The sequence below is a fragment of the Biomphalaria glabrata genome, chromosome 18, assembly GCF_947242115.1.
Source record: "Biomphalaria glabrata chromosome 18, xgBioGlab47.1, whole genome shotgun sequence".
In the NCBI taxonomy this organism is placed as follows: Eukaryota; Metazoa; Mollusca; class Gastropoda; family Planorbidae; genus Biomphalaria; species Biomphalaria glabrata.
The window spans coordinates 4,961,911-5,033,999 of record NC_074728.1 but is presented as its reverse complement, the minus strand read 5'-3'; the positions used below and the strand labels follow the sequence as shown (position 1 = coordinate 5,033,999).

The 72,089-nt window shown below is 34.7% G+C and overlaps 3 protein-coding genes and 1 long non-coding RNA gene across 9 annotated transcripts; 2 read left to right on the top strand and 2 right to left on the bottom strand.

The window, feature by feature from the left end:
- The first annotated feature begins 3,803 nt into the window (after positions 1–3,803).
- Positions 3,804–16,982, top strand: LOC106056005 (uncharacterized). 2 transcript variants are annotated; one of them, XM_056016567.1, is made up of 7 exons: positions 3,804–3,944; positions 8,239–8,388; positions 9,455–9,679; positions 10,652–10,873; positions 12,494–12,627; positions 13,134–13,205; positions 14,300–16,982. In XM_056016567.1, exons 2-7 carry the CDS (start codon positions 8,260–8,262, stop codon positions 14,403–14,405), a joined length of 888 nt encoding a protein of 295 aa, XP_055872542.1. In that variant the 5' UTR covers positions 3,804–3,944; positions 8,239–8,259; the 3' UTR covers positions 14,406–16,982. The 2 variants fall into 2 exon arrangements, with proteins under 2 accessions (XP_055872542.1, XP_055872541.1); XM_056016566.1 differs by having other exon boundaries at positions 13,134–13,292.
- Positions 6,551–15,884, bottom strand: LOC106056008 (uncharacterized). 3 transcript variants are annotated; one of them, XR_008775795.1, is made up of 6 exons: positions 15,744–15,884; positions 12,543–12,693; positions 12,160–12,311; positions 11,824–12,056; positions 9,442–10,130; positions 6,551–7,673 (listed from the first exon to the last, which is right to left on the bottom strand). It is a non-coding gene; the product is annotated as an uncharacterized LOC106056008 (long non-coding RNA). The 3 variants fall into 3 exon arrangements; XR_008775794.1 differs by having other exon boundaries at positions 11,824–12,311; XR_008775796.1 differs by lacking the exon at positions 9,442–10,130 and having other exon boundaries at positions 11,824–12,311.
- A 5,351-nt stretch (positions 16,983–22,333) lies between the features above and the next one.
- LOC106056007 (40S ribosomal protein S27-like) lies at positions 22,334–33,677 on the top strand. The gene is made up of 4 exons (XM_013212552.2): positions 22,334–22,478; positions 28,092–28,200; positions 32,283–32,393; positions 33,595–33,677. The coding sequence occupies exons 1-4, from the start codon at positions 22,473–22,475 to the stop codon at positions 33,621–33,623; spliced, it is 255 nt and encodes an 84-aa protein (XP_013068006.1). The 5' UTR covers positions 22,334–22,472; the 3' UTR covers positions 33,624–33,677.
- Positions 33,678–37,518: 3,841 nt separating this feature from the next.
- LOC106056009 (uncharacterized) lies at positions 37,519–60,582 on the bottom strand. 3 transcript variants are annotated; one of them, XM_056016563.1, is made up of 6 exons: positions 60,427–60,582; positions 46,144–46,326; positions 45,103–45,232; positions 44,835–44,965; positions 43,219–44,380; positions 37,519–42,103 (listed from the first exon to the last, which is right to left on the bottom strand). In XM_056016563.1, the coding sequence occupies exons 1-6, from the start codon at positions 60,431–60,433 to the stop codon at positions 42,082–42,084; spliced, it is 1,635 nt and encodes a 544-aa protein (XP_055872538.1). In that variant the 5' UTR covers positions 60,434–60,582; the 3' UTR covers positions 37,519–42,081. The 3 variants fall into 3 exon arrangements, with proteins under 3 accessions (XP_055872538.1, XP_055872540.1, XP_055872539.1); XM_056016565.1 differs by lacking the exon at positions 60,427–60,582 and adding an exon at positions 54,365–54,809 and having other exon boundaries at positions 46,144–46,323; XM_056016564.1 differs by lacking the exon at positions 60,427–60,582 and adding an exon at positions 54,365–54,808.
- Between the last annotated feature and the right edge of the window lie 11,507 nt (positions 60,583–72,089).

The window sequence follows — 72,089 nt, the reverse complement described above, 5'->3', positions numbered from 1 at the left end:
TGGAGAAAGAAAGGTCAATTTTGTTTCTGTTGGTTGGTCAAAAGAATAATGTCAGTAAAATCATGTAGGTGAGAACACAATAAAAAGCAGTGTAATGAATGGACATCTATAACAGATTGGAACATTTTGTAAATGTACAAATATTACATGTATGTGTAATCGAAGACTGTATGGATTGACGAAGCTTTGTTACATGTGTGAGGTGTCGAGATATTAATATATGGTGTTATATTGAGAATTTGATGAAACCATTGTTAGAAATTTAAAATATATTATTACAGTTACATAGTTAATTATAGTTTATAATTGTGAATTATGAGATTTAATCTGATTGGTTCTTTGGGGAAGTCTAGACATTATACATTGGGATGGATGTAAGTAATTCTGAACCTAAAATAATAATGTAGTGAATGGTGAGATTTAATTTTGCTGTTGGAGTTTTGTTTTGTTGTTGTTGATTTTTACCTGGATTAAAAGAATGAGAATTAATGAAGATAATATTATTATATTGAACAGTGGTTTATAATTTTATTTGATATTTAAAAGACGTTCGATGTACATCGAACTTAGCAAACAATGGGGGTGTTACGGTCGTAGCGCAGCATGGTGTGCATGAATAATGGTGCGAATTTGTGTAATGAATGGAAGGGATGTTAAAAGGGGAAGCCGGGAGAAATTGACAGGAAGAGAGATGAAATGTTCGTATTTACATAACTTGCTGTAATATTAAAGTATTTATAGAGTAATAACCTGAGAGTGTATTATTATTTCAAAGAGTCTTGTGTCGTAACAGTTGGGTTAGAGACTACTTAGAGACATAAAGTCAGTTGTTGATAGGATTTCTTGGGGATAACACGTATTTATAGACAGAGACTCGACGGTGGCCTGTGTTTATCAGTATTAAACCATCGTCTGTGTTTTATAACGGTCTGGACTTAGCTTCTTCACTTGTTAATTTGCGTGAGTTTATGTTCTTGTTAGTTTGTCACATTGAATACACCCGCACAAGAAACTGAGACATCTCCAGGGTAATCTGTCGAAGTCACAGACAGGCATCAACAACAACAAGACAGAAGGCTTATCACATAACGTAAGGCTACATGATTACATTAAGTGACCTCACGATGGCTGCCTGGTCGTGCGGTATGCACACTAGACTGTCATTCGGCTCGTATCGATCATCCCGGAGAACGGGTTCACACCGTGTCCGCTGCCATCCCGCGTCGTCCTGCAGGAGATTCGGACTTGGAAGTAGATTATCTTCAACTCTGAAGAAACATCCGAAACATGTAAAATATTTTACAAACACAGGTATTTTATGCGTACCATAGTAATCGAGGAACGGTGATAGCCTGATACTCTCATTGACTAAAGACTGTCCACGGCACTTCACAACAGGGATTTTTTTTAATTTTTTTTTTCACAAATGTCCGAATTTCGACGGGTTAGGCACTTTCTAGTTCATTGTTTAAAAAATATGTCGTTTTTTTTTTTAAATAAATTTTATGGTTGGCAACACTGTCATAGTTAAGAAGTGTTCTAGAGTATCGTAATTAACCTATTGCTTAAATGCAACTCCGGATTTATGGCAGTACGTAAACGTAGGGCTTTACCGGTAAAATATGCATTCAATTTTTTTTTTTAAAAGAATGAAAATTTACAAGTAATCTAAATATCGCATTCTATATGATATGTGTATTATTATTAAAAAGCGTTTTTTTTTTTTTATTAAAGCTTTCGAAAAAGCGTAGGATCGACTGCCCTGGGATCTCCATTTGCTTAAATCCGGCCCTGATTATTGTCTATGTATAACTAAATTGTTTTACAGAGATAGATTGGACGGGAGATAGATAACTGGTGTGTGCATTTGTATGTGGGTGCCTGGGTAGTATTCTCTTTCTCTCTATGACAAATATTTTTTTTAACTTAAAAATGTGTCACGTCAAGTTAACTTATCAAAGGGATGTAACCATGAGAAAATAGGAAAATACATTCCCTAAAATCAATATTTTATTTACTTCCCTTGTTTAAACTATATGTATTTAAACATTATCGAAATACAAAGAAAACAATAAATATACTAGAATAGAGTAATAGACAATTACTGTATAGCAACCCAAAAAAAAAAATTAAATGTAAGAGATTATAACAATTCACTACATCTCAGTAAACGTAATTTGTACATTAAAGTATAAACCAGTTATGCATCTTTCTTTAATCGATATTCTTACTATATTTAACAAGGATGAATTTTGCGCTATAGAAGATAGGAAGATAATTTCTCGGCCTTGAACGAAGAAATGGATTCAATATCGGCCCATGGCCGTCCCACCTCTTCTTGCTTTAACTTTATTTGATCTGCGCTCTTCTTCCTATAAAACGTGTAAAAAAGTATCTACCAAACAGTACTTCCGAAAAAAATGAAAATAAAATAAGAATAAACGCACTTGCTTAAATATCACCATCATCTGTCCTTTGACTTTCGTGGGTGCTGTGACAGTTCGCGCCACCAAATCCCTCTACTTTTTCCGGCCATCAGCTGTTCTTAGCAGGATATCAAGAGAAAGGCCGGTCCATTTTTTTTTTTTAGTTATATATGTTTGTAAAATGTTTTACATGTTTCGGATGTTCCTTCAGAGTTGAAGATGGTTTACTTCCTAGTCCAAACCTCCCGCAGGACGACGGGGGATGGGAGCGGGCAGGCTTTGAACCCGGGACCATAAATCCAAACGACAGTCCAGCGCGCAAAAACCGCACGACCAGGCAGCCATATATATACAACAAACAAAAAAACTTATAGTCACGCACTATCGCCAACCCCCAATAGGGCCTACTGCAAGATCTATATCCCTTTTCTTATATAGAATCCAATTGATTGATTACCATTTGTGTACTTTTAAAAAATCTATTCATGTGTCTTTATCCGAGAATAGGAAGTGGGAGAAATAACGTGCACAAGATTTAAACTAGACGGACAGAAAAAGTGAGGTTGTTAAAAAAAAAAAAAAGCATAATGGACCTCATTCACAAATCGTAAATCGTATCTTTGTGTCTTTCTGAGTATTTAGTATTTTATATATCTTTTTCTTTGTAAGTTATGGTAATTACATGGAAAGAAAAAAAAAGGTATAATATCAACTCGTAGCCTGTCATCTAAGCTACATGGTTTTGTGAAGTGGTAGGCTAATCGTGAAGTTCTTCATAAAAATGGTTGAAAATCATGGCTCTAGCAAGATCCTTTTGAAATGGCATGCAGGAAATTCTGAGGCGCTACGGGACCAAATGCAGAGATGAAAATCGTGAAGTTATAAAGATAAATATGTCAATTAAAGTCATGTCAAAACAATAATTTGGGAGGCTGAAGTAGCAGATATGTAGACCTATATATATCAATGTCTCATTTTACAATGTGGATACTGAAATATAGACCTAGTATACGCCAGTGACAGTGTCTTTTTAATGAATTTTAATGTGATGATTTTTTTCTCACTTCTTCTAGATATAGATCTAGATCTATAGATCAAGAATCTAAATAATTCATAATAATTCCAAATTTTTTAAATATTTAAAATTTAAATTTAAAGGACATTTAGGTCTAGATAGATCTAGATCTAGATCTTTACCGATCGTCATAATATTAGACAGAATAACACAGTAAGTTTTCATTCGTTAAAAAAAAAATCCCTTTGGCGTCTGCCTGAAGTTATAAATAGTCATTCTATAAATATCACAAACACTCTATTCTAGATCTAGAATTTATATAGTCCAGTGTCTAGGCTTTGAATTTTTACTCATTTTTTACTGTCTCTAGTGACTCTTCGCAAGTCTCATCTATACTAATCTATAGTCTAGACCTATAGATCTATATAGATCTAGATCTAGTCACTAGTCTTGAGACGGTATCTATAAACTATATAATTAGATCTATAATATAGATAATAGAGGTAACTAATTTAGTAGGATCTAGATCTAGTAATTCTAGTTAAACTACACTCTTTTTTTACACACTTTTACACAGCTGAGATTTCACAGATTATCATTATGATTAATGAGATTTAGATCTAGATGAGGAGGCTCTTATAGTTTGAACACCCCATCGGATTCTCCTTTCTAAACGGGTCGCTTTTTTTTGTTTGTAATTCATTTGTTTTTATGTTTGGAGCTAAAATCGACGATTCGGGACTGAGCATGTCCAATTTTAGATAAGTTCTGGTAATTTTGTTCCGTTTTTCCAAAGCAGATGGCAGTTATTTAGATTGTCGGTAACCATGTATGTTAAGCTGTTGTTTTAACCTCCCCCGGCAATTCATACCCATATAAGGGATGAAGGCTATATCATGAGCCTGTTTGATCGTAGGCTGATGGGCATATCAAAATAAGCTTCCAAACATCTTTAGAAAGACATTCCAATCACATTTATACCGTTAGCTGTTAAATAAAATTAAAAAAGGGGGTGTCCAAACAAATAATAATGAATTCAGCTCATTCTCCTTTTTGAACACAGCAAAATCGTATTAAGAAATATTATTGGGATTAATAAATCTATGATTTTTTCAATGAATAAACATGACCTAGATAGAGATATCTAGAATATATAACTTATGAATGAAAGAAAAAGTGTGGGCTGCTAATTTGAAGCCAGAGACCATGCCCACTGCATGTGATCACGCAAGATAAGCTGGCGGTAAGGAGAGGTATACACTCAGCGAGTAGTGTCACAAACTATCCAACAGGCAGTGGAGGGAAGGGGGAGAGAGTCATGAAAAGAATTATAAGCATCTATGGGAGGGAGGGGATGTTAAGGTGTCACAAAACGAACATCCAAATTATGAAAACAAGAAGAGGGTCCTTGGATGGGAGTTAAAAGAAAGACAGAGAGAAAATACAAGTAGCCTAGTAGAAAATATCATGTTTATTAAATTGAAATAATTAATTTATAGCTCTATAATCTATATAAATTTATTTCTGTCTGTTTCTACACATAGATTATATAGGTATTTAAATAAATAAACTATATACGATATATATATAATATATATATATATATATATATATAGAGAGAGAGAGAGAGAGAGAGAGTGTGTGTATATGAGGAAATAGACTATAAATACATATTGCAAAAGTGAATCTACTTCTTTTACTACAATCTAAATAATTTTTAAGTAAAAAAGATATAATTTATTAGCAATTACATAGTGGTGTTCAACACCGGTGCTCACTGTTCAACTAAAGGAGAAAGCCCAAAAACTGCGTTCAAAATAGGAGCATGAGGTGACCCAATTTATTTTAAAATAAAATCTTGACTATGGGTGGTAATACAAAGGAACACAACTATTTTTATAGTCCTTTAGTTGCAGAATAAGAATCTGCTTTCAGTTTTTTTGTAAGTTAAACCTTCACCAAATAAAAAAATAAAATAAAAAATTGACCTAGTTCCCGAAAGTCGGTGTTCAGTTATAAGAATCTACCATATACTTATATAGATCTACTCACTCACTAGTCATCTAGTATTTTACTAGATCTAAGTAACTGTCTAACTTACACTGACTTAGGACTTAGTCTTAGTCACAGCTTAGTGATTTTAGTGTTTTACATGTTTGTGTGTTGTCTTGAAGTTACAGAAGCTGACAAAGAAAGCTAGAATCTAGCTTCATGTCTTCATGAACAATATGATAATATTAACATTTACTTGATTTACTAAACACGCTTAGAGCTTAAATTGTTTTGTAAGTTCCTATTCACCGAACCTTTGAAACTTTGATTTTCAATCTGTAGAGTGTAGAGTCTAGCTAATGTAGTAGTGACTTGTGTAAATCTATTTAAATGTGAACATTGACAATATTAAATATTAATTGTCACATGTGACATTGACATTGTAAATGATTGTTGTCTAGTTTTTATATTGAGAGATTGAGTCTATAATCATTTAAAGTTTGCAGTTTCTGTAGCTTGAGGTATTACAGGGCAGGGTTGTTAGCCCCTTGTCAAACCCTCCTTTTTTTTATCTGGGCTTGGGACCAATAGATGGCTGAGGATGGAAGGGCGTAGAAGGATCTAAGTAAGTAAGAGTCTATAATCATCTACTCTTCTATATGTACAGTTAAATTTGAGCCATTGTTTGTCTAATGACTCCTTTTTTTTTGTCAGCTCTGTTTAGATTGCTGATGAAAGCTGGTATTGCAAGGTGGGGGTGGGACTGGATGGGTCATGTGGCAATTGACCTCTGGGTGGCAAGTGCAGACTGTTGAAATACAACCGATTAAAGATTATTTTTTGGAAGTCTGGATGGTCAAGTGGTTTATTATTTGCGCTGTACTGTGATGCTGCTAAACAGGGGGTTTTGAATCTTATGGTTTAGGGGTCATGCTCTGGTCAGGAATGTCATTATTTTTCTGAATCAGTTATCTAGTCTATGTAGTTCACCATTTTGTCTATGTATATATATGTCAACAATATTAACTATAAACCATGATTCTGAATAACTGAATGGCCTCATTTCTAGTCTATTATTATATAGATTGTCGAGATCTAGAGTTCTAAGTTAGACGACTAGCAAGACATTCTATAATTTAACCTTTTTAACAATGAAAACATTCACAAAGTTGCTCGTGAGGAAAACTTGCAATATTTCAAAAACAGGTCATGTCTATGCAATTCAATTAACAATCCTCTAAGAAGAAATAACAATTTGCTTCTAGGATTTAATAAATTTGAAAATATTATATAATTGACATTTTTTAAGCATCTGTTACTGATGTTCAAATTGAGTTTCAAGAAAAAAATAGATTTACAAAATTATGTCTTCAGTTTTAAAAAATGTTAACATAGGAGGCACAACAGAGATATGGCTCCACTTAAATGTCTGTGTAAAATCCCAAAACTGTGGTCGTAAATGGAATTATTTTTAGCTTTCCATCAATATACATGGTTAAAATGGATTAAGTGCGTAAAAAACATAATGAGTAAGCAAAAAATAGATATATCCACCAGAGAAGATATTTGCCTTGCTTTGGCTAATTTAAAGCTTGACATTTTGTCAGTAGACATGAGGTTCTCATAAGCTTGATTTCACTTTTTAGTGAATTTGGCAATAATAATATCAATATAAAAATTAAAACTAAATTTACAATATAACCCTAAAATAACAGTTATAAAATTAACTAATTAACTATCTGTTATTGACATCATGAAAATTAATAAAAAATGACATTTTATTCAAATTTGCCTTCGAAATAGCTACTTTATTAGTATTTTTTAAGAAGGGTTCTGGTGGATTTTTTTAAAGCAAAAAATACGAAAAGGGGGCGGTAGGCCAAAAAAGGTTGAAGACCACTAGTCTACAGTGTTTCTTCAGACTTTATAATTGTAGTCAAATAGTGTGTCAAATATTGTCATTGTCCATTGATCTGTCCAGACCAAAATTTAGATTCTAGTCATTCAACTCTAAATCTAGAATTGAAGAATCAATTAAACTATGTTTTCAGTGTTTGCTATCAACAAGGAATGTAGATATTTGTATTGGCAAAAATAAAATGGAAAGATGACATTATCTTCCTATGTCTGTTAAAAGCAATAATCACTTTCAAGTTACTGCAGCCAGAGTGAACTTGGGCAGAAGGAAGCTTCTCTCTTTCATAACACTGATGTCTTTAACAAGTTCTCACCATAGACACCTGTGCAGGGGCAGAGTTACAATAATACTTAATAAATTATACACACAATGCTTATACTTGCAGTATTATTTCTAAAGATGATGTACATAGCATCCTAAAAGCGTTTATTTTTAAGTTTGATGTAATTGACGCTTTTTTCATCCCACCACTCAAGCATAGAAAAGGTCTTTCTTGTTTTTAAAATGTCATGGTTAAAATGTTGGGCACTTGATGTAATTTCTATTTTATTATTGTTTGCGTTAACAACCCTTAAATTTGGATTTATTTAACAGGTGGAAATTTAAGTAGTAGTTCTGGTGTAATCTCATAACTTCTTATTCATATAACTACTTTGACTAGGTTAAACAAAATATTTATAATAAAATTTCTAAGCTACTTTATCATGTGAACAGTTACCAGCTATGTAAACATTTTAAAACTAGCGGCTATTTGGGACTAACAGCCAAACCAGTTTTTTTTTTTCAAATGTCCTGTAATTAACAAAGTAAGTTAACAAAAATATTGACTGGGAATAGTTTTCTTTTGTTTATTTGCTAGAGACTGTATTGTTTTTTTTTTTTTGCAGAGCTAATACTGGTGTTTGACAATGCCACTTTTTCACTGCCAGACTTTGGAAGGTTTTGATTGTGGTGGTGCTAGCAATCTTGCTTTCAGAGGATTTCATCATAAACGTAAAATGGAAATGGGACTTGAAAATCAGTTGGAAGATTTTGAGGTGACTATATTCTTTTTTTTTTTAGCGGCCCCCGAAAGAGGAAAAGACGATATATTTTTGTGTGGAATGTCTGTCCAACCGTCGAGTTTAGATCTCGTAAGCTAGAAAAGATAGTGAAAATCCATCGTCATAATGTTTTAGACCATTCAAAGTTCTGATGCAACGGCTACTTTTTTCTTTTCTGAAAGCGAAAAATCTTATTTTTTAAATCAGTTATGCAAGCAATTTTTTCATAAAAATACACCACTTTTACAACTATTCACTATTAATAGTAACAAACACGGGAGGCTCTTTAGTAGGGTAGATGACTAATTACCATATTTTTAACACATTTATGCTAACGGTTTTTAGATTTTTTGTAAAAAAAAAAATAATTTTTTTTTACATTTGTATTGCTAAATTAAGTAAGTTCTGTAATACTACTACATTTATACACAAAAATGTTTACTTTTTTTTAAAGTAGAAAAAATCTATTTAGTATGCATATAAGTTGGACATAATTTAAAACAACAATTAATAAGTAGATTTTCATATTATCACGTGAATTGCAGCGCTACTTAATGGCGATATATCACTTAACTAAAGGAAATCTTTTTTTTTTTACGGAAATGTTTTTTCTTGAGGAATAAGAATTGTCCCTTTACAAAACAATTAGAGCAATTATATATTCATTATAAGACGTTAGTTAGGCCAGGTTCACATCTAACTTTGCATTCACTTTCACCTATCTTCTGGTCTGTGTACCACTGGGGCACCACACAAGATCCGTCAACCTTCTTTCTCCATTCTTCTCTGTCATTTGTCTTTGATAGAATTTCATTCTAATGTTCTTTCTGAAAATATTGATACCTGCCTTTTTACCTGCCTGGGTGGACCACTTCGGGGGCCGATTTTGAGTTTGTGTCTCCACACAAACTGTCTTTGTAACCTTGTTTTAATTATATTTTTTTTTAAATTAGAGCTTAAAAGTAAGTAGATTATATGTTTGTGTATTTTATTTTTTCACAATACTGATAGATATAGAATTATCAATATCATCATTATTAATGGTACCTTATATTTTCAGCTAGAACAAAGAGCAAACTTGCCTAAACGCCCATGTCTCTGGAGATCTGCAGGCATGCCTGAAAACCATTGTCCTAATATGGAAATGCAACAGCCAAATGACACTGCATGTTCAGACAAGAATCATCTTCTGCAACCTCAACAAAACAGCCATTCATCATTTCAACAAATTCAAAATTGCAACCAAAGTCTAGCATATTCTTTAAAAGACTCCAACTTTAATCCAGTGAGTTTGATGATTTCCTATTTGCTTTGTTTTTGGCTTTAGTGCATTTCATAAGCATGAAATGATAAAGCATTTGTTTGTAAGCCATTGACAGTCTTCATTTCATTAGCATGTCTGTCCTAATTGTTCCACTTCATGTTTTACCAAAGAGACGATAAAAAAAAATTGTATCTCTCAGTAATTATAAATGTCTCAGTCTCTGCTTGTTATTTTTTTGTTAACTCAAAGTCAATGAAGCTATGGTGCTTATTTAGTGTTCATAAAGTGCTTTAGTATTTGGCTGTAACATCCCAATCATTTAACTCTTTCTCTCCTAACTGACGATGCCAGCGTTGATTCCACCTGAATGTGATAAATAATTACAGAGAGAAAGAGTTAATGGAAAGCCGTACTGCTTTTATGTCCACTAGAACCTCCATGTAGTATTCCAGTCTCTCTTTTGTTTATTCATCTATTTGGATTTTTTTAAAAATACTGTTAGTGGCACATTTAAAAACTTTGGCACCGGTATCAGTCAAGTTGACCTTCTATCAGATGCAGTATAGTGACATCTGCTATGGAAACTGTTTGAATGGCTTATAATATCCATATCCTGCTGGCATAGTGTAGCAGACTAGGTCTTATAAATATGGACTTAAAAAATTGGGTGCAAGGTGGTATTAACTCTTAAATAATGTTGGGTCCTTATTTCAGGCAGCTGTCTTGTCAATATAATATCAAAAGAACTACGGTACTTGTTCTTTGCCTTAAAATCCAAATTCATAAGTTAATTTTTGTATTTGTATTAATGTCAGTCTTTTTTTTTCTTTTTATGAATTTTTATTTAAAAAAATCTATAATATGACCATAAAATTGCTGGATTTTCAGATTCTGATTGTTGGCTGACAATATTAGTACAGTGTATTTTAATTTGCTATTCCATTATCTTTCTTAATTCCTAATTTTATTTCTTTGAAAAATCCTTATTTACAGCACATATCAATGCCCTCATCAGGAGTCTACCCCTGTCGGAACTCACAGCATGAAACGGAAACATTCTTAGAGGCAACAGGCATTGTCAAAGATAGTTCAAGTTCACTACCCCGAAACATGGGCAGCAATAACTTGGCTGAGCATTTCTTGTCACGGCTAAAGAAAAGAGAAGAGGAGGAAATAGAAAGGAATAGTGTGAATAACAATAATATATTTTGTAGTGTAAGTGACAGCCTATGTAACAATTCTCTTGATTTTTTTTTTTTTTAGATCATTAGACTTTGACCGACTGGTTCTTATAACCAAAGAGGATAAAGTAAAGATCATATATCATTTGAACTCACCAAAAGACTAAGACTGCTTTATTGATCCTTACGGAAATTTGTTGTGATTACAAGGACTCGTTTCTCATATAAAGACAACACAACAGAAAAATACACATAAATACAACAGACAACATAAAGAGTTCATTCAGCAACTACAAACAGGTATCTTGGTGCATTTCATGTTCCCTGATCAATGAGTAGCTGTGATAGAGTCTGACCGAGTGAGGTACTAACGAGTTTTTGTACTGCTCCGTTCTTGTTTTGATTGACAGCAGTCGCCCACTTCGCGACGACCTAGCGTAGTTCTGATGGAGCGGGTGGCCGTTGTCTTCCAAGATTTTTTCGATTTTTCTTAGGCACGTTTGTTCAAAAAGTTCCTTTAAATGTGGTAATGTTGTGAGTGTAATTTTTGATGCTTTTTTAATGATGTTTTCTAGACGTTGCAACAGTTTAGATGAGGCGTTGCCTTGCCAACAACTTATTCCGTATGTTAGCAGATTTTGTAAAGGACATTATATGGAAGTTAATTTGACCAGCACATGCATGAAATCAGGGGTGGACTGGCTATATGGGCAGTCAGATAAATGCATGGAGGGCCGGTACCTAAATGGGCCTGTGTGAATGCTAAATGGCCCTCTTTGAATGAAGGTACTTGACCCTCGCCTTACCTTTAAGGCCAGTTCATTATACAAACGGAACTGTGTGATACTAGCAACATTTTAGGCAATAATTGATTTCTTCTATAGCCCTATAATATCCTTTTGGTGAGTTCCAATACACTAACAGATTAACAAATAACATAAGGCCTTTTTGTGCATTCTTATAGAAGCTGCTGTGTTAACTTACTTGAATCTATAAATCCTCTGTTTCTGAAATTGACACATAACATTTCCAGTTAGTCATATTCATCTTAGGATTACTCTGCTGCTAAGTCATTCACTAATCACAACTATTAATTGTTGAATATGTTACCAAACATGGATGGAAAAAGAAGCATGTTAGCTCTGAGAAGACCGATAGATGCACATCACATGGCAAGCAATATGTGGGCTGAATCATATGGTAATGCCAGGCCACCCCTGCATGAAGTCATGGAGTGAATTAAAAATCAAAATGATTAGCATGTAACTATTGTTAGCTTCTTATGGCTATCTGGCCCTATTCTGAAAAAAACTTTCCCACCCTTATATAGCACTGGTAAAAAAATGGCACTTGCTTGGGTCATTTTCTGTTTGGCTTGTTTTCTTTCAGGGTTGATGTCATGGCTACCTCACTATCCAGATCTTGCCTTGTTCCCATCTTGCTTAACAACCAGCATGGTCTAGAGCATATCTCTAAAAATAATATAATGAATCCTAGTGCAATGCAATCAGAATTGACTACTTTATATTAAAGCCTAAATCTTTACATATATATAAAATTATGCTAAGTGCACATTGAAGATATATTATATATATTCCTTAGTCTCATTTAATAAATAAACTGGTTTCAAATCTAGCATATTTTTTTATTTCAGTCCAAGAGTTCAGCTAATGGAATGGAAGAAGATGATGATGAGATGTTACCTGAATTTGATTTTGAAAGGCAGCAATGTGCAGATTCCAATCAAAATGGCTATCAAGTGGAGAGGAGCTTCACAGAATCTCAGGGGTATTTATTATGTCCGTCATTTTTGTCTGTTGTCTTTTTAGTACAAGTTCCATTTAGTTTGGTACACTGGATGAGAACCAGTAAAAAAAAAATCAGACTGTAATTGTTTGTTAACAGAACTGACTTTACAGTCAGTATTAAAGTAGCCCTATATAAGCATATAGGAGAAGCTTTGGCTGAGCGGTAAAGTGCTTGGCTTCCAAAACAGGGGACTCTGTTTGAATCGTTGTGAGGACTGGGATTTTTAATTTTGGGATCTTTGGTATTTCTGAGCCCACCAAGCTCTAATGGGTACCTGACATTATTTGGGGAAAAGTAAAGGCAGTTGGTTGCTGTGCTAGTCATATGACACCCTCATTAACCATGGGCCAAAGAAACATGACCTTTACACAATCGGCCTTATAGATCGCAAGGTCCGAAAGGGGACCATTTTTTTTCTTTCTATATAAACATATACACAGGATGCAAAAATATCAATGTGATTAACAGGCAAACTCTTTTTTCAGAGGCGCTTGTGGTGTTGACATGGACCCCTCATCAACAGCTATGGACTCCGACATTTCACCAGAAACACCTCAGTACGTTAACAGTAACATTCCTGTGTCACAACCTCAGACTATAGAATATGGGGACAGGGTTAGGCGCTGTCCTTCTATGTTATGCAGGTATATCAGCTCAGGACTTACTACAGAAATTCTTCAATGTGTACAATACTAACATAACCCATTCTAATACTTTAATTCAATGTTTCTTTAGTGTCTATACCAACTTACTAATTCCAGCTGATATAGATTGCTACCTCTATGACATGCTTTAAATTTGAAAAAAAAATCACTTTTCTATTGTCAGATAGCTAATTTAATAAAGAGAAATTAGAACTGCTAACTAACCAGCTCCATAATGTTAATAAATTCCCACTGGGCATAAGATTGTAAAAATTGTTTAATACATGATACTTTAACAAGTCTTTTATGTACTGTACATGATGTTGACCTTTTTTAACAACTATTTTTTTAAACTAACCTTAACAAAATTATATTTATTATCTAAATCTTATGCTGAAAATATGCCTGCAACTTATAATTGTTATATTTAAATAATATGTTGAAAATAATTGTAAGGCTAGGAACAACAACTAAGTAAGAAACAATGACACAAGTTCAACATCAGATAAAAAACAATTCTGTCTATCAACAATCCATTCATGTTGAGTACTGAATAGTGCACTGGTGCACACGCAGTTCAGGGCAGGGCTATTGCAATTCTTCACAACAAGAAAGTTTTATTTCACTTGCTTATAAAGTAAATATTACTTCCATAATTATGACCGCTGAAAACGAATCTTATTAAAACTAAACAATCTTACTGCAGCTGCCATATTCTAATATATGTACATATTTTATCTACTCTTTTTACAAAGCTTATATCAACTCACTCTGTCTGTCTTGAAAAATTTGAACATATTTTTTCTCTCATTTTTTGGATCAAGTTGAAACTTTGCATATTATTCATTGTAAACAAGACAAGCATCAATCAAAAAATTAACCAATTAGTTAATTAATTATTTTGTTTGGTATTGAAACTTCCTGCTCTTTACTTACTGAATTGTTTGACTTAAAAACTAGTACCTGGTAATAACTAATCATGGACTCTACCTTTCTGATGTTTACAGTGGCTTAAAACCAAGTCCTGTGTCGGGAAGATTACACTGTCACTGTTCAGCATCATGGAGAGGGATGTACGGTATAGACAATGGTTACAGTACAGACTACTATTAACATCCAACAGCAATAGTTCCTCACAGACCAGACTACTGTTAATTTAAAACTTTTAATCACAGATCTGTTATGTTACAAATGTTTTTCTTTAAAGCAAGAAGCCTCATTAGTACCTCTTTAGTCTACTTTTTATTTGTATATTTATGCATATAGCTAAAAAAAAACAGCTTTCTAGCTTAGAATAGCTGAAGGACTAGAATTTAGTTAGCAGCTATTTGTTGCTTATCAATACTCATGATATTATGTTGTTTCCTGATTTTCTGACGGACAAAATGGTGTCTTTGCATTTTTTGTTCCTAGTTGTGTTCAGTAACTAGAAAGTTTTTGAGGGGTATGAAAATCACAATAATAACCAACCTGAATCAATCAGAATTTAGTTTGGTTATGTATTCAACAACTAAATTTGTCAAAATCGAGTTGAAACCTGCCATTAATCAATATAAGTTAAACAAGGCATTTTTTAAAAACCAACCCACAGAAATTAGTTTAACTTTTTTTAAAAAAGAATATAAGCTTATCTCAGTAGGGGTATTCCACAAATGTTCAAGCTTGTTTTCTTCCCTATATTTATATAGATATTTTTTTCATTATAGTTGCTAGATACCAGTATAATTATACATTTTCTAGCAGATAAAAGTATTGTACTCAATTTGTACAGTAGGTATCTACCTTTGGACTTAAATTTTTTTTGCTACAAAAGATGTTTTTTTAAACTCTGAAAATCATTATGGTTGTTGAAGGCCACAGTGTCTCACAAAATATACAATGCATTGTCTCCTTGATGTTACTGTATTGCTCTTGAGTTTAATTTAATGTAATGTATCTGTAATGCTCATGTTAATTAAGAAAATGACTTGATGTTCCTATGGAATACTTGTAAGCTGCTAGATCACTACAATTCTATTTGCAACCATTTCCTTATTTTTTCCATCAACTATTTCTTTATATATTCATTCATTCAAATTGAAGTGTTCATACTATATTTTATTTTATTGTAGTCGTCAAATAATTTCCCACCAGGAAATGTAGCTGGGATTATTTTGAAATGCCCAAATGAGGCTACTAAATGATAAATATATACACCTTGCTATCTTTGGTGGCAGATGATATACAGCTCATGTGTTTCTATGGCAGATGGTTAATGAGGGTGTTATGTGGCCAACACAAAGACCGCCTGCCTTTACTTCCCCAACGTAACTAGGGTGGACTAAGTGGTATCCTAAAAACTCAAATCAAATCCCAATTTACTCTGGGATTGAAACTCGAAACCCGCTGGTTTAGAAGCCAAGTGCTTTACAACTTGGTCTATATCTTGTTCCTTAAAAAAAATAGGAGTACCTTAGTCTCTCCATACACAGAGGGTTAAATGGTAGACGATTTTATTTCCACAAGCAGTTTGTCTGTTAATAAATAGATGAAAAATGATCTTATGTCTGTAATGCTGACTCAGCAAGTGTTTTCTCTTTATGTCTATAGTGCTGACTCAGCTTCTTACAAAATTGAAGTGAATTATAAAGCAGTGGATCCTAGCCATTTTTTTTTAGTCATGATACCTTCACTCCCAATTGTTTAAATGAAAGTGATTTCTGAAGTTTTTAAGTCTTCTATGAAACCATGCTAGCAATAATATTTATTGCTGTGATGTATACAATAGCAAATAGTCATTTCAAAATTGAAGGTTAATACATTTGGTTGATGATTTTTCTATTTGAAAGTGAGGCAGATGTCTGCTTAAGAAGTCTAAAACCTGAAGTGCACATAGAGCAGCTATTTAAGAATTAAAATAGAGCAGATGACTCTTGATAATCAAACACTTTTTAATCCAAAACACTCATCAGTCCCATGCAGTCTGATGTAGATAGACACTGAAAAAAAAGTCATGTCAGATTGTTTGTGGAAAGAGAAACAAAAGACTATTACAGATTCTTTAATATTGCATAAATTCATGTAATTAATGTATACTGTAGTAGGTATATTTTTAGGCTTAAATTTTAATTTAGTACAGTTAATGTTTTGTTGTTTTTTTAAGATCGAATCATTTTTCTTTTTCATCTATTGTTCATTTATACCCTTGAAATTCTAAGAGAATATCTTATGCATCATAAATAAATCTAGAATTATCTTGACATAAACAGTTAAATTCTTTAAAGTACAGCTAACCTTAGGTAAACTGACTCTTTCAGTATCAGACACTTTCCCAGTCATATAACTGTGGTACTATTAAGAGTCAACAATAAAGAGCTTGGAAGCCCCCATGTTAATGCCAGAAGATCATGGTGCTGCTTTAAAATGATTCAGTCAGTATAAGGTAAATAAAAGCTTATTTAGAATCTTTTAACTAATCCAAAGATATTTTTAATTTTGAGTTTAAAGTTGCTGTTTTTTTCAATTCAATTGAAATTGTTATAAAACCTTTGTTGTAAAAAAAAAATGTTTCTCAATCACTTTTTGTTGGTGTTAATTTTTTTGTCTCCATAACATTTCAAAAATGTTAAATTTTTTTTGTTGCAAGTTTTCTTTTTATTTCTTGTTTGCTTTATGATCTCAAAGTTGGTTACACATTTTTATATATTTTTTTTTAAATAGGGTACACAAATAAGTAATTGACAGTACATGACTTTTTATTATTCTTTCCAAAACCATTACAACATTTTTAGATCTGTTTTTTTGCTAAATTGGACATTTAACTTTTATTGACTAAATTTTTATTGTTGACCACATATTTACATCTATCATATTGAGGCTAAAGTCTTCTTTGATTGTTGTCAAGTTATAACTTCATTGTTAGTTTAAAAGGAATAGCTATAGCTTTGTTATAAATATTAAAATAATGTTTATGCTGGCTTAGCTTTATATATCTATATATCTAGCCTTAGGGCAGGCGACGCTTACATTATAATTTATGAAGATGTTGAGCTCTTGGACATTTTCTCCGGGACTCAATCCTGTGACTTTTGGATCTGCAGCTGTATTCTCTGCCTGCTGTTTCTCAGATATATAGAATACCTACCTTAATTGCTCATGGAAATTTCAGGCTTTATTCTTTTTTTAAATAACAAATTCAATGTAAAAGTTTATTATTTGTGTTTAATATTTGAATTACTAGAATGTAAGTGAATGATTTTGTTATTTAACCACTTTTGGATGTGAAATTAATGGATTGATGAATGTCTAGACTCTAGACAGTCTAGTGTTTGACTTCAATTTTTTTTTTCATTTGATAATCATTTTTGTCCATTATATCAAGTGGACTAGTTTTTCAATGCTTTCACTTTGTTAAAATTTTTAATATCAATCAAACATTTTATAGTTTACTTTTTTTTTTATTTTCGAGTGCTTTTTTTATATTTAGTAATATTTGTTACTTATTATTGAGTCCTGAATAAAAAAAAAAGTTGTAATTATTTTCTATACACATCCTATTTTCGTTTTGTTATTTTATGTGTAATGACAAAAATGGGCAAAATCATTTTGTAAAGTCACTAAGAATGAAACAAAACAAGTCTGCATGATGGGTAAAGCATGAATTTTAACTAGCACAGCACAGAATGTATGTGTAAGCTTTTTTGTTGAAAAAAAAAAAAAAAAACAGGTAAAGATGAAATAACACTGGAATGATTTTTCTATGTTTTTAAAATCTAAAGAAATGTGTTGGCAGCAATTCTTATGAAAGGGCTAAATCATAAAAGATAATGTGGAGTGTACATACAATACTTTTAATAATAATTTTTATTATCTGTGAGGAAATATGTCTTGCATATGTGCATTACACAAAACAATACCTTAAAAGACCTTATGATTTATGTGACGGCACACACAATATGCATTCATATCACAGTTTCTCTTAAACATTACTTGTGAAATTTACATCAGAAAGTCGGATTTTATAATTGCCAAGGGAATGAAGGAATTCTGTCTGTTTGTTTTGTTTTCTTTTGCACTAGTAGGGATGGTTTTCTTTAAGACTAAATCTCCTACGGTAGAAAACTTTAGGATCAAAATTAATTTAAATTGTTCCTTAAATCAGTATGTACATATATGCAACACCAGACTATGTCTTAATACCACAGTAAAATTATTTGTAATATGAAAAACAATATTTTTTTTCAAAAGATTTAAAGAGAAACCATTGCCCAGTATTATACAAAGTATTTATTTTAAAGAGATTTTTTTGCTCAAGGAAAATATTATAGAAATTTGAAGTTAATAACTACAACAATAAAAAAGTGTGGCGCATGGCTTCTGAACAGCGGTGTCTCATGTTCAAATCAAGGTGAATACTTGTTCATTAAATTTCAGGATTTTTAGGACTCCTCTGAGTCTATTCATTTCTAAAGGGGTATCTTAGATCAGTTGGGGAAAGTAAATGTGGTTGGTCACTGTGCTGTCTACACAATACACATCAACCATAGAAACAGATGATCTTTACATCAATAGCCCTATAGATCACAAGGTCTGGAAGGGATACTTTACTACAACAAAGTTAAGTGTTTTTTTTTTAATTATTTTTTAAAATTATTACTGGGAAAGCTAAAAGAATGATTGTTATACATTCATTAGAAATGAAAATAATTACGTCCTAGCAAAAACGTCTTGCAGGATGGCAGGGATGAAGATAATTACAGGGGTTGAATGATCAGGGTTTGAATTGGGAACCATCTCGACAACAGTCTGAAACACATACCTCACGAATAGGCAGTCAGTTTTACTCTAAATAAGAATCTGTCAAGTATTACTACTACAAAAACAATATACATTATTTCATTCAAAAATTAAGAAAAGTAAGGAGAATTTATTGACAACCAAAATTTTCTCAAATTGTAAAAAAAAAAGTTCTGGAGATTGTTAAGCTCATGTGAGCTTATAAGAAGTAGCTGAAAATCTTGTAAGCAATGTCTAAATGTTTTAGTCTCCAGCATGTACGGAGGTGCTGTGGGTGAGGGGTAAAGCGCTTGGCTTCCAAACCGGGGTTCGAAACCTGGTGAAGAATGAGATTTTAAATTTCTGAATTTTCAGGTGCCTCTGAATCCACCCAGCTCTAATAGGTACCTAACATTAGTTGGGGAAAAGTAAAGGCGGTTGGTTGTTGTGCTGGCCACATGACACCCTTGTTAACCATAGGCCACAGAAACAGATGACCTTAACATCATCTGCCCTATAGACCACAAGGTCTTAAGGGGAACTTTAATTTTTTTTACTTTATGTACAGAATGGGAGATATCCAAATAGTCTACATACAGTTTTAGATCCTGTTAGTACTAATAGGCTACATTTTTGGTAAATTGCCAATAAGTGTAGCAAATATTCTATATTTAGAATGTTTTGCTTACCTCCTAACCCCCAGCTGTATTGGTGTCAATTTACTTTCGATTTCATTTAGCACCATATAGAAATGGAACAAAAAATTTTTATAGGCTTGTTAAAAGCTCTAGTTAGAAGATAGGACAGTAAATAGATCTAATAATTATTCACAGTTTAATTTTTTTAAATTCATTTACCAGGTACGGATACTTTCATTCACTCTATATCTATGTAGATAGATTCAATTAGCCAACCTATTATTTTGTAATTATTAATTAGTACAATTAGAACTGATTCATTACATTACAACTAGACTACCTAAAGGCAGTGAAGTTTTAAAAATATAGTTTGAAAACTATATATTTAAAAACTATGAGTAGATATGTGTAGAAGTAGATCTAATTATTATTTTATAATTACTCTAAAATAAAGGAGTTTTAATGTCATTTCAGATCCATTGTTTCAGATTGTAACAGATTTAGTAATAACATTTATTACTAGTTATTCATAAAAAAATTCATAAACAAGACAAACTGACATTGACACAGTGTGATACCAGTATGGGAATGTTTGTATATATGTAATGCCAAAAATTACCTTTCTTTTAAACTCCTCCTGCCCCTTGTAACAAATGGTAACAAAACTCAATTTACACCCCCCCTTCCCCCAAGTAACATAACAAGAACTTTTGAATTTTACAAAAGATTTATTTTCTTGACTGTTGCAACAAACACATTTTAAAATGTTTTTGACAGCTAAACCACATTTGATATTAAACTTAAACTTTCTGCTAAAAGCAAATACAGACTGAAATAGTAATGAATAAGTTTTGTGCTGATCTGTTATTTCATTTGATTATTATATTTTGCTACGTAACAAAGCTTCAGAACCCCATACCTGAGGTTACCAGACTACTACATACACACAAGAAGGAGGAGGACAAAAAAAAAGACAAATTAAACTTAAAAACTGGACATATATTTATTTGATTTCTATTTGTTTCTGTGCCAAAGTCAATATGAAATTCAAGGAGTTTTCAAGGAGATTTCCAGGAGAAATAAGCAAATTCCAGGACAAAATTTGTGCGAAAAATTATAGCAATAGCCAAAGTTGGTGTAATTTAGGTTTAATTACCTAGCCCTGGATTTACTTTTAATTAATCATAGGCTGTAATGCAACTTTATTACATAGATCATATTTCTTAGTAGAAAGTACTTTGCTGTAGTTCATCATATGTATGACATTTTCGTCAAATTTTACTTAGTGAGAAGAATACCTCTCGCTGAGTCAAGGCATAGTTTCTCTTTTTTGTCCAATGCAAATTTATCAACAAAAACACTCTCTTGATGTTGGCTTATGCCCAGGAATACAAAAGAAAAATTCACAAATTTTGAGGAGCTCAGAGTAACAAGTTTTATTTGAACAGTTTTCTATATATGCACACAAAAAGTTTGTTACCTTACTGTCCTTCACACTTTAGGCTAATGTTGGCTGGCTGCAGTGCATAACCCCAAAAAATTACATCAGGATACCCTACCCCTCCCACCTTGTAACAATGGTAACAAAATTTTATACCCCTCTACCTTCAGTACTCTATAGACTCTAGAGACTATTAGAGTGGAGTCTTGATTGATTCTTTCATTCATTCATTGTTTATCCATAATAATTTATAATAATTCTTTCATAAGAAAACAAATTAAATTTGCTTGTGCAAGTTTACTTTTTTTTTTTACTTTAGTTTAAATCTAAAACAATATCTTGTGGTTACGGTATATAGAATATAATAGAGCAATTCAATAATAAATATCTAAATGTGTCATCTAAAACTACTATAAACTTAAAATGTCATTCTTCAAGATTCAAGGTACAGTAACAGTGGAGGAAGCACAAGAGAAAGGCCTAAGGATATTTTAAAGTAATCAAACAAACAAATATAAATAAACAATTGAACTAGTCACTACTAGCCTCTCTTGTGATATCTATAAGTAACTTTATTAAGTATAATCCTAGCTAGGCCTAGAGTCTAGGACCTAGACGTCCTAGTAGATCTATCAATTAATCAATAGTATCATGAAGACAATCATCTAATCTATAGAATCTATCATATCATACTATGTGAGTAGCACTTCTAGAAACTAAGATTACTAAGAGCTAAGAAAGAAAGAGTAGATAAGACTTAATCATGTTAATCAAGACAAGTTAAGACTAAGAGTAAGAGTAGACTTGTAACTAGATCTAGAATAATCTAGATCTATGTTACTGTCTATGTTACTATTGTAGGTAGATCAGTAATCTAGAGATTCTAGATTAGATTAATCTACGTCAAAAGTAGATTTTTCTTTAGCCCTTATCTCTTTATAAAGCGTAATATGCTTTTCTAGAAGTCTATTGAGTCTAGAAACTCTAGATCTATATTGGGTGTTTATGTAAGTAATGCGTAGTTGCATGCGTTCATGCAATGTTTTTGTTTACAATAAGTTTCTAAAAATAACCTACATCTACTTCCGCCTACTTTAATTGCGAAAATAATATTTTCATAAATAATTACCATTTTAATACTACAGAAATTGTGTTCAGCATAATAAACAACATTAATAAAGCATTTGATTATTGTTTATGTTTTGCAGCTATATCTTATATTAGTGTGCTTGTTGGAATTTAAACGTTTATACGAAGCAACTTCTATTGACTCTGCCGGGCCGCCGTGAAATAGCAAACGCATGCCCCAAGATCTGTCTTTTCATTTCCAAGCTTCACACAGTGACAATGCCTGTAAGTTGTCCACAGTGGTTTTTATTATAATTTTTGCATATTTACCAATTTATTTTAATTGTTAAGTACTTAAATGTTAGTTAATATTAGTGACGCATTGAATGAACTATTTTAAACGTAAAAGTTATTGCACAAAATCTTAAATAACACGTCTGTAAGTTTATTGTTACAGATACCTTTTATCGATAAGCATAACATTTTTTAACCACTCTCTCACTCTGGGAGAGTTGCATCTCCTAATTTTACTCCCTAATTAAGAGTAAATCTAAAATTCAAAGTTCTCTATAAAAGGTCATTATTGAGTGTCAGGTTCTTAAACTTTAAACTGTGCTTCAATACCTTATAGCCTTATTGGGCTTATTCTTTCCTGGTATAGTGTGAAGTAAGCGAATAATAAGTCTACACTCCTACTCTTAGCTCACTGGCACTGGCAACCAGTTTCATGTTTGAATTTTTATAGTCTAGCTGCGTAATTTGCTGACTTATGAAAATACTGATCTAGAGTAAAGGATGGTTGTCGGACACCCGGGTTTCGTCTCGCATATCGGCCACCTCGATGTATTATTATTAGAATCTAAATCTTCTTTATTTCAATGTTTACTACCCAACTTCCGCATAAATATTGCGCATGGACTATTTTGTCACACTTCCGACACGTACAGCTCCCTTTTATATTGAGAGAAAGTAATTTTATCTGGGGTCAAAGTAGACTACTGTAAAACTTAGCTTTTTTTCTCCTAAGGGGAAGAACGAGATAGGGTCTGGAGCTAAGACGATTTTTAAGCATCTATATCAGTGTTTCTCAAACTTTTTTGTCTGCCGGCACAGTAAAATAACTACTAAAATTTCGCGGCACACTAGGATGAACAACAGATGTTTTATAATAATATGAAACATGATTTGACCTGTTTTTAAGTATTACATTCAATGTGAAAGGTGTGCCTGTTTTTGAGAGGAAATTTGATCTAATGGAGACTCCAAAGTCGATAGACAAACTCGCATTTCATCGTCTATTGTAAGAAGTCTCTCTCTTTTCTTAGACTTGATTTCAATCAGTACTAAAAATCAAAACTCACAAAACCTTGAAGATATAAACTGATTGCAGGATATAACTTGTTGATTAAATTCATAAACAGAAACAAACCTAGCTTCGCAAAATTTGACTAAAGAACTGCAACATTTTTTAAATCAATGAGCTGCTCTTCTTCATCAATTGTTAAGATTTGTAGCTTCATTGTTTCCAAATGGTTAGCTGACCCATCCATGTTCAAGACTTTTAACTGTTGGGATTTAATGCTGCAATGCTGACTGCAAGTGTGTCAAAGTGTTCAGAATTTTGGGGGTGATTTCTTTAGTTGAAGCATATTCATTGTAAGTAGGAAAGCAGTCGAAGACTTCTTTCGAGATCTTACTTTGCCACAAAGACAATTTATCACCAAGTGACTTCAGTTTTGAGGATGCAGTGATGGTCCTTAAATTTTTCTAATAAATCAGAGAGAAATGTCACCTTAACCCACCAGATCTTGTCATGAATAGAAAATCCAAAGTATTTTTTTTTCAGCCTCCAAGAATGAAATTAGCTCGGGCCTTGAGTTGGACGACACGCTTTAACACTTTTTCCCCTGGAGAGCCAACGAACGTTGGTGTGATACAGGAGGCATTTGTAGTCTGACTCTATTGCTTCACAAAGCTGAGAGAAAAGTCGGGATGCAAGCGGTCGAGATTTGATGAAGTTTACAACTTCAATCATTTGGTCCAGAACAGACATAAAATCTTTTGGCAAAGATTTGAAGGCTAGAGCTTCTCGGTGGATCCTGCAGTGAATAACTAATACATTTGGATTTTCTTGACGCACAAGAGTGACGTATCCCTTTCTATTTCCCTGCATGGAAGCACAGCCATTGGCGCAAACGCTGACAGTTTTCCCACTGAATTTTTAAGAGCAAAACGTTTTCGTTCACAACATTGAAAATATCTTCGCCTTTGGTCGTAGTTTGTTGCAAAATAAGAATTCGTTGACACATTTTTCATCCTTTATGAACTGAATAAAAGCTAGCAGCTGGGCTTTGCCGCTAACGTCAGTGGATTCATCTACTTGAAGAGAACACAGCAGAGACACTTCATCGTCAGTCACGTCGAAGTGTTCGCAGATTTGATCTTGTAAATCTGACGATAAGTCTGTGCGAGATAGTATCATTTGACAAAGGAAGTTTTTAACTTTTTCGGCGGCATCGGGTTCTAGAATAGTTTCAACAACTATTGCTAAAGATGGTGCAATGACTGATTCAGCCTCTGTGTGTGCGTTCTTGCGTTTTGCTAATAACTGAGCAACCTTATAACTTGCAATCAATCCCTTTTCTGGCAGCTTTAGGTAGTTCGTAAGTGTCTTAGCTTGTTTATTTTGTTGAGCCCTGATGTTTTCAAAGTATTCCTTCCGTTGCGTTTTTACAGCTGGATGTTTTGTTTCCAAGTGCCTCTTCAATTTGTTTGGAACAAGCGCCTCATTCGACAGAATTGCATTGCAGATCAGACAGAATGGCAATTTAGCATCTTCAGTTCCCGAAGATATGAAACCATATCCGATGTAGTCTTCTTTGTACCTTCGTTTGGTTCCTTGCTTTTCATTTAACACTTTCGCAGTTTCATTTATGCTAACGTATTTCTCCATGGATAACAATGAATAAGGCTTAGTGAAAATTTTTTATTATTAGCATACACCTAAAACATTTAATGAAACGCATCGCTTATTATTATCGTTACCAATTCAAAAATTGCTGTGCGTCTGCTTAGGCTGCCTACATTTTAGTCATTTTAATAATTAAAGTATAGTGGAAAATTTAATAACCTAAAAGGCTAACACCCCTTTCCGTCAAAATGGAGCGATCCAATTTAGAAGGGCAGAGATAATGGAAGAGTGCGGACTACTATTACTGGTCGTTACAAGTGGGGATGTCGTCGCAACGTAAAATAAAAATTTGATATTAGGTAAACCTTTGTAACGCTGCACGTATGGCGTTTTGAAAACTCCCGCGGCACATCTGTAAATCTTCGGCGGCACACTAGTGTGCCGCGGCACACAGTTTGAGAAACACTGATCTATATGCATTAGCCAATTAATACCCAGATATAATGCTTCTAAATAGACACTAGAAACAGTTAAATTGTACAACCCAGACTCTCCTTTCCCACTTAAACATGTAAATAGGGGGTGGCCAACAAGTTTTACCTTTTCTGAATAATAAAACATATCGTCATATGACGCTAGTCATCAAAGGGAAATAACTTGACACAGTAAATATGGGGGAATAAACAAATTGTTATTGTTTTTTTTTTAACATTTACAAGAATAATTTTGTTGTTTGTTAAAATAATATAGTACAAAATGTATATTTAAGTTATGTATGTGTTCTTGTGTGTGTTTGTTACATGTTTCACACAAAAAAATTCGTAACATATTTATAAAAAAAAAAAGTTAATGTGGTGTATGCAAAACGTATAACCATTTATTTTAAACCATTTAATATGCAACAAATATGTACAAATGTTATATTTGTATACGATAATACATCGACATCAATGGGCAGCTGAAAAAAAAAAGTCACAATAGCAATATCATTGTAGACCTCGAGCCTACAATTATTGATCGACCAGGTGCGCTAAATGGCCATTGTGTGAAACATCAACATTCTAAGAAATTGTCAAAATCAAAAGAGAGTATACTACATGAAGTTCCCCCCCCCCCCCCCCCCCTTTCCCTTTTTTTCCATGTCTCTTAAGCATACCATTACACGGGGGGGGGGGAGCAGGTGAGAGAGAGAGCAGTTATCTGACTGGTACCAAAAAGGCTAAGGTGAGACAGGCACGCACTGCGCTAGTGGAGCCGTGCTTCGGGGGGGAAAAAGTGCCCCATGGGTAGACTAGAGAGAATACTCCTCCTCTTCTCCCCTGCAACAGAGGCGATTTTTTTTCCCCTAGCGCGACCAGCTAGGCTAGGCCCAAAGTAGTGGCCATGGTGTGACGTCAGTTACAAGCCGAGAATGAAAGCGTGGAGCGTGGGAAAAGTGATAATATGGCTTGTGTCGTTGCGCTAATGTACAGAATAATAAAATTAAGGATGAAATGTCTTAATAATAACATGTTTAATATATAGAAGACATCTATTTCCTTTGAAGTGTCCGATAAATCTCCAAACTGGCCAACAACCTTTACAGAGACAAAATCACGCCGAAAACTTTTACGCATCAGAAAACCCAACCTACCCCTCTTCACATCAGATCTAATTTTAACTATGCGTAGTGATACATTACAAAATAGCTATTTTTAAAGAAAAAAGGATGACGAATTCATTGACACCATCAGTTTATTCATAGGTTAACCATTACGGAGTTACGAATTTTGAAACTTAAAAATGGCCGGAGAATGGCTTAGCGTGTCCGACAACCATCCTTTACTCTATATCTAGAGTAGTTAATTTAATCCTGACATTACATGAATTCGAACACTCTCTGTTTTTGTGGTAATTACATCTTTATTTTGATATTTAATTAATATAAATTATAAAACTAGCGTGCTGTATAATGTGCTTGTCCATTTTCCAATTATTCTAACCCAATTTCCTTCCATTGAGCTATCTTTTTATGTAGGAAAATAGAATTTCAAATTTTTAAGTCAGGTTGTTGTTTTTTCCTATGTTACCAGGATGACTTTACCTCTTCCTAGGGTTAAGACAAGATATATTTTTTGATTGGCTAAGTCTATGCTATTGAGCCTGGCAACATTTAATCTGTTTTTGGAGCTGATTTATTTGAATCATTAGCCAAGTTGTTTGATTTCATAAAAAAATAATAATGAATAGGGTGTTAGAATTAAATTACGATTTTCTTACCAAAATTTATTTCAAACAGCCAGTTTTGGACATCAATGTTAATGATCTTTTATTATATTATAAGCTCATCTGTATTAGAGCTTTATTAAATTGATAAACCAAAAACACTACATTCAACACACATCTAATCATGCAAAGGCTAAGTCTAAAGGTCTGTGTAGAAGTCACTATCCCAGTGACCTATTTTTGGTAGAATGTGTTCATATTTTTAATTTTTTTGTGTTCGTATTTTTGCATAATATGTTTTAGTGCTATGAGCAATAGCTACAAGTGTGAATGAAGTTGTGGAATGTGACAAAGGCTGGTGTTCTTGCGCTGGAGTAAAAAGAAAATGACTTCGTGGTGAAAATTTAAGATTAAACCCCGTTTAAGATATAGTTTCTTTCACAATACCCACTCATATTTCTAGATATGGTCTTGAATCTAGAGACAGATTGCAGTTATTAACTGTGGTTTTCATACTCATACTTATTGTGGATGGTGATACCTTATTTTTGGTGTGTTTCATCTTTCCAGTTTTTATACTGTCCCAACTTAAGAAGATATGTGATTAATCTAAATCTAGATAAGGAACTAGGTCTATAATTTTCTTCCTAGTTCACCTTGACGTATCTCTTAGCCTTAGTCTGTTAAACCCCTCATGATCAGTTGACTGCATTAAGCTACTTAGTTACTTAGTTTCTCGTCCAAACGATTTATTTAATTTTTTTTTTGTTCTGTGTTAACAGCTTGCAAAAGATCTTCTGCACCCTTCTCTTGAGGAAGAGAAACGCAAATGCAAACTAAAACGATTAGTACAGAGCCCAAATAGCTACTTTATGGATGTCAAATGTCCAGGTTTGTGGTGAAAATTATGATGATTTTGAAATATATTTAGAATCAAATTTCTTTTTTTGCTCTGTACTTAAGGAGTAATAATGAATATTAAAAGTTAAATATGTAATCTTAAAAAGAAACAAAAACACAAGTATTCATATGGATGCAAAATCTGACCTAATTTAATTTTTGGAAAATAAATAGCTGATCAACTAGCTAAATTGATATTTAATTTTTAAAAAAAATGGATTAGCAACCCTTTTGTAACATTCCTTAATAAATGCGTCATACATTTTCTTTAAAAACCTCCTAAAATTTTGTCACAAATAAGTGCTATTAACTTTATACAATTATGTTAAATCTGAGATGCCTACAAGCCAAAATGGAAATGTATATTCCTAGACCTTGAAATGTGCATTTTGAGGGGCAAATGTGTGTTTTCCTAAATATAAAAAAATATACTCAGGAAAGACTAAAAATAATTCAAACACGTACACGAAATGCAGCAATCCTAAAGTTAACACAGCATAAAGTTATATGACATTTTTACATTTGTCAAAATATTTACACTTTTAGTCTTTGTCATAGACTTCTTAGAAGACTTTGGTGCAGAAAACCTGATTCTAGACAATGTTAGAATTTTGCCATTCTTGTCATTTGGCAATGATTTTATGATCATAATGCCTTTAGTGTATTCCACATTCCATAATAGCGGCAACAGATAATTCATTCAAAAGAATGGAAATTTGTATAACAAGTAAAATTACATTTAAATTTAAACCATATGTAATGGCTTGCTTATTCGGATCAGTGACATCTAATTCTATAAAGTAGTTTTGTTTAAAGACGATCAGGGTTCGTAGCCGCCTGGAAAATACCCTGAATTTCATTTTTAAATTCAAAGCCTTGAAAAAGGCTTGAATTTCGTAAAAAAAAAACTTGAATTTTAAAACTGGACCTTTAGTTTTTCCCTCCTGATACCTGGTGTTTATTTTCGCTATTTATCACTGCGGTAACATTCGTTTTTTGTTTTTTTTTCACTTAAATCAAGCAAGAATTTCTCCTGACATTATTTGTTTTTGAAGGCAGTGCTAGATTTAGTGTGTTGTGACTATTGACTATGATTGGAGCAATTACCAGCTGAATGTGTTGGCTAAACCCCTAGTGTCATTAGTGTAAAGATTGTACAGTACAGGAGAAAGTACACAACCTTGTGGAGCACCCGTACATGGTACTCGGGTTGCCGATTTGGTGTTGTTGACTTTAACATACTGGGGACGTTGGGTTGAAAGATTTAGAACTTATACTCGCTCAGAGAGATTAAGCTCAACCAATATATCTTCTATTAAAAACTTAACCCTTCTCAATTGCAACTCAAAAGAACTCTCTCCTGAGTTTGGTGGTTTACAAAAAATCAAATTGAGAATCTAGACTAGAATTAGATTAGATCTAGATCTAGAATAATCTATATCTATTTAGAATTTAGATCTAGACTATAGATTTACTCAAATTCTTTTATAGGTGCCTGGCATAATAAAATATCTCTAGTTCTAGAATAGATCCAGTCTAGATGAATAAGAACTAATCAATCAATTAATTCCCAATCAGTTTGAAGACTTTATATACACTGACACATTATCATTCATTGAAAGGAACTCCGTTTTATTTAGATCATAAAGATCTAGATGTAGTAAACAAAACTAAACAAAAGATCTAATCTAATAAGAATAGTCCATTGTCAGGCAATGACGTACTGACCTATATATATGATTAGCAAAAACTTTTTTTTAGATAGGGGAAATGCATATTTTCAGAGGATAAACCGCAGTCGCGTGTCCATTGCTTACAATATACACATGATTCGTACTTGTAGGGAACTCTGTTTAAATGTATTTTATTTACCATAATTTTAGTAAATAAAATGTTATATTGACAATGTAGACGTGGGTAGGCAACACCCCCCAGAAAAAAATGCTTTTTTTTTAACCCACATTGATTAGTGACAGGGTTCCGCGGCCTCCTGAAATTCAAGGATGTCCTTGAATCTCCTGGAATTTCAGAAAAAATAAAAAAGTCCTGGAAATCTCCTGGAATTTTAAAATATCTCCTTGAATGTCCTGGAATTTCGCCGATCGAAAAAAAAAAAAAGGGGTATTAAAAAAATTCGGCACCGTTGCTGCGGATGGGCCGTCGCGGCGGAAATAGATTCGAAATGAGCATTTCCGAGTTTGCGCAGAATGTGTATACTGCTCCTTGACAATAGATAGATCTAATCTATTTATAGATTAGTATCATTATCGGATCGCTTTTTCACTGAGCACGTTGATTTACGGGCTGGCTGTGTCAATAAGCTGACCAGTGACGCGTCTACACCGTCTTTCACCCACTTGTGAAGCGTGTTCTCGTGATTGAAGATGGCCTTGGCTAAAAGCAAGGGCATTTCACCTGGCATTATAATGATTATTTTTCTGAAGGGCCCTCCCTAATCTAAAATCTTGTTGTAACAGAGTGTTTTTGCGTAAATCATCTCGACTCTAGCTAGAAATAGTATTTAGATTTAGATCTAGTGAAGATACTTCACAACCTAACTTGAAAACTGTGTGAATTTTAGTCAATTTAATGATCTCGATACATCTAAGTCTAATGTCTAGATTATTCTAGAAATACGCTAGATTCTAGATTTACGCTAAATCACTAGCTCTAGAATGTAGTGAAGCCTAGAAAAATTCGCAAATTTTAGTGTCTTAAATTAGATCTTGAGTCTGGATTTACGTTAGATTCGGTGAAGATAATTCTCACATAGCTGTGAAAAGTCAGCGAATTTTAGTGACTTAGATCTAGAGTCTAGATTTACGGTAGATTAAGGGAAGATAATTGTCACACATTCGTGAAAAGTCCGCGAAATTTTGTGACTTAGATCTAAAGTCTTGATTTACGGTAGTTTCAGGGAACATAATTGTCACACAGCCGCGAAAAATCCGCGGATTTAGTCACCTAGATCTAGAGTCTAAATTTACAGTAGATAGGTGAAGATAATTCTCACACAGCCGTGAAAAGTCGCGAATTTTAGTGTCTTAAATTTAGATCTTGACTCTAAATTTTACACTATATCATGGAATCTAGTAAAGATAATTCACTCACAGCTGTGAAAAGTCCGCGAATTTTCTGACTTAGATCTAGAAATCTAGACTCTAGATCTACTGTAGATTTAAGCAAAATATTTCGCACACAGCTGTGAAAGCCCGTAAAAGTTATTTCGGTCGTAAAAGACAGGGAAACTACATAGTTGAAAAAGAAATTGTGCTTGGAAAAAAAAACGCTAATGGGTTTAATTACCCCCCCCCCCCCCCCCCCCAAAAAAAAAAATAATCCAAAAGTCATTATTATTTAGTAAGCAAATGCCAACTAAACACACAAATAGGCCTGCATGTTACAGGCTCTGTTTATGAGGAGGATTTAAGCACAGTTAATAAAACAATAAAACATTAGGCCTACATACACATAGGAACTAAAAATGTAGCCTACATTTCCACCACAGAGAAGGCAACTCTAAGAATGTTTCTTATTTTTTAAAAAATGAAATAGCAAACATTTGTAATGTTCTTTAATAAATCTTTGAAAAGAAAAATGTTTGTTTGAGGTTTTGGGATGACAGTCAAGTTGTTACTAGATTAAAAGATAACTTACACATATATATATATATGTATGTATGTATGTATGTATATATATACACACACATAATAAGGCTTGTCTTTGAGTCCGAAGATTAATGAGCAATAATAATAATCCACTTTGACTATTGTTGTGTAATATTTTTGCGCGAATTTTATGTCCTGGAATTTTAAAATTTCTCCTGGAAAAGTCCTGGAAAACTCCTTGAATTTCATATTGACTTTGGTGCAGAAACCCTGTAGTGAACAAAAAAATTAATGATATTTCTCTTTATAGGCTTTCATAGGTGCAAATTTTTATAAAACATATCTTACTATTATGCAAACAGTCAATATATTTACATTTATCTCCCTAATTGGTGTCTATCTAGGTTAGTGGTGTTGTTGTTTTTTTTTTTTCATGTAATAATTGATTCCTTTTTTTCCCCCTAGGATGTTACAAAATCACAACAGTTTTCTCTCATGCTCAGACAGTTGTATTGTGTGTTGGTTGTTCAACAGTTTTGTGCCAGCCAACAGGAGGAAAAGCTAGGCTCACAGAAGGTAGAATGAGTGCATCAGACCAATTGTCTAATTTTACTTTAAGACTAAATTATGTGTCAGCATACATATTTTCAAACTAAATTTGATACAAAATTAATTGAAATCTAGGCTATCACCATACAATTAAAAAAAATGTATAAAGTAATGAAGTTATATTGCAGCCTGTTACTTTCTATGTGCATTTGTGACATAAAACTTTAAGCTGTATCTTTGAATGCATGCTTCTAAGGGCAGAAAAAAAGCCAGTGACCTACGGAAATACAGCTTTCTATTTCAGTGTTCATATTGCTAATAAAAAAACTTTTTTTAAATTCAGCCTTCTATAACATAGAATACAAATGTAGTCTAGCACCCTTAAACTTACCTTACCATTTTATCATTCTTTTAGGCTGCTTGATTATATTTTTTTTTTTGTCTTCCCTCTTCAGCAGTTTGTTTTTTTTTTCCCTCATATGCTTGATTGTGACCCTTCACCTTGCACTTTCCCCACTCCCAGCCTTCTATGGTCTGATAGCTGAATAGTACCCCACCTGTCATAGCCTGATTGGGACCTCAAAAATAACAAATGGATTTAAAGGTCTTGCATGTATATTAATTTCTGTGTGTGTCTACAAGTCTACACTTGCTAGATAAATACAGATCTACCAATATTATACACATCTTATAAATTACTGATGATACTTCAAAAGAGATCATTGCATCCTATTCTTATTGGTAATTGTATGCATCCCTGGGAACATAGAGATCAAGTGGTGTTTCTGGGTCATCATGAAAATGAAAAGAGAGATAAATTTGTGAAATAAAATATAATTATACCAGTCAGTAAAGTTCCCCTTTTAGACCTTGTAATCTAGGACAAATGATGTAAATGTCATCTGTTTCTGTGGCTTTGGTTAACAAGGGTGTCATGTGGCCAGCACAACGACAGACTTCCTTAACTAATGTCAGGAACCCTTTAGAGCTGGGTGGACTCAGAAGACCTTTAAATTCCAGGATTCGAAAATGGGACTGCGATTCAGTAGCCAAGCGCTTTACCTCTCAGCCACCGCGCCTCCACTGTTGGAAAAATGTCAAAAATTTATTATCCAAATGTGGTATGGCCACTTGTGACTTGATCCTGTAAATTTTGTCTTCTTTATAAGCTTTAAACTTTACATTCAAAGTATATCTTAAATTAATTTTTTTTTTTGTTTTGTTTCAGGATGTTCATTCAGAAAGAAGCAACATTAAACAAAAAGTGTCAGTCTGTTGAATGTGAGGTTGAATAAATTATGTATCATAATAGTACACTGTCTTGGTCTTTGTATTTGTAGGTGGTGGTGGTTGTTTTTTTACTCTATGATAGGGGTTACTGCCACTTCAATAATTTATATACGTTTTTCTTTTAAAAAATAACATAACCTAGATGTATATTTGCTCTATAAATTCAAATCAGTTCAATCAAATAACATGCTATGTTCAATTGTTATGCATTTATAATAGCAGATAATAACTGTCAGGGCAGTCGCATAATTTTGTTTTGTTTATTGCATAAAACCTGAGTTATTAATCAGCGTTTAAGGGACACATTATGTATAATTATTTTCACAGCAACCTTATATTATAAAGTAACACTCTACTATTGATAGTCAAGTTACGGAAGTAGGGGGCTCTACTTAAACCTTATATGTTGAGAAAATTCTGATACACATTCAAAGGCTCAACATAAATAATGGAAAAAATACATTTTAGTTTTCACGTACTGTATTACATTGCATTTACTCTACACTTTACCTACATCCTAATAAAAAACCCAACTTATTTCAGTATACATAACTGCATTACCTTCATGAAATGAAAAGGGAGAAATCCCATGTGCGAGAACAACAAAGTCGTACAAAGTGCCTTTAAAGCATGTAACTGTTACCTTGTCAGCCACAAAAGCCAATCACTTAGCACCAACAAGCATGTCTAGATTAACAAAATAATTAAATAAAAAAAAACTGTTATTGCGATAATGCAAAGAGAATCAAATGATATTCAGAAATGAGAATTGAATTGAAACATCCAGAAAAGGAACTAAAATAGTTAGAATAATGTTATTCTTGGTAAACCAATTAAGCAGACTTACACAACTAATTCCCAATATTGACGCAATTGTTAAAAAATCAATCATTAAGGGTTTATTTAAAGACATTGGACCAAGAACATAAAATTTTAAACTTGGTTTGACCAATATTTGAATATGCGTCCTCAGTTTTATGACTCAAAGTCAAAAGGAGAGCTGTGAGAGATATAAAACGAATTTTCATATCTGACTAAATTAGCAACCTTAATAGAATCACTATCACACTTCATTGACACATTGAACCATCACTACCATATAGGCTACTCCTCCCTTTGACAATATGAGTTCGTATTATATTATCATTTCAACACTTAGGTCAATGTAGGGATTTCAGAGTCAAAGAAGTCATGTGGCATTTTTTCGGGTCTTGTTACAGTCATCATGAAACAGGATATATTTTCCTTTTTAATTCTTAAGCAGGTAAAGGTTTATTATTTGGTAAATAAACAAGGTAATAAGCTTTTTAAATTAAACATTTTCAAATAAACCAAGTCGATACAAGGAACGTCATGCAAGCTTCCTGACAAAAAGGACACATCCATTGCGTAGTAATTAAAAAAACCTTTTGAAATAGTTACGAGTATTTAAATACCGGTATAAAAAGCATTAATGCAAAAGAGGCTTTAGTTCCTTCTTACAAAATTGCAAAGCTTACTGCATAAAAAAAGTCTCATGATGTTACACAATTGATCATTCCATCTTGAGAAGTCACAGTGCTATATTGAGATCCTAATGAGTTCCTGAAAGTATTATCAATATCAGTGGCGTAGCATCCATGGCACGAAGGGGTTCAATGAACCCGGGCCCACCGCCTGTGGCATATCAACCAGGGCTCATGACAAAAAAGAGGGTTCCACTTGAGCAATTGAGGGTGACATCAAAACAAAAAAGGATTTAAGGAAAAGCTGATTAAAATTAAGAATAGAATCTAACTAGTTCACTCAAAAAGTCCTAAATGTTTTACCAAACTTTATATTAACTTCATAATATCATAATCATCTTCTTTTTTGAAGTAACATCTGTATTTATATAAAATGTGAAACCTTGTTTTCAGCTAGTGTCTGTGTACTGTCTTGGACTGCTTTAATGAAGGGAACTCCTTGCATCGGGTTTATTTTAATGGTGGCTAGTCCTAATCACGGTACGTGACGTTTTGGCGCCGCCGTTTTGGCGACGGGACGTTTTGGCGCGAGCCGTTTTGGCGCGAGATATCGTTTGACGATAATTTAATAAGCACGTAGCTTTTTTTTAATGAACCCTTGAATTCCAGCGACTTAGGCAAATAACCATGGTGTCTATGTATAATTAACTTAAAGTATTTTGAGAAACATAGTACATGTATTATATTTTTACTTATATTAGCAAGTGTTTGGTATGTATAGTTGGAGATACCATACAGTTATTAAATAAACTAATGTTAATGTAAACAAATAATTGCATCAATTTTTAGTCTATCATCGTTTCATTTTGTTTTTAATTTTAAAGTAATATCTTAAAAAACTTTTTTTTGAAAATAAAAGTGTGCCTCTTAATAAACACACATACACAAGCCAAAATATTTAGTATAGAAAATGCTGTGAAAAACAAACACACATTTACATTTAATACGTGAAAAATATGTCTTTACACAAACACTCATGCAAAACATAGATATGAATAATTCTTTTAAAGAAATAATACAATAAACGTACATAATGTATTTCACGCCAAAACGTCCCGTCGCCAAAACGGCTCGCGCCAAAACGACCTTCGCGCCAAAACGGCGGCGCCAAAACGTCCTGCTTCGTCCTAATCATACGTTGGTGATGACAGTTGTTGCTAGATCCTTCTATAGGCCTACTACCCCTCCCCCCTCCCCTTTGATGTTAATAAACCATTGATAGTAGGTCTATTACATAACTCCGTGTGGTAGGAGAGTTTGGTTAATCATATTGGCTTTTAAAAACTTAACGTAATACTGTAGAACCTAAATTGCAATGTCAAGGATTTGTTCATTGCTTGGTTTTAAAGTAGGTTCTGAATCAAATGTTCTAGAACTAGACTAATGCCGTAATGGTCTAATCATATGATATGGATCATATTATCTAATCCTCTAATGCCAGTAATAACGCTAATTACAGACATCACATTGACAATTATTGGATGGCTGCCTGGTCGTGCGGTTTGCGCGCTGGACTGTCGTTCAGATTTATCTATGGTCCAGAGTTCAAACCCTGCCCGCTCCCATCCCCCGTCGTCCTGCGGGAGGTTTGGACTAGAAAGTAATTATCTTCAACTTTGAAGGAACATCCGAAACATAATTTTACAATTATTCTGTTTATTCATCGTGATCATATTGTACAATAAAGATGTTTTACGTTTTAGATGTTCCTTCAGAGTTGAAGATGATCTAAATCCTAGCCCAAACAGCAGGATGACTGCAGTGGGCAGTGTATTTGAACCTGAGGTGCGCATACCGCACAACTAATTAATCGTATATCTACATCTAGATAATAGATGATAATATATCAATAATTTAGATCTAAGGCAAATGTGCTACAACGATCATCGAAGAACTTTTGATAATAATTTTTATATCTCGTTATCTTACCATGATATGACTCAATCTAGGAGAGTCTATTATCTAGCAATCATTTATTAGGGTAGTTGATGTGCAAAAGGGGCTTTCATTATACTAGTACCATCAGACTCTTCTTTAGCCAGCTCTATATCCACTATAGACTGAGGCAGTAGTTTCCAAACTGTGTTCCTTGAATTGGTGTTCCATAAACTATTGGAGTAATTTATGCATAGGCCTACTTATTGATACCGAGTTATTCAATACAGCAACAGGAGGCTATTAATATTTATCAGTCAATAGTTGAGTGCACACAGGTCAAGATTGACACTTCAGATTACAGGCCAAATACCTTCTTTTCATCTTAAGAAATGTAGTATGTACCATTTGATATTCTTACTATACATCTTATAATCTCAATGCTTCAACACAATCGCTCAAACAACACAAGTCTTTAGAAATGAAGTCTTCAGTTTTATTGCACATACTTTGTAATATAATCTTTGTATACATATATATGCAAATCTGACATTTTAGCAAAAAATGTAGTGATATATTGCACAAAGTATTGGCACCCATGGCTCTACAACTAACCAACCTCTGCCAGATAACCAGTCTATTGTCATAAAATATGTCATCAGCACAGAATTGCAAACTATGAGGAATGCCTTTTAATGTGGGCTAAAGCATACACAAGTCTGGATTCTCATCAGTATTGTATAGTAATTATATATTTGGTATTTGTGTGAGACTATTGAAAATAAAATAGTACATTATCTACATACATGGCTTCTGAAACCTAATGGTATTTAACAACAAAAAAAAAGTTCTAGCTTAGTAATCTTTATGGTGATGTCCAGTAATGTTAGAATAAGATATTCACCAGAACCATTAAGTTAAGACAAAATTAAAAAGATTTGCTGTCTTAACTCTTTCTCTCCTAACTGACGATACCAGCGTTGATTCCAACAGAATGTGGTAAATAATTACGGAGAGAAAGAGTTAACAAATTATTCTTAACATTCTTTACTACTGTCCAGTACATCATTTAAAATGAATGGAAAACATTAAGACAATTATGAAGATTTGATTAATAGTCCATTGTTTCAGGCTAAGCATATTTATATTAGTTTAAAAACAGATTTTAAAATATACATAACTTTTGAAAAATGTAGTGCAAACGAATAAAAAATAAATGGAACAAATGAAAACAAATCAGGTTTCAGAAGCCCTACATATTGCAAACAACACATACACTTGACAACATATGACCAGGGATTTTTGTACATACAGGAAGACATATTGATGTTGATTTTCTCTGGAAATAATTGAAGGATATTGTTTCAGACCCATTTATAAACACAAAAGACATCAAACGTACAAATTGAAAGGAAACTATCTAATACAAGGGTTCTCAAAACATTTCTCTAGCAGACCACAAGGGCTATTTATTCATTCTTATAAGTAAGCCAGTGGCACAACTTTGGCCAAGTGATATGTGAACCGCTGATGTATTAGAAGTTGACAAATGAGTGCATTAAATAAAATACATGAATGATGAAGCATATAGATATTTATTATAGGCATGAAAAAAAATGGGGAAAAAAAACAACAACACACAAAAATAATTGCAAAATGTACAACCTACAGTTGTAAAAACTGTTGAAAATGAGTATTTCAATCAGGTACTAATAAATGTAACATTTCAGCTATTTTGTCTACACTTATCTTTTTGGTAAATATTGGGGTTCAAATATATATATATATATAAAGACATTTTTAAGCTTTTATATAGCGCTACTTTCATGCTAATAGCATGCTCAGAGTGCTATGGTCCAATCTCATTTTTGGACCAGCGAGGGGAGGGGGTATCTGGGAGAAGGTTTTTCCGTGCTGCCTTTAGGCGCTCAGTAAACATAACTCTGCTAGAGTCTGGTGTCAAACCTCGAGCCCCCTTCATAGGTAGCCAAGCCAAGTTCAAGCCTCTCGACCACGCTTCCAACATATATATATATATAAGAAGTAAAGTGTAAATATTAATGACATAAAAGGAGATGCCATCTAAATACATGAAGAAACTACTGTGGAAGCACATACAAATATAGCTGCATTACATCAACATAAGCTTGAAAATATGAGTTTCTTAGAATTCTTATAAAAACTTTAATGCTCAGATCAAACAACTGTGGAGTTATTTTTTTTTTTATAGCCTTATTGATTTTTACTAATTTAAAAACTTTAAAATGTAGTTTTCAGTGTGTTTTTATTTTCAGGTGATTTTTGAATACCTACTATTACTTTTGGAACAAGTTCTTTGCAATGTAGACAATCAGCAAACATACCAGGTTTTATATATATTGGCGTACACACTTTTTATATCCACAAATTTAAAAAGAAGTTTTATTTGGTTTATTTGAAAAAAAATTCCGTTCATTACACTTTAAATGATTCTTTCCATTTATCTAGGGTTTTTTTTTGTATTAAAGTGTTTGTTAGAAATTCTCAAGCCTTAAGGACTTATCAAGCTTGAACTATTGCTAATTCCTTCTTGTACACATAATGGAGAGGCATGCAAAGAAAACAAAAGGGATGATATACAAATAAATAAAGGAGCTACAGATTGCACATTGAAGACTACAAAGCTATGTACACTTTGGTAATACTGTGTGGTAGAATCATTTCCTGAATACAATACACGGGTTGACACCAAATTCCACTGAAAACTGAAATGGTTAGCCACAATACAAATTGGCATATAAATAAAATTACAATAAAAAAAATTAGTACAATGTCTTAAGCCACTACATGAATGAAATCATATCAAAATTACATGACTCTTTATATCTAAATGTTTTTTTTTTTTACAATACTTAGGGGATAAACTTAGTTAATCATTTTATTTTATATGATTCACAAATCTGTGGCATTTTATGTCTCAAGAGATGATATTTCCCTTTGCAACTTCTTGTGTGACTAAAGAGGCCAATCCTTGATACAGGTTGGGCATATGTAATCACCAGGCACCATTGCATTTTCACCATTCTTTCTGCTTTTATTGTGTATGGCATCTGCAATCCGAAACACTTTCTTTATGCTCTCTCTCCATGTGGATATATCCAGTGCTACTTTTTCCCAGCTGCTATTGTCGATTTTGAAGAGCTTCATAAGCTTGGAGTCTTTTATTACAAGTTTTCACAAATAGCTACGCCAGATTTAGTTTCATATATTCTCAAAGCAGGGGTTTCAATAGGAATAAGCGCCCATTGCATATAAAATACCTGCATCACAAATAGCCTCTTAACTAGCACATCCAGCATCTGGCCTGACAAACTGTTTCTACTGACAGATGAAAGGGTGAAGACATATACCTAGCATCTCCAAAACTGTGACAATCTCCATGATAAGTCTAGTAAAGTGATTCATCTTTAAAATGGATATTCCATCTTGTGAAGCCTTGTGGTGATAAGGCTTCAGAAGTATGCCTTGAAAAATCTTGGAGCTGTTTAGGTATGGTATTTTCTCCAACAATTCATATGACAGAATTGCTGCTAAACATATTATAGAGCTGGATTTTTAAAAAAATAGATCTTGCCAAGGTCCATGACATATAGGCAAACTATGATCCATTTATGTATAGGCTAGGAAACTTTGTTATGCAGTCTTTTACATACGATAATGCCATGTACATACACCAGATTTTTATTTAAGACATCTTAACTCTCTATTGATAAAAACAACTATTAGTTTGGCATCTACATTATATTGTTTTTGTTCCTGTCATTTATCTATTTCTAAAATTAAATTATAGATAGTCAAGACGAGTAATGATCTAATTACTGTTGTTTGTCCCTGAGATGGTTTTGTGCCATTTACAAAGGCTGCTCTGGCCAGCCTCATCTATTTTCATTGTAGATAGAAATATCAACCCTAGTATTAGAGGAGATTCTAAAGTGACATGAAATAAGTTAAAAAAATAGTTCACATTAAAACCAAAACATCTTACAACATTAAGAAATAAAGGTTTTAAAAAATATCATACAAAAACAATGCTGTGTAGGTTGTAAAATGTCAAAAAAATTGAAAGAAGAAATTTAGCAAAATAAGTTGCACAAGTACATGAGAATTTAATGCCACCAATACGTTTGTTGTAAAAAAAATGATTACACAATACTTTGAATGTCCAAGTAATGAACACAATATAGTAAGAGCATTAAAAAAACAACAACTTTGGTCAAGCTTTTCTTTTAATATATGTACATGTCTTTTGATTGTTAGCACACAGCCAAATAAATTTAATACTGCATCAAATGTAGAGATAATAGGATTATGTATAATACAAACTTAGACTAATATTGTGAGCTATACAAAGGTATGAAGTATTAAAGTGCGCAGGCTTGTGATATTATTGATAGTGTACAAGTACATAAAATAACAAATATAATTAACTTGATTACAATGGGAAAGTATTCAATCTGTGCTGGTCATTGACAAGACTACTTCTTGTGTTTTCACATTTCACTAATATACTTTGTAATTATGCATGAATTAAAAAGACAATAAGATTTAATTAACCAATACATTGTCAGATAACTGGGCATATCTCAGCCAGCATAAAAACATGTTACCATTAAGGCTAAGTGTCTTACTATGCCAATGTTATACTGTTAAAACTTTGTGTGTATACAATACAATAAAATGATTTTCATATGAAATAGTGATAATACTAATTAATGTACATTGGTGTGTAGCCACTTATTTATATACATTGCAGAATATATTTACAAATGGAAAATGAACTTTTGTTTAGATTTATTATTTATTTTGATTCCTAAATGAAAGGCAAATATCTATTTAGCCTTTCATTTGCTCCATGTTGTTTTCCTAAGTAGATATGAAAATGATGAGGACTTGTAGATGCATATCCGCCTGTTCTCATTATACTCCACAATATAAATGTCCACAAATTAAGAAATAAACTGGTATCTGGCTTTGGCTTGCAGTTTTTTATTTGAGCATTTCTCCAATTAAAAATATTCCACTTCTAGCCTGGAAAGAAACAATGAATTAAAATAAATTCCTTTTTTAAAATTAATTTTTGTTAACATATATTAAATATAAGCTAATTTGGCAATATTATTTTTCATACTTATTAAAGAGGGGCAGCACATTTTTACAGTTAAATTTATCTTCACCAAGATTTGAACTAAGACCCCCACCCCCCTCTATTTTTATTATAAGTAATTTAAATTTATTAACTAATCATCAATTATGAACATATAACACATAAGATTTTTACCAAATTATTAAATTTTTACTACCTTTACTATTTTAACTGTGAATAGACCTTGTTTTTATGATTTAACTGTGTAGATTTTAGCCCTTGTTATATAAAGATATAAAGGGAGAGTGATCCTTAAAGGATTACGGGCACGACGTGGCCTAAATTCAAAACTCATCAAGTATCATAACAAAGGAATGTTTCATGGTTACTCACTGCTGAAAACAATTTATGTGCAAAATTCTAGCATCTCAAGATTTAAAACAAAAAGTAAATAGAGTTTAATAGGATGAGAAGCAAATACTCTCATGCTTGGACATATTTCAATGAAGATCACCAAAAGTGATGTACTCTTTCAGATCTATATGTCATTTTTTACTATGGCCAACAGTTTACAAGGGTTTCATAAGACTAAGACAGCTTTATGGATCCTCATGGAAATTCGTAGTGATTGCAAGGACTCTTTTTCTCAATAAAAACAACACAACTGAAACATTCACATAGAATAGACACAACATGAAGAGTTCAATGAGTGTCATCATGTGGCCAGCACAATGACCAACCGCCTTTGCTTTCCTCAACTAATGTCAGGGACCCATAAGAGTTAGGTATGAGCTAGCCAGGAAAACCAGTGACTTAGCAGAATTAAGGTCATTGGTTAGTATGCATGACTAAATGCATGACGCATAGGACGTAATCATCTTCTTTTTTGAAGTAACGTCTGTATTATATAAGATAAGGTGGACTCAGAGGCGTTCTAAAAATCCCCATGTTCAAAATCTCCGTCTTCACCGAGATTTGAAATAAGACCACCACCCCCTGGTTCAGAAGCTTATGTTTAGAAGAAATAAATAAAAATGAGTAATTTACAAAAATGGGTTACCGTGCTAAAGGTGCAGAATGGTTCCTAATCTGTGCTGGATATGGGCAGTTTTGTGAAGCAGGTTGTAGCACACCATTTGTTGAAGAAGAACCCATGTAAAAAATATATTGTTCTGGTTGAGAGTTATACCCTGTTGGGTGAAATTGACGTGGAATGGGTAAAGGTGATGGACGGTCGTCAGGTACGAATCTCCTGGCCACGGCTGGTGACTGATGTATTGGAGTTGAAGTGCCGATTGGGTGAGATTCAGCAGCGTAAGGGTGAGAAGGTAAAGTTAATGATGAATGAGCTGGATAAAAGTTATAGCCCTCAGATGACGGTTTTGTACTTCTCATAACATAAAGAGGTTCATGCTGACTTTGACCACTGTTATTTTCAACTATGGATCTAGAACACTGCTCATGCCGATTGGAATTACCGTTATCTACAGTGTTTGAAGTCCGTTCAGCAGCTAATGATGAGGGTACTGAGCAGTTAACAATATCAGTCTTGGAACCCTGAGATGTCACGGGGTTGGCACTTACACTATTGACACTAGAGGAGTTTGTGTGGATGCTTTGCCGCCGGTTTGGAACAGCCAGTGTGGCCATTGTGTCATAAGGTACATTATGCAAAGTCTGTGTAGCTTCATGGTTGGCTTGTGTGTTTCTCTCTTGCACATTTACTCCAGCATTGGTTCTTTGGTTTGTATCTCGTCTTGGTGGCAACCGGGATCTGGCTCCTGCTCCAAGCAAGTTTCGCCTAGTGAAGCCACCCCTTTGAGGATGAGATTGCCGAGATGGTGATCTGTACATATTAGTGTTAGATGGGCCAGGGGTGTAAGGTGGTGGAGGCTCCTCTTCAAAAAAGCACTGAGGATAATTCTCTGCATATCGGTTTGCTTGTACTGTATCCGTCTGAGCATTTGTTGAATTGGTGTTGTTTGGATTTTCTGCAGGAGGATCAACAGGGGTATTTCTGTTTTCACTCTGGGCTGTGGAATCAGCAGACCTGTTTTCTGAGGCATTGATGGGTTGGTTGTGGTGCTGGCTAGTTCTGTAACTAGGTGGTGCACTAGCTCTGTTGAAATTAGATCTGTCAGGATTCAAATTTCCAGCTCTGGCTGGAACTGTAATGTAATGATTTAAGATGGCCTCTTGATAGCTTGGTAGCCTTGTAGAATCTAAGAAGAAATAATAATTTGAAATATAAGACCTGCCTACTAAGATTCTATATAAATCTAAAGTAATTAATGCAGAGTAGGGTTTAACAAAATAGATTATAGATCTAGATATGTATAGATCTAGGCTCTAGTATTAAGTAGTATTATACTAAATTATAGATGTCAATTAGAGTCTAGAACGTGGTTCTATTATTTATTATGTTTATAGCCTGCATAATAATATGCGTAAGATGTAACCCGCCATATATGATCTTTTTTGAAGTAACTTGTTTAAAAATAATGTGTTTTTTTATAAGATAAGTTTAGACGACTAAAATAATAGATCTAGATTTATTATATCTAGATGTACAAACTAGCAAGTCAAATGGTAAAATCTACGTCTGAAATTTAATTTATCCTTAAAAAAAAAAAGAAAAGAATTATTCAAGTATTATTGAAATGAAAATTATTTTACCGCGCAGATCTGCTGCTCTGTGAAAAGACCACTCTCCACATCTTTCATCCGCCCTTGAAAATGCTGGATTGTCTCCCCCCTCACGTCTGTGACTGGTTATGTGAAAAATGGACGAAGGAGACGAAGTGGGACTGAAATAAAAAAAAAAGGTACCACTAACATTTATTTGATAAAAATGAATACAAGTGCCATAACATCATGGAATGTTTTTTTTAAAGAAATTTTGATACATTAATTTTCTTTATTGAACATAAAAACCTTAACAAACCTTCTGGGTCTGCATCCATTTTTCGACCTTGACCGCACTATAATAACGATGAGAATAATAAGAGCCAAAAGCAAAATGGCGCCAACAACCCAAACAATAATGAGCATCTCAGACAAACTGTCCTTGGTTTCTGTAGAATTATAAATGCAATAAGGTTATAGTAAGCTTATATATTTTTCTTTTTCATTATTTGGGGTGGGGGGGGGTTACAATAAACATAAGAAAATAAAAGATAATAAATAATTCAATAAGCCTATATTGACTAATTATTTACACCAATTGTTAATATTTCTCCCAAGAAGTTCAGCTCGGTCATACCGTCTGCCTGGATTTTTACAGATTTTTAAAAGTAATAACATTAATCAAAAGGTTCTGAATAAATAGACATTTAGCGGGCGTCAAAACAGTCGAATATCTAATGGCTGTAAGGCGGATCGGGTCTTCATATAGCTGGTATATTTCTTGGTTGGTGCGAATCCTCCACCCTGTTCTTCATGTATGGCACCATACATCTTTCTGAGGATTTTTTAATCCCAAGTATTTAGCAGATTTTTTTGTAGTTTTTTTGTAAGCGTCCAGGTTTCGCTTGCATATGTGACTACAGGTCTGATGATGGTTTTGTAAATGGTTTTCTTTGTTTTCTTAGATATACGTTTGCTTTTAAGTATGTGTTGTGTGTTGTAGAAAGCCCTGTTGCCTGCCGCTAGTCGTTCCTTTACTGCTGACATTAGGTCATTGTCGGAATGTGTCATGCTTCCTAAATATTTAAATGTTTCCACGTTTTCAAACTTATGGTTAGTAATTTTAGGAGTATGCCTGCTATTCACTGTTACAATATATCGATATATTTATTATACTATAAAGAAAGTATTGAATGAATAAATAAAAATTCCATGTAAGACCGCTTGCACACTACACGGTCAGGCTACTCAAAAAAAAAAAAAAATTACCTAATTGTAACTTTTGACTACCGCCCCCCCCCCTGCACTTTTTATTCACTCAGGCTTCTCATTCGACTCGTTCGCGATATCAGGCACTTACGGTTGGACGACGGACAAGCCGGGACTGTAGCATTCCACTTCAAGTCAGGCAAACACTTGAGAACAGCCACTGTCGTGTTCTTGCAGTACACTGTGACTATTTGCCCGACATTTCTGAGAGCATTGTCAATGAAATAGTTCTCTGGTGGGTCCTCCGTGGCCGGCAGATTGTCACACATGGCTACTGTAAAGACACACAGCATAATGGTAAAACATTAAATCTGGAAGAAGAAAATTTTCTATTATTATTGTGAAAATTATTACGTAGATCCAGTCCTCCCTCTCTCCCTCCTTTCTCTCTCTCTCTCTCTGTGCATCTATCATTTATAATTCATTCGTAAACATCAACAAGGCTGATGCAGATACCAAAATAACTTAAGATTAAATAATGGGAAGGGTCTGCGACTGTCTGTCTGTTAACAGAGAGACTTCACCAAGAAGAAAAAAAAAATCATGCGTTAAAAAAAAAAAGTGCATCGAATTGTTTGACGCCCAAAACTTTCCGCGGCCAAGAAAAAAACCCACACAAGCAGCACCTTTAGCAAGATGCAACTAGATGTATCTAAAGCATGGGCGTAGCCAGGATTTTTTTTCGGGGAGGGTTTTGGGGGGGGGGGGATTCCCCCCTGACCCCCCCCCCCGCGGAAAAAAATTATATATATATATTTATATATATATATATATATATATATATATATATATATATATATATATATATATATATATATATATATATGTGTGTGTGTGTGTGTTTGTGTGTGTGTACATAATTAATCTTTATTACATTCTGACGTTTATTGTTTATTGTAGACTCCCCGCCCTTGCTAGCAAGTGGTCTGGGGGAGTTCGCAGCGCTCCCCCAGCGCGGGGCGAAGCCCCGCCGCCGAGCACTATTTCTGGTATTGAAAGCCAACAAAATGCATATTCTGAGGTATCTACAGTGCATTATCTTGCTGTTAAAAAGTTTATTTCAAAAACCTAATGTGCTGTTCTTACTGACTTAGACCCTCTCGCGCCGTTCGGCGCATTTTCCGGCAAGCTGTTTCCGCAACTCTTATTTTGCGTAATTCATTTTGTGTGAGAACATGTCCCGCAAAACCTCATGCGACGATCTGTCACAACCTTACAAAGGATTCGACTCCCAGTTCGGCATATGATTTCTTTGATTTAGACCCGATCTCTATGACTGACTCCTAAAATCTGTCTTAGTCATCTTTGTTGAGACACATTTAATGATTTTCAAATTTGGCAGAAGACTATTCACACTTTATTAATGGAGCCCAAGCCACTGGTAGAAATTTGTAACCTTTCTTGACTACGCTCTTGGAATTGCATGCCTGTATTTCGCTTTAGATTTTATATCGAAAAGGAAAGTTTTTTCGTCAAATCATCTGTTGAGGGGTTTTAAACTAAGACATCTCTGGAGTTTTTTTATTTTATTTTTAATTCAAAACTACATTTAGCTACGATCATAGAATTTGGTGACTGTAGTTTGCTTTAAAATAATATTGAAGAGAGAGGTTTTCAACTCTAAACGCTCTGTAGGGGAATTTTAAACTCAAAACCATCTGGAGAGTTTTAAACTTTAAAGAAAAAGCCATCTGGAGGAGGGGGATTTAAACTCAAAACCCCTTTGGCTACGCTCATAGATTTTATAGTGTGTAATTTGCTTTTTTTTATATTGACGAGGTACTTTTTAGCTTCAAACCCCAACTGGAGGGGAGGGGGGTTTAAACTCAAAACCCCTTTGGCTACTCTCATAGAATTTTGAGTGTGTAATTCGCTTTTTTTATATTGAAGATGGGGTTTATCGTAAATTTTGGATGGGGTTTTAAAATCAAAATCTTCCTCAACTGTGGTGATGGAATTTGGGGATTGTTGTTTGCATTTTTTTTGTTTTGTTTTATAGAAAAGGTGGATTTAACTGTTAAAATTCTGGTAGGGGGTTTAAAATTCAAAACCCCCTGTAGGGGGTTTTAAACTCAAAGCCCCCTGGTAGAGGGATTTGTATCTCAAAACCCCCTGATAGGTGTTTTTTAAATCTCAAAACCCCCTGGTAGGGGGATTTAAACTCAAAACCCCCTGGTAGAGGGTTTTTAACTCAAAACTGCCTCGGCTGTGCTGTGGTAAGTGATGATTTAGTATTAAAATCTCACCTAAAATAAACAAAATGAAAGCAAAAATCAGTCACTTAATTCCGTTTCATTTCGGGGGGGGGGGGGTTGAACCCCAAGAACCCCCCCCCTGGCTACGCCCATGATCTAAAGTAAGTATTAAATAATTCCTTTTGGAGATTTTCACTAAATAGCAGCAAGCTCATAAATAGAGGCTTATTGGTGTATCCGGTGTACAGAATACGGAAGTATCGATAAACTATACATAGCAATTAAAATCATGTAATAATGTTTGTGCACTATTTTTTTTTTAGCATTGTAGAATAAAATTAAACAACGAATTGGTTAACAGAGCAGATACTGTATTAACTCTTTCTCTCCGTAATTATTTACCACATTCTGGTGGAATCAACGTTGGTATCGTCAGTTAGGAGAGAAAGAGTTAAAATCTCCAATACGTAAGAAGATCAGCTGCCATATTTAGCTGAGAGAGAGAGGGAGAGTGAGAGAGAGAGAGACAGAGAGAGAATGGGTAGATATTTTTCTGTATTGTTAATGATAAGTATCAATAGACATGGCTGTATATCTTAAACACGTTCAGTCGGTCAAACTAACAAACACAATACAGCTGTAGTTAAGCTTCTCGCAGACTCATCAACAATGTCTTCACGTCTGATTGAACTTTAAACCCATTAATTTTCCCTAACCCACGCCCCAAAGACATCCATTAAAAATAATCACCCGGAAAAAAAAAGATTGAAGACAAAAAAAAAAAAAAAGTCCTTATCTTGGTCACTGGTTAAAGTAGCATACAAAATGATGGCCGGGTGAAGAGAGTTCATTAACATAGAATAGTCGACTTTAAAAGAGAAAGCAAGACAAAGGCCATTGGCCCAACAGACCGTTGGGATACTGAAAGGATTATAATAAGGCTGCCATTAGAAACTTTTATCCTTTCGTTTTTTTTTCTCCACTCCATAAATTTGCTTTCTTTAAAAGCATTATAAGTTTTGTTTGTGTTATTAATATTTAATGCGTTTGTTAAGATGTTTATTTTTGGAGTATCGTAAAACGGCGCCATATTTGTATGTCACGTGATTTCACTAAGGCACTTCAACAAACCAATAGTTTTTCCATGTTCTCCCATCTAAAGCCATTATATTCTACTTTTACTGTGAGCGCACATCCCAATTCTGGCCATGTGCTCCCAAGAGGTCATTCAAAGTCCATTTGATGCCAAACTGACCCTATCCTTACACACACACGCGCGCCCATGTAGTACTTGGGTAAATAATGGCCGTCAAAGATAAGGAGTGGAACTAGAGCGGGGAAGGGGAGGCGCTGATTGATTTAAGGCTCAACCATCAAGAGGTGGGCGTGGCGTAGCGTTTCCCTTCTCGCCCAAAAGCTATTTCGCGTAATTACATTCAAATGTGTTTTGAATGAGTTTGTGTACAATAAATTACTGATGACCAGATCTAAGTCTTTTATGAAGGTGGATTCGTCCGATCCCATCAGCAGACTGTAAGGTGGAATGTCGATATATCACAAGGAGTTCAATATAACTTTAGGGAATCCTTTAGCAAATTAATAGTGATATAGAAATGTAAAATTACGCTGAGTAAATTTACGAAGCTTATATCAACTCAGTCTCACTCCCCCGTCTGTCTGGTTTACATCTTGTACGTTATTTCTCTGACCAAGTTGAAACTTTGCACAATTATTAACTGTCGATTACAACAAACGAATCAATTTTAAAAAATACAGTCAGGTTATTAATAGTGAAAATTAATTAATTGTGTTTGGTATGAAAAGGGGATATTAATCTCGTAGTATTGAACGCTATGGTAGTAGTTATGTAATTCTTTCCGGTTCATGCCTCGCCTTTTGATTTTTTAAATTATTTTTTGCTTGTTATGAGATAGTTTTTTTGTGTGTAATGAGATTGTTTTTTTGTTTTCTGCATACAGTAACAGCATTAGAACGTTAGGAAACAACGCAATAATGAGGTTTAAGGATATAAAAAATAATTCGTTGACGTTGACTTATTATATGAGTTTTATATATAGTATTAAATAGAGCTATTTTTTTTTAATGGCCATAATACAGCGGTGTCCAACCTTTACATTCCTGTGGGGGGGGGGGGGGGGGGGCTGTTAGATATCGGACACGTCTTTTACGGGCCGGTTCGCCGAGTCCAATGGATTGACCATCGGCTTCTTGATTATCGGCAGAAGTTTTCGAGGGGCCGGGTATCGCGCGTTACGTGTCGAATATGGCCCGCGGGCCGTAGTTTGTGCATCACTAACATAACTGATCTCGTTCATAACGTCAGTCTCAGTAAGGAACAAGTTGAAGTTCAGTGCGCTTGTACATGTTTGAATAATATTCTAGGGTAATGACCGGGTGAAGGTAAATAAATAAATAAGGCACTTGTCTTTGAGTACATCGATAAAGGCGAATTATTATAGAATATGGTTAGCCAGCTAGCGAAGAGAAGGATGCCAGGACAGCCGCTCTCTTATTAGCAGTAGAAGCCTTGCCCACATTGCCGACAGGACATGCTGATGGTGATGGGGGGGGGGGGCAGGAGAACTATAGGTCGTCCACTCTTAAGAAACACTGGATGTATGTGGATTAACAGACGCACTTCAAGACTGACATCAACAGTTGGGCGGAAACAGTACAGGATAGGCCCACAGGGAGGGCATGCAAACGGAAGGGTAAACAGAGGCAGGTGAGAGGCTGAACACTTTGCAGCCTCTGGTGATTACGAAATGCCCAACTTCTTGAGTTACATATGAAGTTGTAAAGGGAAAAAAAGATCGTCTTTCTAGACGTAAAATATCGAAAAAAAAACAACAACAACAAACAAACTCTTGTATATTCCCAATTTATGTTGCAAGAGTGATAGCCTTACGAATCGCGGGGCCCAATATAACGAATGCTTGTGAGGCCCCTTTTTTTTATACAATAACAATCATTACTATGTATTAGATCATTATATTGATTATATCAACAATTATTATACAGCATGCATAGGAAGCCAATCAAACGCAATAGGAGCCAGTTAGTTAAAGTTACTTTAGTCATACGATGCACTAAATATGTTAACCCTTTTAGTCCTACATCTTTACAAGCCTGTGACTGATATGCTAAATGTAAAATGCAGGGATCTGAGCCAGGCGTGATGCTCAATTTGGTCAGTCAAATCGGCATAAGGCCGGGCCTGATGGCCCATCTAGGATCTCGCGGTATATACATAGTACAAGAGCACTTTTCATAGTACCTTTCTGTGGGACAATTTTTTTTCAGCGGACTCATATTGATTCAAATGTATGGAGGTGAGTAACCTATGGGAAGCGTAAAACAGAATATAAGAAAATATGAACTCATTAAACTCTCTTTAGGTTCTTCTGTTTATCTTTTTTCTTCATGCGCGCGTGTCGCCACCGTTAACACCCATATGTTCGTTTCTTTTATTAATATTTTATTAGTTCTGATGAGTCCTTGATATGACGTTGACTCGACGGCGGCTATTCACACGACGTTTCTACCACTACAGCGACTGCGGTATTTGTCCTGATTTTCAGCAACAGAACCCTTTCGCAGTTTAAGCTCCTGTTTTTAAGCAAACAATCTCCGCTCTGAAGAGTGACAAATAGGGAACGACAACTCTCAATTTTTATCATTGGGCAGACGATATCTTTCGTTACATCGGGCAAACATGACACGAGAGGGTTAATATTGACTCGCATCAATGCAAGGGCCTAAGGGGAATAACTCTGTCATCAAGGCAACTGAACTGGACAAAACGTTTTCTGTCAGGTTAAAAAAAAAAGATTCTGATTAAGCAGACGATATTGCGGAGTTTTGCAAAGAGATGTCTCGAAAACTAGATTCTGTTATAAAGCCGAAATATATTTTTCAACATCTACGTCACATAGCAATGATTGAAAACAATGGTGACGAATAAGAAATATATAAATATAGGCTTATACATAAAAAGTATTTAAAAATAATACAAATCAAATAAACTTAGAATGTATTATCAAACTAAAATATCTACAATAACATTTTTGACGCATCTGCGTGTGGCGCCTAATCCCCCTGAAGGTGGAACCAGCGGCATCGTGCATCCTTGCCCCCTCCCCCCGCCTCTGACAGAACTTACAGAAATTATTTAGCAAAGAAAAAAAAAAGTGAAACATGGATCAAATCTCAAACATAGAAGAATTTATCTACTATTTATCTACTAGCCTAGCTTGAAGTCTCTACTATGATTCAAGGTTTATTCACAAATGTTTAGATCTATTTGTTAGACTACACATGTTAGAAGACCATTGTTTCTTCCTTTTGGAAAAAATGCCCAAAACGTTATTTCTAGTCTGGTGAACATGATTCGTCCACGATGCACATTCGTGCTACCGGCGCCCTGTGAATTCAACTTTTTTTTGTCGATGAAGAAATAGAAACAGTAAGGACCTCAGTAGGGACCTCAGCACTACAGCTGCCACTTTTTGCGTAAGCAATTTTTTTTTTGGCCTTAATTTCTCTATTTTATTTGGGGCCACCCTACTCACTTCGCCTAAAGCCTCCAATTACCTTAAGCCGGCCATGCTCAGATGTCCCAGAAGGTGTTAAAAGTATTTTCTAATTTTGCCATATGGTCCATGTGATTTCTCAAAGTGGCCAAGCTAGTTAACACATTTGACAGTCACACAAAAAAAATACATTTAAGGTTAATGTTTTAAACCTATTGTATTACAATTTTACTACATTGAAGTACCACGCTAAGGTACCCATCATTTGCTGCTAAATCGGATAAATTGAGGTTTGGTGGAATGTTCGTTAGACACCAAATACCAAATGTACTATATACTGAATGAAATAAACGTTCTGTCCCCTTCTCCAGATTAGTCGTATGTGCCAATACGTGTTACAATTATTGTCAATTTTACCACACAGTAGATGAGATTTCTGAAAGGAATGTGAGGAATACCAATAGCCTAGGGACCTCAGCACTACTGCTGCCACTTTTGGCGTAAAAATTCATAGACAGGAAATATATATAATTATATTAGAGGAAGAATCAGACAAGGTCTGAATGATAAATATATTGGCGCGGAGATAAAAGCGATAAACATATATGGTCATGAAATTGAGAAAGGACAAGAAAAAGGTGGAAGAAACATTGAATAAATTTGAACGTTTTTGCATTGAAAAAACGAATGAAACTTATGAGCTCTATGTTTTCACTACCCGCGATCAGTAAGAAGATGAGGCCTGATAAGGACATTGAAAAGTACATTTACACATCTGAGAAGACTAGCAAAAACATGTAGGTTTTAACGTCTGGAAAATAACTAAATTAGAGATAAAATTGTTCTCGGAGTTGAGCATGAATGCCTCAGAATAAAGTTATCAAAAGATAGTAATCTAACATTGAAAAGGCGCAGAGACATTGGCAGAGCCTACGAGATAGCCAACAAATAGTTGAGACAGATAATAATATAAAAATACTTTTGTTAAAAGACAAAAACCTCATTTATACAACTTATAGAGCGATTATTTTTCTCTTAATTACTAATGAATGTTAGATTTTAAAAAAATTAACATTTCTACCCCTACACATTTATTTAACTCTTTACATGCGGAAATACCAGAAGACCTATAGTCTCTTCGAGATAATTATTTTCTAGTCCTCAAGCTAAATTTAAATTAATTTCTTTTTATACTTTGTTATAGTTATAAAGTCAAACTCGATTTTTGTCGGTGTGGCCAACGAGCTAGTAATATGTTTCCCAACGATATACATCAACTGTCAAATTTCTAGGAAAAATCGTTAAAGCCTTTTTCGAGAAACTAGTCCCATCCACCCAGGTTTTGCCCACTCCGAACATGCAACATAAATAGAGGTATTGTAAGAAAAGGCCCAAAAATAAATTTACAATATATTATTTTGGGAAAGAAAACACATTAATGATGATTACGCACTAAGAGAATTTGTGATAAACTAATCGACCAAGAACGGCATGTCGACAAATTCCCCATTAAACATCTAGATCTCGAATAAAAACAAAATCACAGCTAAATAATTTCACTCACCATTTCAGTTGTGTTGTCCAGCCGATGGTCAGAAATTAAATCTTCTGGTAGGGAGCGAGTAAGGAAAACACGCCGTCCATCACAACTGACGGGCTGGGCGAGTAACGGTCAAGTGTGACCGAGTCCCTGTTTCCTGGGGCGCCTTCCTCCATCGCTACCACATTTTCCCCCCTTCATACGACCCCCCTCCCTTTCGTTACTTTCCCACAACTTGAATTACGAAAAAAAGGCTAAAGACAACTTTCAAAGAGAGAGAACTCTTACTAAATCTATAAAAAGAGAGAGGACTCTTACAGAAAAAAAAGTGAGAACGAGAGAGAGACAGTGGTTGTGATGTCCACTGGCACACACCAAGACACGGTCTCGAGCCAGCACGGACAAACATACGGACTGTGATGTCACCTAAAAGTCTTTTGATGTAGTTTTGTTTGGTAGCTCGTCTGCCGCACGCGAGCCTCGCTCTCGTCCTCCGGGGAGTTGGTGAGTGAACAATGGGGGAGACGATCTGAGTTGAATTCGTTCAGAAGAGATAAGAGACAATGTGGTCCCTTCTCTCTCTCTCTCTTTCTCTCTCTCTTTTTTAAACAGCTAATTGCTGTATTTAATAAACACCCCCCCCTTTTTTTTTTTAACTACGCAAGTGCGGGACGTAGGTCTAAAACAATAAGAAGAGTAGGACTTAGTTGAAACCTAACCAGTGATACGAATGATTAGCAAAACTTATCCACAAACATTCGTTCTTGTGTTCTCTCAATCCCACCGCATTCTCTTGTCCTTTCGTAAAGTTTCTTTCTTTCTTTCAATCACGATTTCTCGCTCTTATCTTATCTTTAAAATACAGACGTTACTTCAAAAAAAAAAATGATTACGCCCTACACGTCATGCATCTAGTTATGCATGTAAACTAATGACTTAAATTCTGTGGTGTCTTTCTAAGTGCTCTTATTCATTCTTTCTTTCTTTCATCCTCACTTTCATTCATTTTCTTTCTTTTTCTCTTATTATTTCTTTCTTTTATTTTTTTTTTTCATTCATTTATTTAGTAATTTCCTTCTCTTTCTTTTTTTTTTTCATTTATTCATTAGTTCATTTCTAGTTATTTTCTTTCTTTCACTTCTGATTGTTTTCTTTCATTTCTAAGTGTATGTGTGTGTTTGTGTGCGTGTGTCCCTATCGGAACATGTCATCTGACACCCTAGTCTATTTCCCCATCTATTACGGAGTCTTTGGGCACCATATGGCGCTTGGAGGTTCTTCTGACAATGAAGGGAGAGAAAAAAAAAAGCTCATCACTCCTTAATGCTCAACGCACGTGCGTTTTAATTAACGTAATGGTTAGTTCAATAATGGTATAGCGTACACTGTACACAGAGATACACACCATTGGATTTACATGTACGTAGAGAGTGTACAGTGGGGATCAGTAGGGGCAGCGTATATATTTTAAAAAACATTTTGTAAGTGTAGCTCATAGCTGGGGTTCTCTTGCCTACTATGTTTGAAGATTTGAAGGCTGAGAGAGAGAGAGAGAAAGAGAGAGTGAGAGAGAAGGGATGAGATAGAGAGAGAGTGAGAGAGAGAGAGAGTGTGAGAGAGAGTGAGAGAGAGAGAAAGAGAGAGAAAGAGAGAGAGAGAAAGAGAGAGAGAGAAAGAGAAAGTGAGAGAGAAGGGATGAGATAGAGAGAGTGAGAGAGAGAGTGAGAGAGAGTGAGAGAGAAGGGATGAGACAGAGAGTGAGAGAGAGTGAGAGAGAGAGTGAGAGAGAGAGAGTGAGAGAGAGAGAGAGAAGGAATGAGATAGAGAGAGGGAGAGTGAAAGGGAGACAGAGTAGCAGAAATATTGAACCTTAGTTATGGTCTTTTTTCGGTCATTTTGAAAAAGTTTAAATTCTACACTAAAAGAAGTTCCCCAGCTCGGACCTTGCGATCCACGGAACAGATTATGTCAAACTTATTTCTTTCTACGGCAATAAATAACAATGTGTCATGTTGTCAGCACCATGACTGGCCGCCTTTACTTTCTTATAGTTTAATTTTTATGCATTGTGGGGTTGTAAACCATTTGTTAACATCGCTGTATTCATGAAACAATTATTTTAAAATCGCATTCTTCTTTTGTGATCTTTAGGTTTCGGAAGGAAATAACTTTGCAGCTCTTACACTACGACACCTCTACCAGTGGCGGACTGGGTGTCAAAATCGGCCCGGGCATTTCTATACAATCCGACCAATACATTATATCATTTAATGGACATCCGATTCTAGCCCTAACCTGTCCTCACAATCATTAAGTTTGATAACTGTATACAGTGCATACAGTGGATTTTAGAACTTTAGAAGAAATATAAGCCTTACGTTGGTTTTTAATCGCTTTGTGTAGGCCCGAAAAGGATGAAGTCTACAAGAAGCGCTGTATACGAATATAGGCTATTACATTAATTCGAAAAATGTGTTTAGATTACATTAGTATTACACTATCGAGTCTGTAAAAGATTTTTTTTTTTAAACGACGCTCAAAAGGGTCACTTTTATAAGAGAATCTTATTTTAAAGGTACATCACAGTTGTCGGAATTCATTTGTAGACAGTACATCAAAAATTTTCAAACCCTTCCGTTTTGTAACACTAAATAGGTTTTAGTTACTTAAAGCTAATTAATGTAAAAGCAAATAACAATCTGTAATAAAGGCTATTTAATTCGAAGATCAATTGCAACGCATTGAGATATTGTTAAAGTTTTTTTTTAAATATTTTTTTGTCAATAATAAAGTTCAAAATTTAATTTTTCATCTCCAATAATAAGGCCTGCACGCAGAATAAGTAAACTATTCAATAGATTTCTGACAGTCTGTTCATCTTTGAGAACCTGTGGTCCAGGTTAAGCGATCTTGTGGCAACACAAAGTCAAAGGAGACGGTAAAATAAAGGGGCAAGGGGGCGGGGAGGAAAATGGTCGACAGAGATAAGAGGCTGAACATCAGACATTGGCGCTAAGTTCAAGAAGTTCCGGTTCTCGTGAGTTAACAACATGGCGTCTCAATTACGTCTGCTGGACTCGTAGCGTGCTCTCCCCTTCATCAACCGTCATTACGTCTTGTGGCCTCCTCTTGGCGTCTTTGTTATGCGAAGGACGACAGGGGCCATAAGTGGTCCGACGGCCGTCGACTTGATTCCGTAAGGCAAAGGTCAAGGAAGGAAGATAGAGTTGTTATCTCCGAGTGGCCAGTAAGATGTTTTTTGTGGGAATGGAAGACGGGCTGAATACAAAGATAAAATACCCTGACGAGATAGAAAGATAAATAGATAGATATATAAATAGATAGATAGATACTCTTTAACTTAGATAGATAGATAGATAGATAGATAGATACTCTTTAACTTAGATAGATAGATAGATAGATAGATAGATAGATAGATAGATAGATAGATAGATAAATAGATAGATAGATACTCTTTAACTTAGATAGATAGATAGATAGATAGATAGATAGATAGATAGATAGATAGATAAATATGTAGATAGATAGATAGATAAATAGATAGATAAATATGTAGATAGATAGATAGATAGATAAATAGATAGATAGATAGATAGATAGATAGATAGATAGATAGATAGATAGATAGATAGATGGATAGATAAATAGATAGATAGATAGATAGATAGATAGATAGATAGATAGATAGATAGATAAATAGATAGATAGATAGATAAATATGTAGATAGATAGATAGATAAATAGATAGATAGATAGATAGATAGATAGATAGATAGATAGATAGATAGATAGATAGATAGATAGATAGACAGACAGATAGATAGATAAATGCCTGTCATCTTCCATATAAATATGTAGTCCAATGTCACTATATTATATTTTGCGTCTCAACATCACACCCATATTTAATATTATCATTTAGTTAGTAATAATCAGGTTACTAATTCACTGGCCATCAAGAAAAACCAACAACAACTAAGCCCTCCGTAAGTAGGAAGCATATCTATCAAAAGCGTAGAAAGATTTTTAAAAAATTAATCTTGATCCTCATTTCTCTGGGACCTGGCTAGCTACTCCTCCCACTGAGATCCTCAAGGGCTAGCTAGGCTAGCCGCTCCTAACTAAATAATTTACCCATTCCATAGGTCATTATTAATCTCCCCAGGCGGTCAATCTACTAAGTGGGTCACGAGGTAGTTAAGATATTAATAAATGACCATCGAACTGAGGACCAGCGCGGCCAGACTTATAATTGAGCCTTAGGCATGGTCAACGGTCGGCCAGTTTGAAAGTTTAAAAAACCATATTATATTATGATCACCATTAAAACATGTGTTGGACAAAGAGGCTTTAATTAGATGGACATTGGACTATAATCCGGATTAGACTAATGATAATTCGTATAAGAAAAAAAAAAGATTCTGATAATGGAACTCATGAGCAGGGCTTTCGCTTTGGCTTAGTCATGCAAATAACCAAAGATGGGGGATAACTCTAATGAGAACAAGATAACTTTGGAATAAATTCGTTAATGATGCTTAAGTCCCTTTGTGTTTTTTTTTCTTTTATATCATTATCAGCTAATACATATTGATGTCTTGTTGTATTCATTAAAATGTGAAAACAAATTATTTGTGTCACATTAATAAGGAACAACAAAAACATGATAAGACAACAGATAAAAAAAAAAGAAAGGAATAGAACCATATACATGTAATTGGTGGAGCGCATTGTGCACAGTTAGAGAAATAGAGAAAAGAGAGAGAGAGGGATTGGGAAGAAGGAGAGAGAAAGTATGAAAAAGAGAGAGAAAAGAAAAGGAGAGAAAAAAAAGAAAAGAGAGAAAAGAAAGAAGAGAAAAAAGAAAAGAAAGAAAACAAAAGAGAGAAAAGAAAGAAAAGAAAAAAGAGAGAAAAGAAAGAAAAGAAAAGAGAGAAAAAAAAAGAGAGAGAGAAGAAAGAAGAGAAAAGAAAAGAAGAGAAAGAAAAGAAAGTAGAGAAAATAAAAGACAGAAAAGAAAGGAAATGAGATAAAAGTATAAAAGAGAAGGAGGAGAGGTAGACCACAAAAGAGAGAGAAGGAAAATGGTGGAGAGAAAACAAGAGAAAAAAAGAAAAGAAAATAGAGACCATAAGAAAAACTGATAAGGAAAAATAAGAAAGCTGGAAAAAGGAAAGAAGGCGAGAACGAAAAGTGAGTGAAAGAGAAGGAAGGAAATAGCGAGAGGATGTAACAGAAGGAGAGAGCACGAAAATGAAACTCAAGAGAGGGAGATTGAGAAGGAGACAGAACAACTGAAAGAAGAAGAGGGACAAAGAGAGAGACAAACCAATGCATCGACCAGTACATCATAGTTAACAGCACACTATTTAGATGCCCATTTGACCAATGTCTCCAAACTGGCCACACGCCTGACAGGGTCCCGCGATTTATAGTCATGGCTCTAGTCACAAACTTTTAAAGATGTAGGACTTAAAGGGTTAACATATTTAGTGCATCGTACGATTGACGTCACTTTAATTAACCCTCTGCCGTCTATTGCATTTGAATTGCTTCCTATGCATGTTGTTATAATGATCTTATTAATGATCTGTTTGGCGATCTAATAGAAGGCAGGAGAGCCGCTGGTCGCCCACTTTTACGTTATACGGATGTATGCAAACGCGACAAGAAGCTCCTCAAAATCGACACTAGCAGCTGGGAAAAAGTGGCACTGGATAGATTCACATGGAGAGAGAGCATAAAGGAAGGGTCACGAATTGCAGATGTCATACACAACAGAAGCAGAAAGAAGGGTGAAAATGCAACGTCGCCTGGTGATTACATATGCCCAACCTGCGATCGCAGCTGTGTATCAAGGATTGGCCTCTTTAGTCATACAAGAAGTGGCAAAGGGAAAAGATCGTCTCTCGAGACGTAAAATGCCACAAATTAATAGCAATAGTCAATATTGTAAAAAAAATATTAGGAGAGTGGCCTAGCATTCATCTATTAAATTGGGCCCCGCAATTTGTAAGGCCGGTCCTGCCTAACACATATCTCTAAGACTTGAGTTTTCTACTTACTCTCCATAGTAATTGTCCAGTGGTGTCCGACGCTATTGTCCACGCAACGAAAGTATTAACACATTTCTTTTATTTATCCAAATTGAACGAGAACATATATCCCCAGTGCACCGAGTCTTGGGACTTCCCGCTTCAAGAGCAGACGACTCAACTTCTGCTAGGAGTTGCCAACTTGGAAAGTGAAAAGTGGCGAGAGGGGCCAACGAAAAAGGGGGAAAGGGGGGTGAAACCACATGGCCAGGGGGCGAACCGTGAAATCCGAAAATTTTGAAAGAAAAAAAAAAGGGGTTGCAGGGGTGGGGCAATTTTCGGGGAGGCCTCGTGAGGGGCCACTGGCGCGTGCCAAAAAAAAATGGGGAGACAACAAAAGTGAGTAACATCAAGAACAACGATTGTCGCCCTTGGGGAATTACAAAAAGACTAGAAAAAGTGCCTATTACCCTCCCTCTGTTAAATCTCTCCCCCCCTCCTCATTTTTTTTTTTTTGCGTACAGACTTTGATTTCTAATTAGAAAGAATGAAATGGGACTACGGCTCTGTTTGGGGGCAGCTACCCTCATCCAAAACAATAGCCCTTTGTCTCTCACTCCCCCCCCCCCTCCATAGGCACACACCCGGTTCTAGCGTGCCGGGTACTCTAGCAAGGGGGGAGCACCCCTGTCTGAGCACTGCCCAATGATTCAGCCTCGTCAATAGTTTAAATGCCATGGTTTCATGGGATAGAACTCAATGAGGGGAAAAAAAAGGATTATTGATCGGAGTGATATCCCCTACCGTCTGTCAGTATTATTCTCATTCTGTTTATACATTATCTTCCCTCATTTTTTTTTAAATGCCATTTCCCCCTTTTATTTAAAGTACCCCTACTTATTAAAATTTGCTTCTTTTTATGGACCGGAAGTTATCTCGATAAACTAATCTAAATGCTAAAAAAAAGCTTGTCGTTATAAAATAAAACAAAACTACAACGACGGAATATTTCGTATTATGTAATAGCTCCATTTATTATCGGTTTAAGGACTATACACATTGAACTCCGTATTTATAATTCTATATAGCAGTGATGGGCAAACTACGGTCCGAAGGGCTAACTCCGGCTCGCAGAAAGGTTTCATCCGGCCCACTACATGTTTTGTAATGTAAAAATGGAAGCTTTTAGTACAAATTGAAAGTAAAGATTAATGCTTTTTTTTTTTAATGATTCAAGATATGCTGTTTTTTAGTAGAAAATTTTCGGTGAAGGTCAAATAATAATAATAATAATACCGGGTAATAATAATAATAAAACTAATGAAAATTTATTGTTTTTTTTTTTTGTGGGAATGTTAAAGCAAGACTGTATGAGGACAATGCTTGAATGACCTAAAGACCATAAAAATAAAACATAACATTCACTTACACAAACTAACACTAGCACACAGCCATAATAACCTATTGGCTCACTTGAACACACACACACACACACACACATACACAATACTAACCTATTCACTCACACGAACAAACAAACATAGGGATTAAAGTCTCAATCTACCTTTGACCAATCAAAAGCGTCCAGAAAAAGAAAAAAAAAAAAAAGATTAGAGACTCAATTTCCGTTTTGTTTCATCGGATTTTCCCCGAAGAGATTCTTGTCTTCATTTCCGGCTCGTTTCAATCCTTGGGCTCTAAAGGGGAATAACAAACTAGTGACAGACTAGTTACTAATGAACCACCATTGTACAATGTACCAGGAGACAATGTTGTTAATTTAAAGAGTTTTAGGTCATATGATGTGAGTAAAGTCTATGTTACAGATATCTGAACTCCCTCTCCAATCTATCTCTCTTTCCAACCAATCTATCTCTCTTTCCAACCAATCTATCTATCTATCTATCTATCTATCTATCTATCTATCTATCTATCTATCTATCTATCTATCTGTCTATCTATCTGTCTGTCTGTCTGTCTGTCTGTCTGTCCGTCCGTCCGTCCGTCCGTCCGTCCGTCTATCTATCTATCTATCTATCTATCTATCTATCTATCTATCTATCTATCTATCTATCTATCTATCTATCTATCTATCTTTTAGAAATACTACAGAATTTTACATGTAATGTACAAGTTCCAAGTTCCACTATTATACGCCAAATCTTTCTCTTGGTGTGAGCATGGCTGCTCATCTACATTGCAAAATCTCAGGGTTATTGATATTTTGTTCCCTTAAAAAGGTTTTATTTCAGTAGGCCTTTTAGTTCTCTGTACCAATCAGCCACCATGTCTATAATCCAACGAGCAATAGGAAAAACATAATTCTTTAAAAAAAACAGCTTATGTAAGGGAAAAAACCGCTTACTACTAGCATTTATCGGAAAATTACAGGCTTTAGCTGTTTTTCTGTTATATAAAACAAAATTAATTAATTAGTACTTAATGCTTAATTAATGGGTTAAATTTTGGATTGATTTGTGTACCATATTGTTATCTACTGTAACTATGAATAATTAGGCAAAATTTCTACTTTATACGAGAAGTGGGAAATAAAACATGTCAAAAGGTAATAAGGGGACTTTATCCATATATATATATATATATATATATATATATATATATATATATATGCAAATCTCTCATTAAGTAGCATCTATTCCCCTTATTTCGAAATTCAACACAATAATTAATCACCAACAATTACTTAACTAATTGTTTCTTTTTTTTTTTTTTGGATTGATTCAACGCGTAATATGCAAAGTTTTATCTTGATCCAAGAATGGGAAATGGGAGAAAAAAACATTTTCAAACTTTTTACCAGAGAGACAGAGTGGGTTTATATTAGCTGTATAAAATAAGAGACAGTGCTAAATATATCGATTATACTGTCTAAGGGTGGTCGAGAGGCTAAGTGCGCTTGAACTTGGATTGGCTTGGCTACCTATGAAGGGTCTTGAGGTTCGACATCCGACTCGGGCAGAGTTGTGTTTACAGAGCGCCTGCAGGCAGCACGGAAAAACCTTCTCCTAGATACCCCCTCCCCCCACTGGTCCACAAATGAGATTGGACCAAAGCGCTCAGAGTATGCTATAAGCATGACAGTAGCGCTATATAAAAGCCATAATTTATTTTACATATTGTTATATAATCCTTAATGTTGTTTAACTCCTTAAGAGATAGACAACAATTCTTATTAGAAGTCTACATAAATGTGCTAAATAAACGGAACGAGAACATCAAACCTTTTATCGGCTATTATTTTGATCTACATCTAGTTTTTACTATTTTTTTTTTGTAATCAATATTTTTTTTTCTTAAATTTTTCATTCAAATAACATGAAATATATTAACTATAAGATTGACATTTTTATACATTTTACAAACATGCTAAAGTATGTATTTTAGAGAAATATCTTTTTATAAAAAAAAAATGATAAATTATTTGGTTTTCTGTTTTACTTTGGTCTTCCCTTGACAATCCTAGGCCAAGAATGAAAGACAAACGCCATAACAGTAAGCATCGCAATATAAACATTCCTATCAGATCTAATAATCATTGGATAGTTTCATATAAGAAAAGCTTGGCTACTGTAATTCAAATGTAGATATAGATCTGCCTATTGCTTGTTTAAAAATAAAACATTACATGACATAAAGTTTTAAAAGGCCTATGTGCACAAAACTCAAATCTTATAAAATACAGACGTTACTTTAAAAAAAAGAAAAAGATTACGTCCTGTGTGTGTTCCTGCGTCAATTTAGTCATGCATGTTATTATTAATCAATAGCACTTGGGAAGAAGGAGAATTTCGTATGATGTATGATATTTACACTAAAATATGCTTACCAAACACATTCTAAATACTATCTTACTTAGTAATAATATAGAAATGATAAATTAAAATCGGTAATACTGACTAATAATGTCGTAAAATACACGTAGACTGATGTAGTACATTCTTCATCATTAACTAAACAGGAAGTGGATGTGACGTCACGTCGTATGCAAGTCAATCAGCAGGAAGGAGAAATGAAAAAGTGACATTTTAAAATTATATGACATGTAGAATCTTTCAGTTATACTGTATCTCTCTTTTCTAATTTCTAATATTTTTTTTTTATATGAACCGACATTGATATTTTAAAGTTATTTAACGGAATGAAATTTATAGCTTTTCTGCTAGAAATGGAATTTGAAATTCTTAAAATTGCCAAAATTATGTCAAAAAGAAATTGTAAGTATGCTGGGCCGGGAACCGTGATTGGGTACGATTGCGTGAGTAGGCCCCATTCTATTGGTTCCCCGCACTAGAGTCCTTTTCTGCCCCCCCCTCCCACGGAGGCATTTAGTAGTACAATTATTTTTTCTTTTATAGTCAAGATTAGGAAGGTTAAAAGATCTATAATGTTTGGTGTCTGCGTATGACGTGTACAGTCAATGACATGGCGTGATGTCATCGCACTTGACATCACTGCTCTCCCACATCTGCGTCATCTCAAATGAAGCGTTTCTATTTGGCGGGCACGCGCGCGCGAAACAGCATTTCGCTTTCATTTCCTATTTACTCTTTATCTCTCTGTCCCCCCCTCCCTCCGTGATCTCCCCCCCCCCCCCACACACACAAACAGACACCATTTATCCTATACCCTAGCCCTTTTTTTATTCCATTTTTTTTTTATACGCGGCACCCCGCATAGTTATTTACAGCACCCTACCCCCTCGGCCACTTTTCCATTCTTTCCTCCTCCCGAGAACAAGAGGATGCATGAAAGAGGATGCGCCAGGGAGGAGTGTGGCGCACGAATAATGCAGGATCATGTATTGTCTCCCCCCCCCCCCCTTCTCGGTTGCTTTTCCCCCGTTGCGAAATCTGAGCCCGACTTGTCACTTCGGGCTATTTACATCCTCGTCAACTCTCGACTCTCGCCCGACAAAGTACGAAGTTGAGGTCGTGAAAGGATAAAACGCAACAAAGGGAGGTAAGTGAGAAAAAGAAAAAAAAAGACGAATATGTAGGGAAAATAATAGCTTTCAAGAAAATGAATAGGCGGCCAGGACTTTAACTGATTGTTCACCCGATCCCTATTTGTTTTTTTTTTTTTTGTTTTTTTTGTTGTTGCCAACTTCTCTCCTCTGCTTTCTTTTTATTCTTCTTCGTACTCATCATTTCCACACTATGGGATAAGAGTTGCTTTTATTATTGTAATCTCGAGTCATCGTTACAGAGTGTTTGAAATGAGCTTTCTTTCTTTGAAAAAAAAAACAACGTCACGTGGCCTTACACCTGCTACTTAAATTTTTGCTTGCTTTCACTAACATTGTTATTGGCCTACAAGGTCACAAATTAACATAACAATTTCAAAATACATAACATTTTATGGCGGTTTTTTAAAACACTGTTTAAATGTATACGTATTTTTTTTTCTTATAATAGCAGAAATACAAGTCGTTGATCGTTTTGGAGGGACGGGGGGAGGGGGGCTACTAATATATAATATGGCCTCCGTAGGAATCTAAGGAACATTCAAGTCACGTTTTATAAAAGTTGGTCAGACTGAGTAGGTGAAACATCATTACCAGCACCTAACCTGACAAAATGCATGTCGCGTAGGACGTAATCATCTTCTTTTTTTTGAAGTAACGTCTGTATCATATAAGAGAAAGATAAGGTTTTATGTTATATAATACATTTTAATTGAAATGTAATCTTTGCGAATATTTTCCACTCATACAATACCAGTAAAATGTTACTAATTACTGCCCTTGGGTAAATTGAGGCCCTAGGCCTAGGCGAAGTAAGTTTGGGGGGGGGGGGGGGGCAAACAAACTTTAAAAAATCGATGCAAACCGAAAATATAAAACTAAGACTAAAACAAAATTACTCAATTTATTAAAAACCTACCTGTATGATCTAGAGCTTAGTGATAGACTAGTAGACATAGAACCATAGAGCTAAGTTTGAGATTTGAAAAAAAAAAAAAAGACTTACAGTTAGATTCTGTAGACAAAGAGCTAATTTGGTAGAAGTTTCGCAATTTCATTTATCTAAATATGTTTTGAGTCCTCTTCGAGGCCCCCTATCAATCGGAGGCCCTAGGCTACTGCCTAGTTCGCCTATGCCTAAGAATGAGAAATCCTAGACCACCATCAGCTTCATAAGAAGAAACTGATTTAAAACCACAACAACAAATTATGCATGTGCCTGTCACTAAACCATATGTGAAAATGTGAACAATTAAATGATTTGAACAATATTTTCGTTATACAACATTCGTTTACAAAATACGGTGTAAATGATATATTTACGTTTGGGTAGAGGAATGTATGTCTAATCCGGACTTTTCAAAGGATTTATAGGATATTTTCTACTCTAAAGTTTAAAACAAAAAAGAGTTTTTAGTGAAAATTATTCTAATTTTCATCCCGAATCATTTTTTGTTGTTAAAATAGCCATGATTTCTGGGGCGTGGTGGATAATTGGCATAGCGCTTGACTTTCGAACCGAGGGGGTATTGAGTTCAAATCCAGGTTAAGGCTAGGATGTTGGGATTTTTAGGAAATCTCTTATCTAGTATTATCTACCCAGCTAGCTCTAATGAGTATCTGGCTTTCATCTGGAAAGTAATGGCGATTGGTCGTTGTGCTGGCCACATGGCCCCATTATGACCTTCGGCCAATGAAACATATAATCTGACTGCCCCCATAGATCGCAATTTCTGTAATGAGTGTCTTTTTTTTTTTTTTAAAAGTCATAATTTAAGAAAAAAAAAATCACGTTAATAAGTTTTGTTTGTTCAGAAAATTAAACTACAGCATAATGTTTTCAAATCAAGAAGCTCAAGGGGGAAAAAAAACAACAACTTGAACCTAAGAGAAGAAGAAAAAAATAAACGAAACAAAATCATCAAGCTTATCAAGATATCCGGATGTCCTGGCATGACCTTTGGAGGTCAATCCCTTCAACGCTCTGCACTTCTGAGAAGGAAAAGGTCAAAGTGGACCACCTTGAGGGTTAATGTTTTTTTTTTTTATCGTTTATTTTGACAAGAATGGAATGGGAGAAGGGGTGAGAGCTCTCTGCTTGGTCTAGAGAGAAAGGGGAGGGGAGGGCAGGTATCAAATCTCGCGTGAATTGAACCGTGACAATAAGTTATAAAAAAAAATTAAAAAAAAACAACCTTAAAGGCAAATGGGATGATGTGATAAGACAAATCATGGAAATACAATAAATTTTAAAAAATGAAATAAACGCAGAAATTCTGCATACAACACTGCATTTTAGAAACACTTCTATCACTGCAGCCTCTACCCTAGCAGTGGTTACGATCAAAGCGATACTAACAATCCTGACTTACAAATGCAATTTCAACATATACTGGACAACACAATGAAGTCTAGTGATTATATATCAATTTTATTCTCTTACAAGGAAACTCTGTTTACTCTTCTGCATATTGGTAGTAAAGATACAATTCTTCAAGAAGTACAAGAATGACCGAAATAACAAAGACAGAATTGGTTTAATACTTAATGTGTATGCATAAAATCGCTTCGAAACCATCAGCTATTGGTCTTAACTACTCTAAATGAAACTATTGTCTAGCTTAGAACATTTAATTAAGAAGCGAACCGTTCTAGCCAGCGACATCATAAGAGATAGAGACAGATTGAGAACAAGATTAAATCTGTAGTCGTTTCTTGAATTGTCCCATGGAATGGATAAAGCAGCCACTGCAAATCTGTCGTCTAAATTTCACTGCTGCCCCTTAAGAAGAAATATGTAAAGCCCCCCCCCCCCCTTCCCCCAAGCAGATTTTTTCCCCCTGACCCTTTCTTTGAAGATGGTGCACCGATCTATTTTTAGAACTGGGTGAGTAACTACTATTTTCTACTCACCCGCTGACGGGACAGCCCGATAAGCGAGTAAAGAGACGAAAGGGAGGGGGTGGGGGCGCAGGGGTGACAAATGTTTAAAAAAATTGAACAGATGCGCAGAGCGCGCCCCCTCTGAATATAAAAAAAAAGAGAGAGAAAAAAAAAACCGGAGAGGTCCGATGGTAAGGGGTGGAGGGTACTGCAAAAGTTGACGACCTCTTCAAGTTTGGGAAATCGTAAACATTGGGAGGATGGATGGCAGAAATTTGTGTATTGTTTAATTTTTTTTTTTTGTTGGGTGTGTGCAGGGGGTAGGATAATGGTGTAAGGTTGAAGGCTACCAATCAAATGTCAGGATAGAAAATTTCTATTGTCAAAACGAGGCCAGAATGCAGTGGACCATCCTACTAAGGTACGTCTTTATGGCTTTCGATAAACAAGTCATATAAGAAATGTCTATAAGAAATGTCTATAAGAAATGTGAACAGGCTTGATCGAAGAGTTTTATGCTAAATATACCATGAATACGTTCGATGATGTTTCTGTACTAGTAAAACTTTGACGGAGAGAGGCAAAGAGAGACAGAGACTGGGAGAGAGTGAGACAGAGAGAGACAGAGAAAGAAACAGAGAGAGAAAAGGAGACAGAGAAACTGAGAGAGTGAGACAGAGAAACAGATAAAGAGACAGAGAGAGAAACGGATTGACAGAGAAACAGGAAGAGAGACAGAGAGAGAGAGAGAGAGAGAAAGAGAGAGAGAGAGAGAGAAAGAAAGACAGAGAGAGAAACAGAGAGACGGCGAAACAGAGACAGTGATTCAGAGATAGCCAAAGAGAGAAAAACCTAGAGACAGAGATAGAAAGACACAGAGACACACAGAGAGAGACCGACAGAGATACAAAGCAACAGAGAGAGACAGAGAAAGACAGTGAGAGACAGAGAGTGAGAGACCGATAAAGAGACACAATGTATATATATAGAGAGAGACACACAGAAATAACTTAAATGCTTTAATTTGTGTTCCTACTTGCATTTCTAAGTAAATTCCTTAACAAAAATGTAGATCTTTACTATCTGTAAAATCTGCATAGACAGGCTCGCTAAGACTTTCCTTCATGGAACAGTACCAGGAAAAAAAAGAAGAGGCAGACAGAGAAACCGTTGGGAAGATAATATAAAAGAATGGACTGGCTTGCCAATTAAAGAGATTCTAAGAAGAAAAAAAAAAGAGGAATGGAGCCCCCAACAGTTCATCAGAGTAAGGGATAAGGGAAGGTGAAGCGAGATTGAAATTGCTGCAGTTCGTTTTATGACGGACTAAAATTTATCGTACGTACTAAGGTCGTTTTGAATCAATATTTGTGAATACAAATAGTTCATAATTCTATTTTTTAGTAGGATAATTTTTATTTTTTTTTAAATGCATCTTTATTAAAAAAAAACGTGTTCCTTTTTTTAAGTGTTTTTTTTTTTTGGCTTACGCCTCTTTTTTGGGCCTCAAACACTATTGTTTAGTTGTACACCTACCGATCAAAATCTTGTTTCTATTTTATTTTTCAAAAATAAAATGTATTTTATTAAGTAATATTGTACTCTCTCTCTCTCTCTCTCACTCTCTCTTCCTCTCTCACACAAACACCACACACCACACACACAAAACAACAACCAAAAAAAAACAACAAAAAAAAAACCCCAGTAACGAATACTTCTGAGGACGCAGTGGTCATAATTGAATATACCACACCATCTGCTTCACCAGAGACAAAAGTTTTGATCTATGTTGTAGAGCGAATGAATTGAAGTTCATTTGGTATCCCCCCCCCCCTTAGAAAAAACTGGTTGCATTAGCATTGTTAGTATTTGTTAGACACAACGCAGAAGACAAAAAAAACAACAAAAAAAACGAGGCGATAAATACTTCTGAGGGCACAGTCTTTCCGATTGAATGTTTATGAGACAACTGTCAGTTAATCACAAATGTCGACAAAGCTCGTTGCTTATTGGACATAAAAGTTCAGCTTTGATCAGTTCTTAAAATCCAAATTAAAAACAGTCTTCCACAAGTCAGAGGTTTGTCACCAACGATGCCGTTAATTATAGTTTAAGAAATAGGATATGTACGTATGTATATTTAGAGATACTCGTTTCTGGAATGTTAATAAAACTCGTATCATCAAATTGTATAAATACTTTTGAATCGTCTCGTGTAAGGTGTAAACTATTATGAATATTTTTTTTTATAACAAAGTAAACATTTTCCCATATAAAACATCACTTCGGGATAACCCTTTTCGTCTCTTCGCAAAGGAAAACAGTTATCGGATGCCCCTTTTGACCAAACTGTGGTTACCTGACAACTGCACTGCCAAATGATGACAGAAAGGATGACAAGGACTTACAATTGAGGACAAATAAATACAAATTGACTGAAGTAAACTTTGAAACTAGGTTTACAATCTAATTAATAAAGTCTATTTAAAACATCGTCAATCAGCAAAAACGCTTTTTCAGAGATAAAATTCACGGATTTTAAAGAGCTTTATGCATCATTTACATGAGCAGCTTTAAATATAGCTTTAAATATAGAAGAACACAACTGTTCACGAAGGACCATAGGTATAATTTCAGAATTTAAAAATCAAAGAACCGCACAATTCTGCAATACCTCTCCATACTGCAAAATGTAAAATACCTGGTCGGGATGGCTGCCTGGTCGTGCGGTTTTATCGACGGTCGAGGGTTCAAACCCTGCCCGCTCCCATCCCCCGTCGTCCTGCGGGAGGTTTGGACAAGGAAGTAAACTATCTTCAACTCTGAAGGAACTTCCAAAACATGTAAAACATTTTACGAACAAAACTAAAATAATCAATACTAATTGACTAGCTAATTTGGTTAACTTTTTTTTATGGATTCATGTATTGTCATCGATTATGAATAATTGTGCAAAAAGTTGTAACTTGATCCGAGAATGGGAAGTGGGAGAAAAAATAATTTCACCCAGACAGACAGACGGATAGACGGAGTGAGTAAAAAAAAAAAGTCTTTTCTATCTGTCGTAGATCTACACCATTTAAAATTTTGTGTTTTGAATGCTGAACATTTTCAGATTTTAGGTCAATTCTTGCCGAACGAAGGACATGACCTCAAAATAGAGGACATGTCCTCTTTTTTGCCGGACGTCTGGTAACCCTAGCCCAAACCGCGCACTCGGATATACAAACACGCTTTTCACATCTCCAATCAAAAGATTTGCGGCTTGTCCTCTCTTGCATGACCTTAATACTAGCTCTCGATTTGAGCGTAAATATGAATAACCAACACCTCGTTGAAACAACCCCCCCTTAACGCCCCCCCCTTCTCCCCAACAGATGGTGCTTCATTATCATATAATGATATAATGAAGGAGGGAGAAACCTGCTCCCTCCGCTTTTACCAATAGCCCGCAGCCCCACTGACCGGAAGTGGACGCTCATGTTTCCCATCGATGACAGGGTGCATAACGTGGCCGCTACAATAATGCCAGCATGTAACGCAGATGGGTGACCTTTTGGCATGACGTACTAAAGGTCGTTGGTCTAAAAACTAAGCCAGTGAAATGTATATATTTAAATGACGTTTCATTTATCTAAGACAGTGTTTCCCAAAAATTTTTGGAGCACTTTGCACTTTCGGGGTATTTAGCGGAACACTTTAAAAAAAATTGTTTAGAGACATTAAGTTACGTGGTGGCCTACTAGTTAATTATTCCAGTAGTTCGTGGAACACCTGTTTAGGCCTCGAGGTTCCGCGTAACACAGCTTGGGATACACTGATCTAT

What these genes read in the sequence shown, in the direction of transcription:
- LOC106056005 (XM_056016566.1), top strand. Translation starts at nt 8,260, where the DNA reads ATGCCACTTTTTCACTGCCAGACTTTGGAAGGTTTTGATTGTGGTGGT. An exon ending in AGCTTCACAGAATCTCAGGG is followed by an intron (nt 12,628 to 13,133) that starts GTATTTATTATG and finishes CTCTTTTTTCAG; the next exon opens with AGGCGCTTGTGGTGTTGACA. An exon ending in TGTCCTTCTATGTTATGCAG is followed by an intron (nt 13,293 to 14,299) that starts GTATATCAGCTC and finishes TGATGTTTACAG; the next exon opens with TGGCTTAAAACCAAGTCCTG.
- LOC106056007 (XM_013212552.2), top strand. An exon ending in TATGGATGTCAAATGTCCAG is followed by an intron (nt 28,201 to 32,282) that starts GTTTGTGGTGAA and finishes TTTTCCCCCTAG; the next exon opens with GATGTTACAAAATCACAACA. An exon ending in AAAAGCTAGGCTCACAGAAG is followed by an intron (nt 32,394 to 33,594) that starts GTAGAATGAGTG and finishes GTTTTGTTTCAG; the next exon opens with GATGTTCATTCAGAAAGAAG.
- LOC106056009 (XM_056016563.1), bottom strand. An exon ending in AATGGATGCAGACCCAGAAG is followed by an intron (nt 44,966 to 45,102) that starts GTTTGTTAAGGT and finishes TTTTTATTTCAG; the next exon opens with TCCCACTTCGTCTCCTTCGT. An exon ending in CATTCTGCACCTTTAGCACG is followed by an intron (nt 42,104 to 43,218) that starts GTAACCCATTTT and finishes GTTTCTTTCCAG; the next exon opens with GCTAGAAGTGGAATATTTTT.